General features: G+C 37.4%; 2 protein-coding genes across 10 annotated transcripts; both read left to right on the top strand.

The window, feature by feature from the left end:
• The first annotated feature begins 1066 nt into the window (after window positions 1–1066).
• On the top strand, window positions 1067–21432 carry LOC125093203 (alcohol dehydrogenase E chain). Of its 9 annotated transcripts, XM_047718049.1 has the most exons (12): window positions 1067–1329; window positions 2155–2287; window positions 5989–6285; window positions 7181–7249; window positions 11291–11392; window positions 11882–12020; window positions 13717–13804; window positions 13901–14120; window positions 14756–15016; window positions 17038–17173; window positions 17773–17911; window positions 21108–21432. In XM_047718049.1, the coding sequence occupies exons 4-12, from the start codon at window positions 7232–7234 to the stop codon at window positions 21130–21132; spliced, it is 1128 nt and encodes a 375-aa protein (XP_047574005.1). In that variant the 5' UTR covers window positions 1067–1329; window positions 2155–2287; window positions 5989–6285; window positions 7181–7231; the 3' UTR covers window positions 21133–21432. The 9 variants fall into 9 exon arrangements, with proteins under 9 accessions (XP_047574005.1, XP_047574004.1, XP_047574006.1 ...); XM_047718048.1 differs by lacking the exon at window positions 2155–2287; XM_047718050.1 differs by lacking the exon at window positions 5989–6285.
• Window positions 21433–46150: 24718 nt separating this feature from the next.
• Window positions 46151–58376, top strand: LOC125093204 (alcohol dehydrogenase 1-like). The gene is made up of 9 exons (XM_047718057.1): window positions 46151–46215; window positions 48316–48417; window positions 50982–51120; window positions 53825–53912; window positions 54057–54276; window positions 54467–54727; window positions 55873–56008; window positions 56900–57038; window positions 58291–58376. Exons 1-9 carry the CDS (start codon window positions 46198–46200, stop codon window positions 58313–58315), a joined length of 1128 nt encoding a protein of 375 aa, XP_047574013.1. The 5' UTR covers window positions 46151–46197; the 3' UTR covers window positions 58316–58376.
• The last annotated feature ends 2572 nt before the right edge of the window (window positions 58377–60948 follow it).

Below are 60948 nucleotides of genomic sequence, written 5' to 3'. Positions count from 1 at the left end.
AGACTCCCCACTGAGCAGGGAGCCCAACACCATGCTGGACCCTATAACCCTGAGATCATGACCTGAGCTGAAACTGAGAGTCAGATTCTTAACCAACTGAGCCACCCAGGTGCCCCTGAAGTAAGTGCAAATGTAAACCACACTAAAATAACACTATAACCAATACACTGGCTAAAATTTAAAAGACTGACAGTCTCAAGTGTTGATGGGGATGCAGAACAATGAGAATTTACATGCAGGGCCTGTGGGAGTGTAAAATGGCAGAGTGGCCATTTTTCATAAAATTCAATATCCACCTACCACATGACCTGCAGATCTACTCCTCAAGATTTATTAAAAAGAAATGAAAACATATGTCCACAAGAGAACTTGTCCACAAGTGTTCCTAGTGGTTATTTTCCTACTGTCCCAAACTGCAACAACTGAAATGTCCATCTCCCGGTAAATGGATAAACAAATTGTGGTAAATCCATGCTATGGACACAGTCTAACAATAACAAGGAATAAACTACTGATACCCACAAGATACTTACATCTCAAAAACTGCAGAGGTTAAACACAAAAGAGGGTGTACTGGCATGATTTTATTGATATGAAATGGTAGAATAGACAAAGCAATCTATATTAACAAAAAGCGCAACAGTGGTTGCCTGGCGCTGGGTATATGTGGGTGGATTGACTGCAAAGAAGCCCAAGAGGAACTTTGGGGGGTGATGGAAATGTTCCATATCTTGTTTGTGGTGGATTTAGAGGTCTATTAATTGGTCAAAACTTATTGAGTATACACAGCATGCGTGCATTTTTCTGTGTGTAAAGTTGACATCAATCAAGTTAATTTTAAAAATAAATAACTAAACTGCTCAAAGGGGCCCAGAACCCTCAGGCCTGATAATTGCCTACTGCTTAAGTCATAATCTTTGGAATGTCCCTGTAGGAGAAGACACCATGTGTCTTATAAATAACCCATGAACTCCTCTAAACCCTTCCTGCTATTTTTATTTGAGCATGGAGGGGAGGGGCAGGGGGTGGTGCCTTGGAATTCTCTTTTATAAAGGAATATACTGCACTCCAGCCTTTCTTTTAGAGTCTACTTTACCAAGGTCTGAATTTAGACTCAGGAGAAAAACTTATTCCTAAAGTTGTTTTTTTAGCATTCTTCCCTTCTCTTCTCTGCAACTTAGATTCCAGACAAAGCATTTCACGAAGATACTTACTTTTAACATTAAAGTAAACAATATTAGCTCTGTTTTGAGACTACAGTGATCTACTTTAAGACAACTAGAGCCTGCCAAGATTACCACAATTCCTCCACAATTCCTGGATTTCCAGGTGAGTAGGAAATCAGAAACATCAGGCTTACATAAGAATGATCTTGCTTTTTCTCTGATTTGCCTTCATTGAAAAGAAAATTTCTTATGTTTGTTGACATGGTAAATGCCTTAAAAAGCTTACCTGGACAATCTTTCACACAGCTGTGCAAACCAGGATTTTTTTTTTTTTTAATTTCCACTTAGCATGCAGTTTACACCAATAAGCAAGTTCTTTCTCTGTTGTTTATGCTAGCAGCACACAGAATGTCTTCTGGATTTAAGTCAGAGAAAAAAAGAAAAACACCCAACTCCACATTTATGACCATTAAACTCTACAAATACCAATTTGATTAAAGCTATAGTATAACTATTGCACTTTTCATTCTTTCTCATTTCAATAATTCTATCTGTTCTTATGCAATGGCCCATTTCCAGGTTCTTATAAGTTTTATACAAATGAAACTTCAGTGCAGTCACTGCTTTCAGATCTTTCAATGGCTACTTGATTAAGGTTTTGTTCTACTCATTTCCTAACAAAATTAAATATTTAAGTATTATGTAATTATTGAATACAGACTTTGATTCATTCTAACTCAGCTTCTGAGAGTAATTTTCTTATGAGTCTGTCAAATTTTTTAAATCACATTAGCCTTTTCTTTTTTTAACCCTAGACCAGCTTATATATTATTCATAAAGTAGTAAAGGTTAGCTAACTGATACTTTGTACTACTCTTTATAGTTAATTGTCACAATATCACTGAAATAGATCCCAACTACCAGAACTACGTGGCAAACAGTTAACAAGTTCTAACTCTTGAAACTCTGAGATTTGTTCTCTTCCCAGCAAGCCTTTTGGAGCTGACTAAATCTAGGTCCCATCCAGGGTGTCCACTAGCCTCTGTTCAGGCTCACACGGAAGGAGAAGCAGGGTAATCCCATAATTAACCACATGAACTCCACACTTCTGAAAGCAAGGGGTAAGCTATTATAATCATTCTGGGATAACAGTCAATGTCTCTGGCACACTGAGATGTGTTATTATCAAGCTGTCACTGTTCAAGCTGTAGCAGAGGTCTGAACTGGACCATGAACTTATCAGTCATCCTAGAAATATTATCTACAATTTCTCAGGAGACTAACAGGCATGGTAACCAAAAAAAAAAAAAAAAAAAAAAAAAAAAAAAAAAAAAAAAAGAATCAGGTCTCCTGTTTCCATGAATATAAGATGTATAAATTCAGAGGTGACAATTTGGGGGCAAGCCAGCCTAAGTAGAAACTCTTAATCTTAGAAATCAAATTTTTCATTGCCGGCACCCTGCTGCTCATCGCCCCAGGCTTCAATTCCACCTGCAACTGAAAATGAGGCATCAGTGCTAGGCTTTGGAAACCCTATGCCACCTGTGCCTTCATGTAAGAAGAGGTTTGAAGCTGGAGGGAGCACAAATACGAAGAGATGGAAAAAGGAAAAAGGGGCCGGGGAGAGAAAGAGAGTAGTGTGTCAACATATTCACTATATGAATAAGAGGAGTTCCAGAATGAATGAAAGAACAGAGAAGGCAGGGTGGGAGAGGGAAGGAAGGAGTGAGTATGAATAAAACAGTTTAGGTAAATTTTCTCAAACTGAAAAGTTAATCCTCATTTTGTTTAAAACCACTGCATGCCAGAAAGACAGCATGCTCCTTTAGTCTGACCCAGAACAGATCACTGTAAAACTGTAATGAGAAGGAGGAGGAAGAAAGGAGCTGGGAAGGAAAGGGTGGAGTGTGAGACCACAAGACGGGGAATGTGGCAGCTGCCAGAAACTAGAAAAAGCAAGGAATGGAGTCTCTCTTCGAACCTCTGCTGACACTTGATTTTAACCCAGTGATAGTGACTTCAAATCTTGGGCCTCCAGAACCAGGGGAAAATAAAACTCCACTGTGTTAAGCCTCCCGGTTTGTGAACATTTGTTACAGCAGCCACTGGAATTCAATACCACAGGTTGCCCCAGGGGCCGAGCACACCCAGGCCATTCTGGAGCAAGTCAAAGCTCCAGGTGGGATTTCTCTACAAGACAAAATGGCAGGGGGCGGGGAATGCTTGATGGCATCTATTTGTCTTAAGTGGTGAATTAGAGACATTTTGGGCATTGAATTTGTTGTAAGTATAAAAACAAAACCAAGCTAGGGTTTTTTTTTTAATTCGTCAATAATATTTATTTTTTTAATTTTATTTTATTTTATTTTCAGTGTTCCAAGATTCATTATTTATGCACCACACCCAGTGCTCCATGCAATACATGCCCTCCGTAATACCCACCACCAGACTCACCCAACCCCTTCCCGACTCCCCTCCAAAGCCCTCAGTTTGTTTCTCAGAGTCCACAGTCTCTCATGGTTCATCTCCCCCTCCCAAGTGCCCCCAACTCACTTCTCCTCTCCAACTCCCAATGTCCTCCATGTTACGCCTTATGCTCCACAAGTAAGTGAAACCATAGGACAATTGACTCTCTCTGCTTGACTTATTTCACTCAGCACAATCTCCTCCAGTCCCACCCATGTTGACACAAAAGTTGGGTATTCATCTTCTGATGGAGGCATAATGCTCCATTGTATAAATGAACCGTATCTTCTTTATCCATTTGTCTTTTGAAGGGCATCTTGGTTTTTTCCAGTTTGGTGACTGTGGCCATTGCTGCTATGAACACTGGGGTACATATGGCCCTTCTTTTCACTACATCTGTATCTTTGGGGAAAATACCCAGTAATGCAATTGCAGGGTCATAGGGTAGCTCTATTTTTAATTTCTTTTTTTAAAGATTTTATTTATTTATTTGACAGACAGAGGTCACAAGCAGGCAGAGAGGCAGGCAGAGAGAGAGGGGGGGAAGCAAGCTCCCCACTGAGCAGAGAGCCCGATGCGGGGCTCGATCCCAGGACTCTGGGATCATGACCTGAGCCGAAGGCAGAGGCTCTAACCCACTGAGCCACACAGGTGCCCCTATTTTTAATTTCTTAATGAATCTCCACACTGTTATCCAAAGTGGCTGCACCAACTTGCATTCCCACCAATAGTGTAAAAGGGTTCTGCTTTCTCCACATCCTCTCCCAACATTTGTTGTTTCTTGCTTTGTCAATTTTTGTCATTCTAACTGATGTAAGGTGGTATTGATGACATTTTAGAATATAAGTGAGGTTCGGTAGGGTGAGGTCCAGGGCCAATGACCAAGAAAGAATTCTTGAAACATCTTCAGTGCAAAATAGTGGTTTATTAAAGCATGGGGACAGGACCCACAGGCAGAAGAGCTGCTGCTCCAGGGCTGTGAGGAGTGGTCCATTATATACTTGCAAGTGGGAGGGAGTCAGGGATGGTGTAAGTCTCTAAGGAATTTTGGAAGCAAGGTTTCCAGGACCTTGAGGGGCTGCTATTGTTGGGGAAAAGGTTATTCATTACTGGTAATAAAACTTTTGTCCTGAGACCCTTTAAATCAGTGGGCCATATGCTTGGGGATGATTGTCAACACTATCTTGGAGGGTTTAGAGATAAAGGAAGTTTCCAAAGAAATTGTTAAAGTAGATTTACAGGATCCTGGTTGGGCATAGGGGTCGGTCAGGCTAGGATAGCCCTTTGCCCTTAGCGAAGCCTTAAGGTGGAGAATCCCTAGAGGAATCACTCTGCCTGTTTCAAGGGCTTGTCAGTGGGTAAGGAAATTTAATAATTTTTCTTTTGCTTCTGTTTCCTACATTAGTATCTCAATGTGGTTTTTTATTTGAATCTCCCTGGTGGCTAATGATGAAGAACATTTTTTCATGTGTCTGTCAGCCATAAAACCAAGCTAGTTTAGAAAAAAATTAATCCTAGGGGAAAGCAGAATTGCTTAGGTAAAGGGAGAAAACAAAAACAAAAAACACTGTAAACTACACAGCTCACCCGTAAGCAGCATTCACATAGTCTTAATAATACAAATTATTCTGTTACTCCTTTGAGAAGCAGAAGAGAAGTAGAGTATTTTTGTGGTAATGACAGTCTCAAATTTTCATCCTCCAAAATGTGAAGTTAATAGACATGCACAAAGAAAAACCAAGTTAAGAATATAGGGATACTACTTAAGAGATGTGGAAATAAAAAACAATATAGTAAGTTTCAAAAGTTGAAAGCTGTGGCTGCTAGGGAGGAATAAATGTAGGAAGAAGTAGGAGGGTCAATACTGCTGCTTCTCTTAAGAGGTTGTTTCTTTTTTCCTTTTTAATTATTTTTATTAACATATAATATATTATTTGCTTCAAAGGTACAGTTATATGAATCATCAGTCTTACACAATTCACAGCACTCACCATAGCACATACCCTCCCCAATGTCCATCACCCAGCCACCCCATCCCTCTCCCCCCAACCCCAGCAACCCTCAGTTTGTTTTGTGAGATTAAGAGTCTCTTATGAGATTTTGTAGAAAAAAATTTTTGCCTACATATAGGCATGTATAATTTTGGCAAAAATGAAAACAAAAAATCAAAAACTAGAAAAATGATGAAGACAAAAGAGTTGGTCATATTCTAGGACTCATAGAATACAAAATAAATGGGAATTCTAAAACAAATTTCATAGCCTTACGCAAATAGGTTGTTGTGGCTGATCATCACATTTTCAGTGACTTTATCATATCAGGATTCAAAAGGTACTATATTTTGAACCCCTTGCAGGTGCTCCAGAAAACTGCTGGAAGGCACATGGACAGTGTGCAAAACATTGCAGATGAGGCCTATATTCAATCTGTAATGGAAAAGAGCAACTGGGCCTTGTTAGTCATCTCTCCACTTCTCTGTTGATGATTCTGGATCTTTTCCTTTCTTCTCAACCTCCTTAAACATACTCATTCCAGTGCTTTCTGTCAGCAAACTGCGACCATTACAAAGACATCAACTCTGCGTAAATACTTTGTTTACTTGAGAATGCACTTCCAGGAGGACTCTTGGTGAGAAGAACTGTCTTAGTTTCAAGTAAGGGAAATAGAAAACGATTTCAAACAAAGGGGATTTAATACAGAAAACTGGTGGCACCATTGCTGGAAAGCTGAAAGATCACAAAAGGCATGTTAAGGCCACAAAGAACATTAAGAACATTCAGCCCCTGGAGTGCTTGGAGAACAAGAAGAAAGTGGTAATAAGGTAGTTACCACTGAAACCTTAGCGAGTAGCTAATATGCATCCAAGTTTGTCCTATTTCAGGCTCTCTTTTAAGCGCTTTAAAAGGATGATCTGTTTTCCTCAGACAACTCCTTGAGGAGGTTAGTCATCCTCATTTTATAGATAACAAAACTGAGACCAAAGACACTTAAATAAAAAATCCAAGTGCACATAGCTGGTAGGGTTAAGGTCTGCCTGGGGTGCCTGGGTGGTCCAGTTGGTTAAGCGTCTGCCTTCAGCTCAGGTCATGCTCGCATTGGGCTCCTTGCTCAGCAGGGAGCCTGCTTCCCCCTCTGCCTGCTTGTGCTTTCTCTCTCTCTCTCTCTGACAAATAAATAAATAAAATCTTTAAAGATTAAAAAAAAAAGAAGAAGTTGGACATTAGTGCAGGCAATGAGAAAACAGAACTCTGAACACCCTATGTGGGATTGAGAGAGAAAAAATATAGAATCCAGGAAAAAGAGGGAGATTAAAATTTATATGTAGGGAAATATTTAACCTAATGAAATCAAGATATTAATTGAAGTTGGCATATTGCAAAAAAAAGTCAGTGTGTGAACGCTGGCTCAGTGATGTTTTCTTTCTGATTTGAGTTGGCTGGAGAATAAACTGAGGAGATTGGCTTAAAAACCTCAGATCATGTGGGTGCAACGGGTTGTTACTGAAGCAAACAATCTGTGTAATGTATCAACTTTATGTACTCAAGCAGAAAACAGTATAAGGATTCACCAGTCTCCTGCCTTGAAGAGAAAACGGAACCATGAGCACAGTAGGAAAAGTAAGCAAAAAAACTTTTTTTTTCCTTTCAGAAATATATTCTTATTATACAATACACAAAGAGATAGTATTAATGAATAATTTAAAATTCACATGAAAATTATAAATAATATGTACTTAGGGGCACCTGGGTGGCTCAGTTGGTTAAGCGACTGCCTTCCTTCAGCTCCGGTCGTCATCCTGGATGCTGGGATCGAATCCCGCATCCGGCTCCCTGCTCGGGAGTCCGCTTCTCCCGCTGACCTCTCTCCTCTCGTGTTCTCTCTCTTTCTCAAATAAATGGATAAAATCATTAAAAAATTAAAAAAAAAATAATATGTACTGAAATACATCAACATTATGTGCTTCATTCAATATGCTATTCTACTACACTACAATGAAAATAGGCTATTCCTCTGTTAAGAGTACTTTATAGACTGTGACAAAACTGGGACATATTTCTTATAAATTATTTTGAAATATAACTTATAGTACACTTATAGTTGGTGAGTTTCAAAACACTTTTTTTCCAAAAAATTTAGCTCTTTGTACACCTGAGTGTCCTGTCTGAATTCAATTTTAAATGCTATGCAATGGCAATTTAATGTTTCCTACAGCATTTGCTGTAACTTGTGGAAGACACATGAGAAAACTAAAAGTGCCTTCATAAAATCATGCAAAATACCTGTTTATACATTGTCTCCCCATCTGTTCAATTAAAAGGAAAAATATTTTTTTAAATTGTCTTGTTAATAATTGGCTTATGCAAAGCTTCATGTAAAAACCAGTGGAGGGTTTTTTTTTTCTGTTGTATTGGGTGATCTCTAAATTTAATTTCTATTTCTTAAAAAAAAAAATCTTTATCAAGAATGAATAGCATCTGTACCTAATAGTCTTGACTTCCTATATTAATGTGCAGTAGATATGGCCAATCACTAATAATTCACAAATCTAAAATTCTGTGTTCTTAATCAAGAAGTTATCTTTATATTAAGAAACCATAATTTAAATATGTTATTTTTTGTAATCATATTTTTAGGAACACAGGAAAGTTAAATCTGACAAAAGGTCTATGACAGGAATTTGGTTCAGAGAATTTTATCCTTTGAAGCTTCCTATGAAATCTCTTACAAAAGGCATATTGATTTCAAAGCATTAGAATCATCAAGGTTAAGCAAGCCAATATCAGCATGCAAATTCTGAATTAAAAGGGTCTTATTGGGACGCCTGGGTGGCTCAGTGGGTTAAAGCCTCTGCCTTCGGCTCGGGTCATGATCCCAGGGTCCTGGGATCGAGCCCCACATCAGGCTCTCTGCTCTGTGGGGAGCCTGCTTCCTCCTCTCTCTCTGCCTGCCTCTCTGCCTACTTGTGATCTCTGTCAAATAAATAAATAAAATAATTTTTAAAAAATTAAATAAATAAATAAATAAATAAAAGGGTCCGATTGTGGCATAATCCAGGAAATTTCCATAGAAATCCTATGGAATAATGTCTTTTCCGTTTTTTGTTTGTTTGTTTGTTTGTTTTTACAAAAAAATAGTAAGAGTGACACAGTTTGAATCACTTATTAGCACCAGAACACAGATAACCGATTCCAAGTCTTCCATGGATTCGCATCTGTTTGTTCAATGTGCTCACAGGGGCAGAGAAACACGCAAGTGGTTGTGCAACATAAACAATTCATGTTGTTTAACTGATCAATTGCAAAAGCCTGTGCAGCTGTTTCCAGGATAGGTGTTATGCTAGAAGTGGACCCCACCCACAGTATGTTATCTTGCTAAGAGAAATTAAAGATTCAGAGGTTTCTACACACACTGTGATACAACACTCCTGTTGTATCAGTAAGATCTGCTGAAAATCACACAGGCCACCAGCTGTCAGTTTTCTCATTGCAACTCTCTTTATTTTCATTCATTACTAGTTACCCTTTACAATGGCATTAGGTTTCAAATGAAGAATAGTTAGGAAAAAGGAAAGTTAAATATGCCAAAACTCAGCTTAAAAGAAGGAGGTCAGAGAGCAAAAGCGTAAACCAAATGTATTAATGAAAACAATCCTCTCCCTTTGGATGCAACATCAATCACTTTTAGCTTTGTGCAAAACCATTTAGGTTTATCCTTCCTGCATTCTATTGTCCTCAAATGCTAAAAGCCAGTAATATCTATTTTATAAGGTGGTTGTGAGAACTTAATAAATCAATACTGCAAAACACTTAGGATAGTGCCTGGCACATAGAAATAATTCAATAAACATTAGTCACTGCTATTACTACTGTTGCTGCTACTACTATTTAACCTTTGTTAATCTTTCACTACCATGGGGTAGCAAACAAGTAAAATTGGATGATTCTTTTTTAAGTTGGATTCTCTGGACAGCCAGCTTTGTGACTTTTGGGAAAATTATTCAATTAATTACTGAGTCAATTGAGCTCAATCTTTTTAGTTGTAAAATAAGACCAAAAATTCAATAATACTGCCGTGGTAGCATTATTGTGAGGTTTACAGATCAAGCATGTAATTCACCCAGAACAGAACCCTATAATTAGGACCTATCTATCATTAGTGTGTTATTTCCAAGAGCTTTCACATTTTTTGTGGCATTGACTATGGTCAATGCAAAAGCCATGCAAAGTGGAAGGATTTGACATATAAATAATGAAAATGAATTGTCAGAAGGATAAATTTCTATTGAAGATTTTTTTTATCATATTTGCAATTACATCAATTCTTTCTGGGAAAAACTCCCTTACCTGTATAAGCTTTGCAACAATGAAGACAAGTTGTTTTTTGTTGTTGTTTCTTTGTTTTGTTTTGTTTGTTTGTTTGTTTGTTTGTTTGTTTTTTTAAGAGAAGGAACACAAGCAAGTGGAGTGGGAAGAGGGAGAAGCAGGCCTCCCACTGAGCGGGGAACCCGATGCGGGACTCCATTTCAGGACCCTGGGATCTCAGGACCCTGGGATCATGATCTGAGCCAAAGGCAGACACTCAACGACTGAGCCACCTGGGAGCCCCAAGACAAGTTTTATATTACATTCCCAAGCACTAAAAACATGTTTTCACCTTTTTATTTTTAAGAACTTCCATGAGTCGCCTGTGCAAGCTAGAAATTCAAGCACACCATTCTCCCATTTTTAAATATATATGTGCAAATTTGGGTGGGTGTGAGTGGGTGTGTACAGCTATAACCTCGGCAATTTTTGTTGCAAATCTAATATGGAAGGAATTTCTACACATACATTTGATGAAAAAGACAGGACTACCAAAGCTGTTAAATGAGTGATGCAAACAAGTAGCATACACAAACAGTAGGGAAAACAAAGTCAAAAGAAGAGAACAGCCAAATAGAGAAAAAGAAGGCATTGTGGGCAGAGAGGCAAATGTGCAAATGAAATCATAAAGTTAGATCGTTTGGGTTTCAGCAGAGAATTGAGCAAGAAAGCAATAGATTTCATGTGAATAGCACTACACCTGTCAGTGAAATTATTTCGATTCAGAACTTCATGCACTAGTCAACAGTTGTGGATAAATAACCAATTTAAGAACCACATTAAAAAATATGAGGAAGAAACATCCCTTGGAGAAGAAAAACCAACATACAGAGGCCTAAAAGAATATATTCCCTTCTGGGGCGCCTGGGTGGCTCAGTGGGTTAAGCTGCTGCCTTCGGCTCAGGTCATGATCTCAGGGTCCTGGGATTGAGCCCCGCATCGGGCTCTCTGCTCAGCAGGGAGCCTGCTTCCTTCTCTCTCTCTGCCTGCCTCTCTGCCTGCTTGTGATCTCTCTCTGTCAAATAAATAAATAAAATCTTAAAAAAAAAAAATATTCCCTTTTATCGCAATATCTCATTATAGTTAATTCTGTTTCTCTTTCCTTATGTTATTGCTTTGCCTGTTGTTTAAAAAGGTATTTTTATTCTCTTTGTAAATCAGAGGTCCTTCATTTCTATGGAACCCTTGTTAGTTTCTAGACATGGGGATAGATGTTGCACATAACAAAATGAAAGTCACTCTCCTTGACTTTAAGAGGGGGGAAAAACTGGTATCATCTTTCTGTTCAACTTCCAGGTAATCAAATGCAAAGCAGCTGTGCTATGGGAGATAAAGAAACCCTTTTCCATAGAGGAGGTCGAGGTCGCACCACCTAAGGCCCATGAAGTTCGTATTAAGGTGAAACATTTTTCCATTTCTATTTAGTTTTAGGTTTAAAAATTTCAGAAAATGGTAAAATTGGAAATAAGCAAAAATCCATTAAAAGGCACTTTTTATATGGTGATCCAAGCAGTGGAATTACATTTATTGTCAAGGAAAGATGTACATACAAATCATCAAATTTTTAAGAAGGAACCAAGGAGTATATACAGTATAATCCTAATAAAAAAAAAAAGAACTTATGCGTTTGTACAGGAAAAAAGCACAAAGGGATATACATCAAGATTTTGAAATCAATTAGCATTAGATGGTAGAACTTAAGTGACAATTTTCTTAGTGTTAACCTGAAATTTCTACTTCTATAAAAAAGGATATATTCTTGTATATTAAATAAGACTTAAATATTTCAGAAACAACTATTTTATGGACTATTCCAAATTGTTTGATGAGGAAAAGGAAAGGGTCCTAATCTTTTCTAAATCTAAATATCCTCCCTTTATTGTGTAGATGGTGGCCTCAGGAATCTGTCGTTCTGATGATCACGTGGCTAGTGGAGCGCTTGTCACACCTCTCCCTATAATCTTGGGCCATGAGGCAGCTGGCATTGTGGAAAGCATTGGAGAAGGAGTGACTACAGTAAAACCAGGTACAGAATTCTCACTTAAGGAATGTGTCTCAGTTCAGGACCCCAAGATCATCCAGCCTGGAAAGACCTTACAGAAGGTCATGGCAGAGCTGGGACTAGAACATAGGTCTCCTCCTTTCTTTCCTCCCTGTCTGACTCAGACATGTCTGCATTCATGCACTCATAAGTTCTCTCATTTAGCAAGTGCCTTGTGAGTACCTACTAGATGTCAGACACCAGGTTAGATCCCAGGGACACATCAGAATTGAAAAAGATGCAGTGCCTGCCAAAGTTAGAGTTCATAAACAAATAATTTCCATTTTACTGTTGCTGAGTATTGTCTTCTGTCAGGTCCAAAAAGAATGACAAATGAGGCAAAATAAGAAAAATTAAGACTATGTCCTGATCCTCCAAATCAGTGTATGGAAACTGTTCCATGCTGATTTCACAGGATGGGGGCCATGAGTCTACGATTAAATCAACATGATCTCCTCTTAGATGGGAAGAGGAGCCCATTCACTGATTTCCTCTTCCAGTATGGCCTCCCATCTTGAACATGAAATGAATGAGACAGTCTAGATGGAAGGGAAGGAAGTATACCCAGCAGAAAACATCCTGCCATAAACAATATCTGTTTTAGTACCTTTAAAGTAGTTAAATATGATTGGTGACAAAGTACTACTTTATCTTTAATATTTATTTTATCCTATAGGATATCCTATCCTAATAGTTTAACAATTTATGGGTGAATACATAGAAAATTTCCATGCCATCATCTCCATATAAAATTTATGTATTAAATGTTATGACCTAACCACTTTTCTGGGTCTTGTGGATAGGTTGCTTAGGTGATTAAAAATAAAAATTCTGTCTAATTCTAAAAAATCACTTTAACAGTAAATGTGGCCTCCCCCTTACCAAATACTTAATTGACCTATCAACAGAAAATAATAAAATAAATCATCTGGTTTGAATTTCAGCTCTTAATCTTTCCTTTAGTTAGAAATAAATTAATAATAAATAACACACTTACTTTTTACCCCTGTTCCTTCTACCAAAGCAGAAAAAATAATTTACCAATTCGGTTGCCAGATACAAACATTTGAAAGTCAGTTTTTTTCCTCAAAGAGCATGCCTAACTCATTGTTGAGGTCTACAGAGGGATTTGGTGAATTCTTTTTGTTCCATTTTTGTTAGTTTTCCTTTAAAAAACAAAACAAAACCCTAAATGCATAGTCACTCTGAAAAGCCAAGAAATGGTTGCTAAAATATGCATTTTTACTTCATCCCAAACTATTAAAACTACTGAGGTCTACCAGGCATCTAATGGAACGATGGCAGCCTGCTCACAGCTGAAAGTTGTATTTACAGTTACAGTGAGAATATTTAAGGTTTAATTATCAAGGGTTTATGAGATGGTATGTATAAAATCCCCAAGAGAAAAGGCACCCAATGAAAGAGAACTATTAACACAGGAGAAGTAGTCCTTTAAATCCACATTGTTTCCTATATTCGCATTTCCTCTTTGGGAATCTTCAGGCACATACAAACCCAGGCCATTAAGGGTGCTGGCAGGGAGGGACCAGTGACATGGTGGTGACTAAACTCTATTTCTTGGAGATTTTCCACACCTCTAATACATACACATTAGCTTCCAGTTCTTACTCCCTTAATTCCTGAGTAGAAATTTAAGAAGAATGTGTTTTGTACCTTCCAGGTGACAAAGTCATTCCACTCTTCATGCCCCAGTGTGGAAAATGCAATGTTTGTAAACACCCGCAAGGCAACTTCTGCTTGAAAAATGAGTAAGTTTCTGATACTCTCCTTACACAGCCAATGGATTTGTGCATCGGTTATGTCCCTGTCTCATGCCCTCTGTGTCTATGTGTTGTACTGGCCAGTCTGAGCAAGCCTCGGGGGTTCATGAAGGATGGAACTACCAGGTTCATCTGCAGAGGAAAGCCCATCCACCATTTCATCAGCACCAGCACCTTCTCCCAGTACACAGTGGTGGATGAGACTGCAGTGGCCAAGGTCGATGCAGCCTCACCATTGGAGAAAGTCTGTCTCATTGGCTGTGGATTTTCTACTGGATATGGGTCTGCAGTCAACGTTGCCAAGGTAGGAATGACAATGAGTGATAAAATTGGTTATACTCAGACTATTAGGAACTAAAAGGAGAGCCATTTCTCACAGTAATCAGAGATCACTCTTCATAGATTTGCTGGTAGCTTTCTGCCTTGTTACCACAATAACATTGATATACTCTACAAAATTTAGGTTATCAGTTATGAGCACAAAAATGGCCTCGGAAGGAATTGAGGAGCATTTCCTAGAGAATTCATCTGTTTACCACAGACAAAAAAGCTATTGATGCTTAGTTAGGCAAAAGTAAAGTTGTAATTTTCACAATTATTATTACAATTATTCTTCTCTACTTGTTCTTTATGTGATCACTAAATTTTAGAGCTGGGAGCTCATTTAGTAATTTACTGTATTGCTAGCACCAACATGCATCAGGTGGAGTAGGTTCTGCAAGCTTCTGAGGCAGCAGATGTCAATGAGATGAAGGGGTTGCCTCTGAGGAACATCTAGCCCACGGATCCTCTACTCCCAGAATTAAGACCAGCAGTAGATTCCAAAGCCTTATCTGGCACACCTCCAATCCAAGAGTCAGCAACCCACCCGCTCTGTGGATCCCTGAAAGGGAAGTAATGAAGCTTCAATAATGCATTTGGCATTTTCTGTAAATACAGGTCACCCAGGGCTCCACCTGTGCGGTGTTTGGCCTTGGAGGAGTCGGCCTGTCTGTGATCATAGGCTGCAAAGCAGCAGGAGCAGCCAGGATCATTGGGGTGGACATCAACAAAGACAAATTTGCAAAGGCCAAAGAGGTGGGTGCCACTGAGTGCATCAGCCCTCAGGACTACAGGGAACCCATCCAGGACGTGCTGAAGGAAATGAGTGGTGGCGGTGTGGATTTTTCATTTGAAGTCATCGGGCGGCTTGACACCATGGTATGTAACAGGAAATGCCCTGAGATATCGGTCTCTACATTCCAGGGTGTACTTTTAGGCAGCGGAATATAAATATTATATACAAATAATATGTTTAAAACTATGAATGGTGGTTTTCTATCCCCTGTTGGTTACCTGGGATATTCAATTTATTACTATGAGAAATCTTTAATTCCATCAGCTAAGCAAATCTGTCTCAGTAGTTCCCCTTTAGAGAAGGAAGGGGGTCTTTTTTTTTTTAATTAAGCCATTACAAATTTACTTTGTTAATTTTTAGTAAAAAATTTCAAATTCAAGTAAATATTGATAATATAAATTCTATTTTCAGACTGCTAAGTTTGACTTTTCCCCACATTCTTAACAAAAATGGTTTAACAATTTTTTATGTTTTAATAAGTTTTTATTTCTTTTCATATATCATACTTGGGCCAGAAGAGATAATGGTCAATTTTAGACCAGTATCATTTTATTAATAGAAAATATTGCATTTTACCATTTACCACACTGCCCCATTTTGCCACAGCAGACAGCACAGTGCCTGGCACAGAGTTAGCACCCAATATCTATGTGTTGGGCTGAATGCTTTAGAAAGTCAAAATATTTTTTCCACCAAAAAAATTTAAGAGATACATATCGCATAGCATGGTTTATAAATTACATGAGATAACACATGTAAAATACCTAGCACAGTGTTACCTGTCAGATGATAAGCTCCATAAACAGTAGCTAGTATTATTGACATGCAATACTGTTTCTTTTTTTTTTTTTAAGATTTTATTTATTTATTTGACAGAGAGAGAGAGAGCACAAGCAGGAGGAGCAGAGGGGGGAGTGAGAAGCAGACTCCCTGCTGAGCAGGGAGCCCAATGTGGGACTCGATCTCAGTACCTGGGATCATGACCTGAGCCAAAGGCAGATGCATAACCATCTGAGCCACCCAGGTGCCCTGCAATACTGTTTCTGATCTTGCAGTGTTTCCATCACCGTTGGAATATACAAAACGCTACTTTCAAATAATTATAAATATCATCAATTGCAATGAGGAACACATCTCCAGTTATAGTCCACCTAACCAGAATTCTCTAGCATCCTACTGAAACAGTCTCCAGAAGCCAACAAATCCACCTTTTGAGGTTCTCCAGTAAATCCCAGGAGTGCTGTAATAGGGAGCACTGCCCTAAGAGTTAAGCTCTTTGTAGCCTTGACTTGGGACAATATGCCAACTTCAGAGGACAGAAGTTCCAAGGGAATCCAACTTTATTCAGGGTGGTAGCATTTCTTCTTATGCCTTTTTTCTGTTGTTTTCTCTCTCTTTTATTCTGTGAAATTGGATTGTTACTTCATGTGAAGATACCAAATACCCAACAGCCACATCTTCTGAGGTTACCTGGTCTCATATACATCATATTCCGAAATCAAAGGATGAATCCTTATGTATTGCTGGGGCAGGGAGGTCCTCAACAATTCTCTTACAATGGAATATGTTTAAAAACTTGACTGGAGGGGCTAGTCTTTCTTGTGAAGTTCCAGGAGACCATCAAGTGGATAAGAGACCAATTTTGATGATGTAATTGACCTTATATCTTGTTTGCCATCAAAACACATAGTTCAAAGTACTGCATTCAAAATATTGACTTGATAAATAAATGAAAAATAACTTAATCAACTCACAGACTGCCTGAGAGCCATGTGATGACAAAACAATAATTTTACTTGAGGACTCAGACTTTATATAGATATGTTTGTAATGATGTTTGCCTCCATTATTTTATAAGGAAGAATTATGCATGCACAAATTATTCATCCACTGGTCTCACTAAAAAAAAAGATTTTCTGGACATTTCCTAAAATAATCACAGCACGATTCTAGGCACAATGGGGAATAAAGAAACAAAAGACATTATCTCTTCCCCGAACACACTCACAATCTAATTAAATCAGTATTGCATGATACCATGCATCATGAGTGAGAACTATCAGAAAATTCACTTTAATGATGCTAAATACTAATTTTATTCCAGGTGGCTGCCTTGTCCTGCTGTCAGGAGTCCTATGGTGTAAGCGTCATTGTAGGAGTACCTCCTAATTCACAAAATCTCTCTATGAACCCCATGTTGTTATTGACCGGACGTACCTGGAAAGGAGCAATTTTTGGTGGTATGTAGTTAGGCTTGATGGCTGAATTCTTATTAACCTCAGGAGTTCTTCCCTTTTACAAGTGACAAAACCGGGTTTTAAAAAGCAACATGGTTAAAAATAAATTAAAATTCCTTTATAAGCTATAGGCTCTAAATCAACTAGATTTATGAATCTGATGCACACAGAAGGTTCAAAGACACAATTTTTGGTGTTCCCATAAGTTAACTAGAATCTTCCAGTACCCTTCTTTTATACCCATGATGGCACAAGGCACTGAAATACCTCACAGGACCCAGGAAATCCATAGCAGTCATTCACGTGTGCTCTCATCACCTAAAATTAGGCTAAATTTTCTCCTTGATTTTGGGAATAAGCACCTACGGTATAATTTCACTATGGAGAGCTAATAATTAAGAACCCCAGTTTATCCAGGTGGATTAAAAAAATAACATGGCAAATTGATATTGAAATACTATCTCTTTTTAGCCTCAGTAATAGTAGTCTGTGGGACATAGCACTTTCTATAAACTTTCCTCTTAAATCTGCTTGGAAAGTCTCCTCTCCATTTCTCCTCTTACCCATAGCTGAAACTTAGGATGATGTCGTTTTCTTTTCAGGCTTTAAGAGTAAAGATTCTGTCCCCAAACTTGTGGCTGATTTTATGGCTAAGAAGTTTCCACTGGATCCATTAATAACCCATGTTTTACCTTTTGAAAAAATAAATGAAGGATTTGGCCTGCTTCGCTCTGGAAAGAGGTAGATACTAAATTTCTTTTTATGGTGGGTATGGGCCAATAGAGAAAAAAGGTGAAAGAATGAAAAAATACTGGAGTTCCTTGTTTCTCTATTCGTAGTTCAGTCTTTGGATATAAACAACAATTAAGATTGTATTGTGAGAAACTAAAACAATTGCTTTCTTACTTCCTTTTCTACTGAAACCAAATTATTTTGGTTACAGTGACTCTGAATAATCAGAGCCACTCAGGTTTACTTACTAAAGAAGAGTCACCCTTGCAAGGAAAAGAATCAGTCACACAGTCTTAACTATAACTTGAAGTCACTGCAGCCTCTGCCTGGCCACCTAAAAAGGTTGACCTTTAATGGCTACAAATAAATTTAAATTAGATTAAGGGCCTATTTAATTATGGAAGCAGGTAGAACTACCTTGATATTTTTTTCTAAACAGATATCACTAATTTTTTCATTAAAAGACACCAGTTTTTTTTTTTTTTTTCAGTTTACAAAGAACTTTTCACAACTAAAAATTATAGGCATACCTTAGAGGTATGGTGGGCTTGTCTCCAGACCACTGCAATAAAGCACATATGCAGTAAAGTGAGTCAAAGGAAGTTTTTGCTTTCCCAGTGCTTATAAAAGTTACTTTTACACTGTACTGTAGTCTAGTAAGTGCGCAATAGCAGTATGTCTGCAAACAGTGGACATACCTTCGTTAAAAGATATTGTGTTGCTAAAAAATGCTAATCATCATCTGACCTTTCAGCCAGTTGTAATCTTTTTGCTGGTGGAGGGTCGTACCTCAGTGTCATTGGCTGCTGACTGATCGGGGTAGGGATTGCTGAAGTTTGCGGCGACTGTGGCAATTTCTTAAAATAAGACTGCAATAAAGTTTGATTCTTCCTTTCACTAGAACACTTAGAGACCACTGCAGTGTTATTAATTGGCCTAATTCAATATTGTTGTGTCTTGGGTGATAGTCCCAGGAAATAGAGGGAGATGGGAATGGCCAGGAGCAGTCAGAATACACACAATACTCATGGATTAAGTTCATCATCTTCTATGGGCGTATTCATGATAGCCCCCAAACAATTACATAATACATAACAATTACCTAAAAACATCGAAGATCACTGATCACAGGTTACCAGAACAAATATAACAACAATGAGAAAGTTTGACATATTGTAAGAATTACCCCAATGTGACATAGAGACAGGAAGTGAGCAAACGCTGTTGGGAAAAGTAGTAACGGGAGACTTGCTCAACACAGTCACCACAAACCTTCAATTTGTAAAGAACGCAGCATCTGCAAGGAGAAAGAGTGAGGGATGCCTGTGTTGTAAAGGGGAATGCTCTTTTAAAGGCTGAAGTCTTACATTTTCTTCCAAGATTAGGAAAAAGCCGATTTCCATTTCCTACCTCTAACATTTAACTATAATAACCACCTAAGAAGAATTCTGTCGTCTGCATTTATACATGAGGTATAACTTGAACTAGGCAGTTATAGCTAACTCCCACCTTCTAGTTGCATTGCCCATAACTTTTTCTGCTATCACACACTTCTCATGAGTTTTTCAACTTTAAATAAATTTCTTCAGCACCCACACACATAACATACTGGGCAGTCTGACAAGTCTTATTGAGAAAGGAGAGCAGCAGATTTCATCCTTTCTGGAAAGTAATTTGGTTAATTTGTATCAGAAACCTTTAAAAAAAACTTAGATTCTTAGTCCCAGCAATTCCATTTCTGGGAAACTATTCTACAGAAATAATCAGAGATACAAACATACATCTATTTAAGCACACTCATCTATTATCTATATTATCAAAACTTGGAAACATACTAAAGGCCAACATTAAGGGGATGGTTAAATAAATTCCAACAATGTACTAGAAATCAATGAAGCCATTAAAAAGAAGTTATTTCATGAAATTTGGAAATTCTCATATTGTAATTTTAAGTTACAGAATTGAGAATACAAACATATACAGGATGACCCCAAGTTTTCAATATGAGCAGTAAAAAATTGACATACTCTAAAAAAAAGTTGATCAAAATTCAAGAAAATATTAGCACTGATTATCTGTGAATATGAGATTACAAGTAATTTTTATTTTCTTCCTCACACTATCTTTGTTTCTAAAATTATATATATTTCCCTTATTAAATATAAGAATATATATATGTATGTATTAAAGGCACAAAGACCATCTTTTTCTAAAAGTATATATCCATCAGAAGATAGATTTTAGGGGCGCCTGGGTGGCTCAGTGGGTTAAGCCGCTGCCTTTGGCTCAGGTCATGATCCCAGGTCCTGGGTTCGAGCCCCGCATCGGGCTTTCTGCTAAGCAGGGAGTCTGCTTCCTCCTCTCTCTCTCTGCCTGCCTCTGCCTCTCTCTCTACCTTGTGATTTCTCTCTGTCAAATAAATAAATAAAAATCTTTAAAAAAAAAAAAAAGAAGATTTTAGGAAGGACATGAGTTCCAGTGTAAGTATTACATTTCTAATCTCCACAAAAATGAAGTTTCTGAATACAAATCAACTTTATAATCTATTTTTAAGAATCCTTCAACATTTCTTTATCAAAGCTCTATGAAACCTTCAAGGTGGTCTTTATTACATTATGGTTCCTTCAGGCAAGTTATCTATCATTTTGTAATTTCTGCAACTTTATATTTAGGTTTAAATTCTCACACCCCACACTAGATATGTGACCTAGAACAAGTTATAAACCTCTCTCTCAGTGTTTTTAATCTCTAAAAAGGAAACATTATGACCGGCCTCCTAGCATGGTTGCTTCAGCTGAAGTTTAAGTGATAAAATATATGAAAAGCATTTACAGAATATGTGACAAACAGCAAGAATTTATTACACGCCATTATCCATTGTTGTTTTGCGTTATTATGCCAGATATCCATGCTCTCCAAAGTGATTTTTGGAGGATGTTCATATACAACGAAGCCTAAATGACAGTCCTACTCAGGATGTTATGATTGAGCTTAAGGCAGGAGAACACACAAGAGAGGACCAGCAAAAGCAGACCCACCGTACTACTTGACTTGACGTGAATGCACAGGAATGTGAACAAAGTAGAGGGAACCACAAAGAGCCTCTCACTGCGACAAGGCTGAATGTTCCTTGAACTCTCACATGGAAGAGGGTGGGTTATCTGAACAGTAAAACAACTAATATGTCTTTTATTTCCTGTTGCAGCATCCGCACCATCCTAACATTCTGAGACCATATGGATGGCTTCATTGCAGCAGGCTTTTGGCTCGTGAACCTTCTGGAATGAGCAGCCAAACAACATCACCAATTCTGTTCTTCAGAGATGCAGTCAACAAATCATGCATGAGAGCTATCCAAAAGTAACAAAAATTCATGTGAAATCCTTTTTCAAGCCAATGTTTAAAATTCAAGTGAGAGCTAGATGAATCATTAGCTGCATAGTTGAATCCAGTAAACTTTCCTTCTTAATCATTCTACTCATGTTGAATTATGGCATCTTTCCATTGAGTAAAGATAGGTATTTCTTTGACTTCTTGAGTTTCTTGTACCTGTGCCGCCCTTAGTCCCTGAAACCTAGGGGAGGAGGTCTTCATTATACTTTATTTATTTATTTTTTTTAAAGATTTTTAATTTATTTATTTATTTGACAGACAGAGATCACAAGCAGGCAGAGAGGCAGGCAGAGAGAGAGGAGGAAGCAGGCTCCCCGCTGAGCAGAGAGCCCGATGCGGGGCTCGATCCCAGGACCCTGAGATCATGACCTGAGCCGAAGGCAGCGGCTTAACCCACTGAGCCACCCAGGCGCCCCTTCATTATACTTTATATGGTACATAATAACCTCCAACATACATATGATGAGCTACTGTGCTTGAACTCTTCTATTTCTATTTCCACTGTCTATATTTTCCTTTTTATGAAATGTACCAAAGTCCTAAGGGAAACGCTATCGTCTGGGAAAGGATACACTTAGATTTAACAGTAGGGAAGGTCCAGAACCTCTATATTCAGGGAATTTCTTTTTTTTTTTTTTTTTTAAACTGAAGTGTAGGGGCACCTGGGTGGCTCTGTGGGTTAAAGCCTCTGCCTTCGGCTCAGGTCATGATCCCAGGGTCCTGGGATCGAGCCCCATGTCGGGCTCTCTGCTCCACGGGGAGCCTGCTTCCACCTCTCTCTCTCTGCCTGCCTCTCTGCCTACTTGTTATCTCTGTCAAATAAATAAATAAAATCTTAAAATAAATAAATAAACAAATAAGTAAATTGAAGTGTGGCTGACATACAATCTTATATTAGTTTCAGATGTATGATGTAGTGCTTCAACGTTTATGTACATTATGAAGCGATCACCACGATAAATTTAGCTACCATCAGGCACCATACAAAGTTGTTACCAATTATTAGCTATATTCTAAAAACGAGGAATTTTTTAGGGAAATGTCACATATTTTTATATGACAGAGGGAAGTACACTTGCTGCTTTTCATACTCTTCACAGTGAACATGCCATTATTCTTTAAAACAGAAGCAGTTTCATGCTACATGTGATAAATATGAGGTTCAAATATTAAATGTGAAAACTGAACTATTCCTGGAAACATATTCAAAAATCTGTAATTTTTTGGTACTTTATTGGCTACACAGTTAATTATTACAATTAACTAAAATGAGTCATACCGTCATTAAAAGGTAATACAGTGACTTGAAGTGTAGGGATCAGAAAGAAGCAGCTGTGGACCCAACATGTAAAATGGGGAACTAAGAGATGCACAAACATCCAAAGTGATAGATTTTTTTTTTAAGTAAACATACATGCATATACAGATGTGCATTTTCAATCTAGAAGTTTTCTAGTAACTATCATGTCTTAAATCTATAATCCTGGAATTAATGTTATTTTTTTGAATATGCAAGAGGCTGTGGTACTTACTCATTTGTCCACGCTTTCCCACTCTTGAGCGAAGATTTGCATATTAAGGTTTATTTCCAGATGTACTCTTTTAAGGGGTTTTGTCTCTCTCTAAAAGAGTTATCTGTTTCTGTGTCTACAGTTTGTTTGATTGTGGAAAGGACTTCAGACTGAGAGCAAGTGATCTAGCACCTACATAATGGTGACCTTCCCTAAGTCTCTCAACATTTCTGAGGCCGTTTCATCCATTGCTTCAAAGAATTACTCAAAACACAAGGCCCACGAAACCTTATTGTTTGTTTGTTTTAAAGTATAAAAGATTAATTTAGTGCCTTTGACACACTTTTGATTGTGGAGGATGTACAGTATCAGCACTGACAGATCACACAGATACAAAGAACTCTAGCTTATGACAATATTAAGGATTTATCCAATTCTGCAGAAGAGCTTCTTAAAGATGCTGTGAAGGCCTCAGAGCAGCATGCTTCAGCTAAGAGATTCTCCACAGACTGAAATGTCGAAGACCTAACACCTGTGTGTTGACTATTAACCAACGATGTGTTTCCTATTAACCAATGATCGCGCATGGCACACGCACCTCACCCCGCAGCACCACACTTACCAGATGATTCTGAATTTCCTGTAGGCCAGGGCAGAGCAGATAATACCTGTCCACACCCCTATCTGACACAGAGAGTTGGTCTCAGACCAACCCTTTAGTCACAACAAAAGTGGAAGGAGAAGAGAGGGACTGCTTTTTCAGCAGGGCAGAAATGTGGAGGGGAAGGTAGCTTGCAAACAAAATGTGAATCAGTGTGATAAAATGATGCCCATGTCAGCTGGACTTTCAGTGAACACCAAACCAGCAGTTCTTAACAATCAGCACCATTCACCCAGACACCCCTGAGGTTTTGGTCCTGTCCAGCAGACAACCTGACCATTGTACTTATTTGTGCCTGTCCCTAACGTCTGTACACTGGCAATGCATTGAGAGATGATGTATATCTGATATATTCCCTTGAAATAAATTGCCAGCAAACTTTCTTTTTAACTATTGAAAAAGAGATTAAAAACTTTTGCTTAAGTCATGTCCAAATTATGGACTGTGCTTCTTATTTTTAGAAATCATTTCTTACCTTTAAAATTTTCAAAGGAAAAAAACTGAGGTGCTGATGAAGTCCCCACGTAAATGTGTTCTCTTTTCTCCATGCTGCCAATAGTCCAAATCAAAAGCCATTGCCCCCCCCAAAATGTGTTTGAGAACATGTGTAGATGAGAAGTGAGATTTATAGATCACAGTCTTTGTTTCATGAAGCTACCAAACTTTTTCATTCTACACCTGAAACTTATATTACACTGTATGTTAACTAACTGAAATTTAAATTAAAACTTGGGGCAAAAAAAAAGTTACCCTTTTTCTCTTTGTTATGGAATTCAGTGATTGTAAAAAGAAAAATGAAAGTTTTGTTGTATTTTTGATGCTGGTATGAGGTCTACTTCGTCAACTTTTATTCATATATCTGGGTATTAAAAATTCTGTCCATTGTTTATAATGAGATTAGCATTATGTTTTGAGGTAAACAGAAAAATTTATATTACTTGATAAACTATTGTAAATTTTAAAAGGTTTCTTTACCTCAATTAACGTAATGGACCAATAAATCTTAGAAAAAACAAACAAACAAACAAACAGATTACTCTACCAGGCCAACCCAGCTTCATAAAGATTAGACAATATGATGCTAGTGATAGGGCTCTGTCAACTGTGGAGTGCCATGTACACGTAGGGCATAGTTTAATTGTTTTGTCAAAGAGGCTGAGGGAGATATTTATGGTCAAGGCAGCTTTCAGAATGGTTCTAAGAAAACACCATGGAATACTATGGGTCCCATATTACTCAGCACACCAATGTTTTATGCTGGTGCTGCCAGAGAATGAAGGCATGGTTCCAAATGCACACATCACAAGAGTGGGCATAAAATCCTACTGGTTGCCCAGAGGCCTATAATCACCTCCAACACTCCTTCCTCCCAGGCTATGGGTAGCAAGTGGAGAGTAGGACAGGGCATGTCACTGAGTGGCACAGTCCTCCATGGGGTATCTGTGCGGAAGTTGGGGGTAGGTACCTTCCGCACCCAGCACTGGACTGACATTGGTGGGAAAGGAGGCAGGTTGAAATCAAAGTATAAAAATGATATCCTGATGAGGCTATAATGGTGCATATCGTCATGGTGTCCTACTGGTCTCCAGCAATGAAAATTTTGACTCTAGAACCAAAAATTTCCACATTGCTGGTCTCCTTTAAAAATATATAACTGTGAATATACATACCTTGCACTGACTTTTATCCAGCACCAAAATGCTGTCAAATTGAAGAAAATTTTCAGTTTGCAGAGAAATAATTTCATGTTGATGGTGTAACTAATAGCTCTGATACAGTGACACGGCTCCTTCGGAAATAGTAAATAAGCAAAAAGAAGCAATAGGATCTCTTAATTAACCCCTTGCCATTTTACAAATCATATAAGCTGGTTTAGGATTAGAAAGAAAGTCATTTTGACAGAACCATTAGAAAATCACTCAAAAGTTGAAGCAGAGTGAGATCAAGTCTGTATTTGAAAATTACATTTCTTAGACACTTGACTACTTAATTCTGTTAGTAAATGATTATTACACAAATAACCTCTACTAGATGTTCCCTGAAAATGTTAAAATAACAATTTTATTGTAGTTCATTAAGTTCTATTTGTCAAAAACCTAATAATACTTAGGAAATGGGTCACCAAATAAAAAGATAAACCAAAATTAGGGAGGCAAGAATAAAAGAAGAATGGGAACACGAGACTCAGAGCCAAACACAATTTCGATGAGGTTAACGGTTGTATATGTGGCCTTGGTTTGCTCATTGTATTCACTTGGGACCTGGTGTCCAGAAGATCATCTGCACAATCCTGTCAGAATCAAGAGAACTCAGAAGTGCTTAATAATTTGCAAAGTTGGAAAAAAAAAATTCTCAAAGTTGGGATGCCTGGGTGGCTCAGTCAGTTATGTGTCTGCCTTCAGCTCAGGTCATGATCCCAGGGTCCTGGGATCGAGTCCTGCATCAAGCTCCTTCCTCAACAGGGACCCTGCTTCTCCCTCTGCCTGCTGTTCCCCCTGCTTGTGAGCTCTCATGCTCTCTCTCTCTCTCTCTGTCTGACAAGTAAATAAGATCTTCAAAAAATTTTTTAAAGATAAATAAAAATAAATAAATAAAAAGTAAAGAGAAGTTTGACAAAGAAAAAGGGGTGGAGGGTCCCAGACAGAGGGCTCAATATGAAAGAGCGGAATGTGTTCAGGGAATTATAATCATTTCATATTGCTGAACTGCCAACTTTAAGATGGGAAATGTGTAGGGCTAGGTAACACCGATTCCTGAATTCTTCAAAGAAGGTTTAGATTTTATCCTCTGGACCATGGGAGCTTTACTGAAATTTTCTGAGCAGCAGGGTGATGGATCACAACACATCAGTAGCTCATTCTTGCAGTCCTGGGGAAGGGGCATGAGAGGTAAGGAGAGTAAGAAGGCTTTCACTAGGTAGAGACAATAGAGAATGGAACCTGTTCTAGGGCAGTGTCAAAGGGGAAAGAGGGCACCAGATAAATGAGATGTCCTTAGGGAGTACAAGTGACTAGGCAACAAGACTGAGAGAGTGCAGGATGCACCATAATGGAGGCGACAGATGGTATTCAAAAGATGACCAGTAAGTAGATGTGAGGTGTGAGGTCCAAGATGGCACAGGAGATGAGGTGGTTATTGCCTCATTCCCCAGTCATACCAGGCAGAGGTAATAGTGAAAAGCATGAAAATAAAAACAGTTTTTGAGAGTAGAGTATTGGGCTGTGTCCCCATCTTTAGGGTAAAAAAAAGGAGAAGGAAGTTCTCTGAGGAGGACAGACAAGCAGAAGCCAGTAAAGACAGGAGACACTGGGTTATGAAGGCCAGAGATCTTAGGAAAGAGCTCCCTTTTACCTCTGGAAGTGACAATTCTAGCAAAAAAAGGAGAGAAGGAGAAATAAATGGAATAAATGAAGAAACTCAAGAGTTGAGCAATAAGGGAAAAGAGGCAAGTACGATCAACTTTAAAAGGTTGGACAAGTAGACTGTAATAGCAGTAGCAACAGGGTGGAAAGGAAATTCTTTTTAGGGAGCCATGAGAGGAAGATCTCTAGTATGGACTTTATCTTCCCCATAATTTTGTGCATGGGGAAATGCTTTCCAAATTCCAAAAAATCTAGAAAAAAACTTCTAAAATATGATGTGTGACCTGAACATTTCTTGTCAGAGCCATCTCAGTCAATTTGCCTTGCAAGTTCATGGGCTAACTGACTGTTAATAACTCCAAGTTGAAACTTTGGACTGTGAGATTGTAAAGCATCAAAGTTAAAAATTAATAAATAAGATGACTGGTTATCAAAGTAGTCACCTACCTAGTGCACCTTTTGTATGGGTAGTAGTGTATTGTAGTTTATACATACAGAAAATAAAACTTACATCCTAGGATAAAAGCACAAGATTTTGATTCTTTGGTGCTAGGAATGCTTTTTGTGATCCCAGGCAACAGAACCTTCACTGTATGCCTTGTTAAGTGTGGTATACATTTCAAACATGAGTCCAGAATGGTAGGCAAATAATCAGGTAGACAGGAAGATATTGGACGTCTGAATATAGATTCTGGATGTGAGTGGGGAAAAGCCTATCCATTCCCTTGGGCATCCCAGTTACAACACTACAATGCAACCTGCTAACTACCTGTCCTACAGGAGGCCTCATGAAGATCTCAAGTGAAGAAACACAATTTTCATTTATCAACCAATTATCAATCCTTATGAGTTCCCGAATCTTACAAATTTTTAGTAGAGTGAGATGTTTCACATAAAAGAGACCAACTAACTGCCAAGGAAGGACTTTTTAACTCTGATTTGTGCATACATAAAAACAACGAGAGTCTGAGGTTTAAAGGCACACAGCTTAAACAAACATCATGCTCTGAAAAACACTGTGTCAATATCGGCCCTACTGTATTAGAGATGTTTTTTCTATAAGGTCCACCAGTAAATATGAAAACTCTGAAAAACCTTATATAGCCTTCTTTCTCCCACATTGTTAGCATTTAAACTAAATTTATCAGGAAATGACTATTCTTCAAAGATAAATAATGAAAATAATAACAAACAGTCAAACTCCTGGAAGACAGTGAAGCCAGATTTTATATGTTTACCTCACCCTAAAAAACAAACAAATAAAAAAACTAACTTGTTCCCAACCTCATAGATGACACCCTATACAATGTTGTCCAATGACTATTACAAGGCTTTTAAGACTATTAGCCATCTGTCAAGTTCCCATAGAGAAAGACTGAAGCAGTGTTTTTCACCAGGGTTACAGAGCCCCAAGTCCAGTGGTCAATTCTCACTATCAAGCCAGCTCTTCCTTGGGGCTGCTGCCCAGAACATGCTGTCAAAGATCTGCACTGACTCTCTCCCAAGTATGAAAACAGACTATATGAAAAATAAGATGAAGTTTTTAAAAAGAAACAAAATTTACAGATTCAATGGGCTATTACTGCTTTCATTTTATTATCTTTATTTTTTTATTTTTTTAAAGATTTTATTTATTTATTTGACAGAGAGAGATCACAAGTAGTCAGAGAGGCAGGCAGAGAGAGAAAAGGAGAAGCAGACTCCCTGCTGAGCAGAGAGCCCAATATGGGGCTCCATCCCAGGACCCTAAGACCATGACCTTTGGCAGAGGCTTAACCCACTGAGCCACCTAGGCAACCTAATTTTATTATCTTTAGAAGTTGGTATGTTTATTCTGGTCATGTTGCCGTTGTTCAAAATATGTTTTTAAGCATGGACGTAAAAGTCTGCAACATCTGATTTTATTTTATTTTATTATTTATTTATTTTTTTTAAAGATTTTATTTATTTATTTGACAGAGAGATCACAAGCAGGCAGAGAGGCAGGCAGAGAGAGAGGAGGAAGCAGGCTCCCTGCTGAGCAGAGAGCCCGATGCGGGGCTCGATCCCAGGACTCTGAGATCATGACCCGAGCCGAAGGCAGCGGCTTAACCCACTGAGCCACCCAGGCGCCCCTGCAACATCTGATTTTAAATGCAGTAAGAATATGAACACTGCTTTAAAAAAAAAAAAAAAGGTTGAATGTTGAATGTCAACAAATAGTGTGGATCCCTGCAACTATCTAGTTTGAATCCTAGCAAGTAACTAGTACAAATTAGCTAAACTCAGTTGTCTCACCTGTATAATAAGGATAATAAAAGCACCTATCTATAGCGTCATTGTGATAACTAAGTGAGACTATTCATGTAAAACACATATTCCTACTTCCAGTAGTCCTTTGTTCCTGACCAATAATATCCATTGCCTAAACCAGTATACCTCAAACCACTTCTACCTTGCTGCCTCTACCACAAGGCTTAGGAGTTATATACTTGCTTTCCCAGCCTTTCTGGCATCTAGGAGTGGCCATATGACATTCTTCTTACCAACAGAGATGTAACAAAATTTTGATGAAGGCTTCTAGAATGAAGCTGCCCATTTTTTTTTTTTAAAGATTTTATTCATTCATTTGACAGACAGAGATCACAAGCAGGCAGGGAGGCAGGCAGAGAGAGAGAGGAGGAAGCAGGCTCCCTGCTGAGCAGAGAGCCCGATGCAGGGCTCGATCCCAGGATTCTGAGACCATGACCTGAGCCGAAGGCAGCGGCTCAACCCACTGAGCCACCCAGGCGCCCCGAAGCTGCCCATTTTTTTGATGAAGAAAGCAAATGTGATTAGCAGTATCCCTTTTTTCCTCCTTCTCCCCTTTGCCTGTTTAAACATCGTTGTAAAACCTGGAGTTGGGACATTCATCTTGGACCCAATGGTAACAATTATGGGAAAGGCTAAGGAACCTTCTGAAACCCTAGCCTTGATGTCTTCATGCTGCTGAACACATGCAGGAAAATGTCTACCTCCAAATTCTGATTATCTTCGGAAGAAAATAACCCCTAACTGTTAAGTTCGTCCCGAGTCAGGTTTTCAATTACTTGCCCTTGAATCCATTTCAAACTAATATACTTCTTAGACTTCGTAATCCCCACACTGAAATTTGAACTTGAGCCCCATTACCTGGTGTGCTCCTTCCTCGTGGAAGCCCGCCAAATATCAAATGCCATCATGCTGATGTGAGAAATGAGAAAGTGAAAAAACAAAATGAGCTACTAACGTATTTCTGGGAGAGACACCAAAGTTCCTTTATTGTGACAAAGGCTACCCAGCAATGAAAACATGGACATCACAAGACATGGAAGCAAGAGAATTTTTTCTCCTCTGACTCCTGAACAGATAGTTCTACAGCTTATAATTGTTCATGTTATTGCCTTACATGTACCCTTTAATATTCTGTTAAACCTCAAGGTTATATTGACCTTTAATATGTTTATTATGTTTAATATTATGTTAAATTATGTTGAACTTTGACTTAAATCTCTCACCATAAGGGAGTGTCTTACTGTGCCAAGACCTTGTTTTGTATGTATCTAGTCTCCCCAGTACCTAACACTGCAATACACATGGTAGGGGAGGAGTAAATATTATTCTGAAACTTAATCTTGTGCAATTTAGACTTTTACAATCAGCAATAGAACACACTGGTGTGATCAAATTTCATCATGTCCATTACCCTGAGAGTAAAGTTTAAGCTCACAAATGAGTCGTCTTGCCTCTCTGGGTCTACATTTCCATTCAAATCTGCAGCTCTCCACTGATCATTGAAGAGACAATAATTCTTGTGAAATAGCCAAAAATTATTATTTTCCCTAAAACAGTTCCTAAAAAGAATTACATCTCTTTCTAGTTTGGTAAGTGAAGAAAAAGTGAGGAATTCTAACTGAATGATAGTTCATATATGAAAAATTAGTATTAAATAAAGAAGAAATAACTTTGAAACTGATTTTCTTTCTATTCTTTTCTTCTCAGTACAAACTAGTCCATCCCCTGGGCAACTTGGAAGCTGGGAAACTAGAAAAAAATGACTCATAAATTAAACATTAAATGAGAAGTAAATCATTAACAGTCTGAAGAAGTCACAGTATATTCAGTTATTTCCTTTCATTTGGGGAAGGGGGAGATTTATATAATACATTTCCAAAATTTGAAGACTGATAACACCTTGGGACCTAGCTATCATGATTACATGATCTGCATTGCTTCAGAAGTAGAAATCTCTGCAACTTTCTGGGTGAGCAAATGTCTTACAGCTCTTCCCACAAGTTAGGAAAGAAATAAGAAGGGAAGGAAGAGCTACAGTGCTTCCAAGTGGGACAAAATCTCATGACTAAAAACCCCTCCTTCCCCTGACCAATCTTCTAGATATACTGGGGTTGTTGTAGGGCCAATAGTTAATAATATTCCAGAAGAAGGAAGCACTGGCCCAAATTGTTATAGCAGTCCTTAAGGTCTCTTTGTTATACTTTTGGAACTATAAAAACTGTTGGTTAAATGCTCTCCTTAAACTCCTTTACACAGTGATGTCTGGCTGGCTCAGTCAGAAGAGCATATGACTCTTGCTCATGGATTGGAAAAACAAACGTCATTAAAATATCTATGTTGTCCAGAGTAATCTACACATTCAATGCAATCCCTACCAAAATACCATTGACATTTTTCAAAGAGCTGGAACAAACAATCCTAAAATTTGTATGGAACCAGAAAAGACCCCAAATCAACAGAGAAATGTTGAAAAAGAAAACCAAAGCTGTTGGCATCACAATGCCTAATGTCAAGCTATATTACAAAGCTGTGGTCCTCAAGACACAATGGTATTGGCACATAAACAGACATATAGATCAATGGAACAGAATAGAGAACCCAGAAATGAACCCTCAACTCTGTGGTCAACTAATCTCCAACAAAGCAGGAAATAATATCCAATGGAAAAAAGACAGTCTCCATAAATGGTGCTAGGAAAATTGGACAGCCACATACAGAAGAATGAAACCAGACCATTCTCTTACACCATACACAAAAATAAACTCAAAATGCATGAAAGATCTCAACGTGAGACAGGAATCCATCAAAATCCTATAGGAGAACATGGGCAGAAACCTCTTTGACCTGCGCTGCAGCAACTTCTTACTAGACATGTCTCCAGAGGCAAGGGAAACAAAAGCAAAAATGAACTATTGGGAGTTCATCAAGGCAAAAAACTTCTGCACAGCAAAAGCAACTGTCAACAAAACTAAAAGACACCCTATGCAATGATAGAAGATATTTGCAAGTGACAGATCAGATAAAAGGCTGGTATCCAAGAACTATCCAAAGAACTTATCAAACTCAACACCCAAAAAAACAAAAAATCCAGTCAAGAAATGGGCAGAAGACATATACAGACACTTCTGTTCATACATACAAATGGCCAACTGTATTTCTACCAACTGTATTTCTACCAACAGTCTCTTCAAAGCAATCTAAACTTTTTCTATCTTATGTCACAAAATTCTCCCATCCTCTACTCATTGCCAAATCCAAAGCCACTTCCTCATTTTTAGGCATTTATTAAAGGAAAACCCCACTTCTCTATACAAAAATCTGTATTTATGGGGAGCTTGAGTGGCTCAGTCAGTTAAGTGACTACTTTCAGCTCAGGTCATGATCCCAGGGTTCTGGGATCAAGTCCCATATTGGCGGGGGGTGGGGAGGGAGGTCTTTGCTCAGTGGGGAGTCTGCTTCCCACCCCTGCTCCTGCTCTCTCTTTCACTCACTCTCTTTCAAATAAATAAACAGAATCTTTTTTTTTAATTTGTATTTGTTTCCTTGGGCTACTGTAATAAATCACCATAGACTGGATAACTTAAAGCAACAAAAATTCATTCTTTCACAATTCTAAATCTAGAAGTCCAAAATCAAGGGTTCAGAAGATTTAGTGACTTCTGCAGGCTTTAAGGGAGAATCTATCCCTTTCCTAGGTTTTGATGGTTCTCAGTATTCCCTCAAATTCCTTGAATTGTTGTGAGATCACTGCAATCATTGTCTGTTTCCATTTTCTCATGGCCTTCTCACCTGCATGCACATCACTCTATTGTATCTTCTTATAAGGACACATGCTCATACTGAATTTAGGCCTTATCCTAATCCAGTATTACCTCATTTTAAGTATACATCTGCAAAGACCCTTGTCTTTGTCCAGGGTGCTCTAACAAACACCATCAACGAGGTCGAGTTTTTTTTTTTTTAACCTTTTTACTTAGATAAATTTATTTTATTTTATTTTATTTTTTAAAAGATTTTATTTATTTTTTTAAATTTATTTTAAAGGAAGAGAAAGAGAAAACAGAGGGAGAAGCAGACTCCCTGCTGAGCAGAAAGCCCAATGTGGGGCTCAATCCCAGGACCCTGGTAATGACCCCAGTTGAAAGGCAGACACTTAACCAACTGAGCCATGCAGGCATCCCTAGATAAATTTATTTTGAAAGACATATTTCTTTGAACATTTTTAAATTCAATTAATTAACATGTAATGTATTCTTAGTTTCAGAGATAGAGGTCAGTGATTCATCAGTCTTATCTAATACCCAGTGCTCATTACATCGCATGCCCTCCTTAATGTCCATCAGCCAGATACCCATACCCACAAACTCTTCCCATCCAGCAGACCTCACTTGTTTCCTATTATTAAGGGTCTCTTATAGTTTCTCTCCCTCTCTGATTTCACCTTGTTTTATTTTTCCTCTTTTCCCCTATGATCCTCTGTTTTGTTTCTTAAATTCCACATATTGGTAAGATCATAGATAATTCTCTTCCTCTGATTGACTTATTTCACTTAGCACAATATCCTCTAGTTCCATCCATATTGTTTCAAATGGCAAAATTTCTTTGATGGCTGCATAATATTTCATTGTGTGTGTGTGTGTGTGTGTGTGTGTGTGTGTGTGTGTGTACCACATCTTCTTCATTCATTCATCTCTTGGTGGATATCTGGGCTCTTTCCATATTTTGGCTATTATGGACATTGCTGCTATAAACATTGGGGTGCACATGCCCCTTCAGATCATGACATTTGTATCTCTGAGGTAAATACCCAGTAGTGTAATTGCTGAGTCATAGGGTAGCTCTATTTTCAACTTTTTGAGAAACCTCCATACTGTTTTCCAGAGTGCAATTCCAGAATGCACCAGCTTGCATTTCCACCAACAGCGTAGGAGGGCTCCCATTTCTCCACATCCTTGCCGACATCTGTCATTTCCTGACTTGTTCATTTTAGCCATTCTGACTGGTGTGAGGTGGTATCTTATTGTGGTTTTGATTCATACTTCATTGATACCAAGTGATGTTGAGTACTTTTTCATGTCTTTTGGCCATCTGGATGTCTTATTTCCAGAAATGTCTGTTCATGTCTTTGCCCATTTCTTGATTGGATTATTTGTTCTTTGAGTGTTGAATTTGACAAGTTCTTTATAGATTTTGGATACTAGCCATTTATCAGATACTTCATTGGCAAATATCTTCTCCCATTCTGTTGGTTGTCCTTTGGTTTTGATGACTGTTTCCTTTGCTATGCAAAAGCTTTTTATCTTGATAAAGTCCCAATAGTTCAATTTTGCCTTTGTTTCCCTTGCCTTTGGAGATACAGCTAGCAAGAAATTGCTGTGGCCCATGTCAAAGAGGTTGCTGTCTTTGTTCTCCTCAGGGATTTTGATAGATTCCTGTCTCACATTTAGGTTTTTCATCCATTTTGAGTCTACTTTTGAGTATAGTGTAAGGAAATGGTCCAGTTTCATTTTTCTGCATGTGGTTGTCCAATTTTCCCAACACCATTTGATGAAGAGACTGTGTTTCTTCCATTGTATACTCTTTCCTGTTTTGTCGAAGATTAGCTGACCAAGAGTAGAGGGTCCATTTCTGGGTTCTCTATTCTGTTCCATTGATCTATGAGTCTATTTTTGTGCCAGTACCATGCTATCTTGATGATGACAGCTTTGTAATAGAGCTTGAAGTCAGGCATTGTAATGCCACCAGCTTTGGTTTTCTTTTTCAACATTTTCCTGAAGATTCAGGGTCTTTTCTGGTTCCATACAAATTTTAGAAAGGTTTGTTCCAGCTCTGTGAGTAAAATTGATGTTATTTTGATAGGGATTTCATTGAATGTATAGATTGCTCTAGGTAGCATACACATTTTAACAATATTTGTTCATCCAATCCATGAGCATGGAATGTTTTTCCATTTCTTTGTTCCCCCCTCAATTTCTTTCATGAGTGTTCTATAATTTTCTGAGTATAGAACTTGCCTCTTTGATTAGGTTTATTCCTAGGTATCCTATGGTTTGGGGTGCAACTGTAAATGGGATTGACTACTTAATTTCTTATTTCTTCTGTCTCATTGTTAGTGTATAGGAATGCAACTGATTTCTGTGCATTGATTTTATACCCTGCCACTTTGCTAAATTCCTTTGTGAGTTCTAGCAATTTGGGGATGAAGTCTTCTGGGTTTTCCAAATAGACTATCATGTCATCTGCAAAGAGTGAGAGTTTGACTTCTTCTTTGCCAATTTGGATGCTTTTATTTCTTTTTGTTTTCTGATTGCTGAGGTTAGACATCTAATACTATGTTTAACAGCAGTGGTGATAGTGGACATCCCTGTTGTGTTCCTGACCTTAGAGAAATAACTCTCAGGATTTCCCCATTGAGAATGATATGGGCTGTGGACTTTTTATAGATGACTTTTATGATACAGAGGTATGTTCCCTCTATCCCTATACTGTGAACAGTTTTAATTAAGAAGGGATGTTGTATTCTATCAAAAGTTTTTTCTGCATCTATTGAGAAGATCATAGGGTTCTTGTCCTTTCTTTTACTAATGTGGTATACCACACTGATTTTCAGATGTTGAACCACACTTGCAGCCCAGGAATAAAACCCACTTGGTCGTGGTGAATAATCTTTTTAATGTACTGTTGGATCCAGTAACTAGTATCTTGGTGAGAACTTTGTGTTCATTTCATCAGGGATATTGGTCTGTAAGTCTCCTTTTTAGTGGGTCTTTGTCTGGTTTTAGGATAAAGGTAATACTGGCCTCATGGGTTTGGAAGTTTTCCTTCCATTTCTCTCTTTTGGAAAAGTTTCAGAAGAATAAGTATTAATTCTTCTTTAAACATTCAGTATAATTGCCCTGGGAACACATCTGGCCCTAGGCTATTGTTTGTTGGAAGATTTTTTTATTACTGCTTCAATTTCTTTACTGGTTATGGGTGTGTTCAGGTTTTATTTCTTCCTGGTTCAGTTTTGGTAATTTATATGTTTCTCATAATGCATCCATTTCTTCCAGATTGCCTAATTTTTTGGCATATAGTTGCTCATAGTATTCTCTTATAATTGTATTTTTTTGGTGTTGGTTGTGATCTCTCCTCTATCATTCACGATTTTATTTATTTGGGTCCCTTCTGTTTTCTTTTTGATAAGTATGGCTAAGGGTTTGTCAATCTTACTAATTCTTTCAAAGAACAAGCTCCTAGTTTCATTGATCTGTTCTACTGTTCTTTTGGTTTCTCTTTCATTGATTTCTGCCCTGATCTTTATCATTTCTCTTCTCCTCCTGGCTTTAGGCCTTATTTGCTGTCCTTTCTCCAGCTCCTTTAGGTATAGAGTTAGGTTGTGTATTTGAGACATTTCTTGTTTCTTGAGGAAGGTTGTATTGCTATATACTTCCCTCTTAGGACTGCCTTTGCTGCATCCAAAGATTTTGAACTGTCATGTTTTCAATTTTATTTATTTCCATGAATTTTTCAAATTCTTTTTTAATTCCCTGGTTGACCCATTCATTCTTTAGTAGGATGCTCTTTAGTCTGTATGTATTTGAGTTCTTTCCAACTTTCCTCTTGTGATTGAGTGCCAGTTTCAAAGCATTGTGGTCCAAAAATGTGATATGATTTGTGACCCAGGATGTGACCTATTCTGCAGAATGTTCCATGTGCACTCAAGAATGTATATTCTGTTGCTTTAGGATGGAATGTTCTGTATATATCTGTGAAGTTCATCTGGGCCAGTGTGTCATTCAAATCCCTTATTTCCTTGTTGATCTTCTGCTTAGATGATCTGTCCATTGCAGTGACGGGGGTGTTAAAGTCACCTACTGTTATTTTACTTTATTGATGTGTTTCTTTGATTTTGTTATTAATTGGCTTATATAATTGGCTGCTCCCATGTTAGGGGCATAGATATTTACAGTTGTTAGATCTTGTTGGATAGAACCTTTAATTATGGCACAGTGTCCTTCCTCCTCTCTTATTACAGTCTTTGATGTAAAATCTAATTTGTCTGATTTAAGGATTGCCACCCCAGCTTTTTTTTTTGATGTTCATTAGCATGATAAATTGTTCTCCACCCCCACACTTTCAATCTGGCTGTGTCCTTGGGTCTAAAATGAGTCTCCTGCAGACAGCATATGGATGGGTCTTGCTTTTTTATACAATCTTCTGATTGGGGCATTTAGCCCATTACATTCAGAGTAACTATTGAAAGACATGAATTTAGTGCCATTGTATTGTCTGTAAGGTGACTGTAAGTCTCCTTTTTAGTGGGGTCTTTGTATACTTTCTCAGTTCCTTTCTGGTCTATGTTACTTGGGGCTCTCTCTTTGCTTAGAGGATCCCTTTTAATATTTCTTGTTAAGACTATTTTGGTGACAACAAATTTGTTTGGTTTCTATTTGTCCTAGAAGCTTTTTATCTCTCCTTCTATTTTCAATGACGTTCTAGCTGGGTAAAGTATTCTTGGCTGTATATTTTTCACATTACCGCCCTGAATATACCATGCTAATCCTTTCTGGCCTGTCATGTCTCTGTGGATAGGTCTTCTGCCAGTCTAATATTTCTACCCTTCTAGGTTATGGACCTCTTGTCCTGAGCTGTTTTCAGAATTTTCTCTTTGTCTCTGAGACATGCAAGTACCACTATTATATGATGGGGTGTTGACCTATTTTTATTGATTTTGAGGAGGTGTCTCTGTGCCTCCTGAACTTAGATGCCTGTTTCCTTCCCCAGAGTAGGGAAGTTCTCTTCTATAATTTGCTCCAATATATGCCCCCTCTTTCCTCTTCTCCTGGAATCCAAATTATTCTAATATTGTTTCACTTCATGGTATCATGTATCTCTCAAATTGTCTCCTTGTGATCCAGTAGTTGCTTATCTCTTTTCTTCTTGGCTTCTTTATTCTCCATCATTTTATCTTCCCTGTCACTAATTCTCTCTTCTGCTTCATTTATCCTAGTAATTTGAGCCTCCATGTTTGATTGCATCTCATCAATAGCCTTTTTTATTTTGACTTAGATTTTAGTTCTTTTATTTCTCCAGAAAGGGATTATCTAGTGTCTTGTACTATTTTTTTCAAGCCTAGGTATTTTCTTTATAATTGCTATTCTGAACTATAGTTCTGGCATCTTACTTATGTCCGTACTGATTAGTTGTCCCTGACAGTCAGTACTGCTTCTTGTTCTCTTTTTTGAGGGGAGTTTTTCCTTGTCATTCTTGCAGAAAGTGGTCACTTTTCTATTTTTAGAGTTGCAGCTATTCTTTTCTTAGGTCTCTGGTTGAGTTCACATGTGTTCAGAATGCTTTGACAGCTATCTAGATTAATTCCTGGGGCCAGACAAAACTAAGGTCTCCTACTCCTCCGCCATCTTGGACCCTCTCAACTAAGTTATTTAAACAACACGTTTATCTCTCATAGTTCTGGAGGCTGAGAAGTTCAAGATCAGGGTGCTAGCAGATTTGGTACCTGGTTCAGGCCTGCTTCCTAATTCATCGATGGCCATTCCCCTAATATGTCATCATTGCAGACAAGGTAAGAGAATTCTCTGGAGTTTCTTTTAAAAGGGGGCACCACTGTCATGACCTAAGTAGACCCCATAGGCCCTACCTCATATACCATCATATTGGAGATTAGGTCTCAATTACGAATTTTGAGAAGACTCAAACATTCAGTATCTAGCAACCCTATTTCCAAATAAGGTCACATTCTGAGGTTCTGGATAGCCAAGAGGTTTGAATGTTATTTAAGCCAGTATATATTGTAAGTACATATTTAATTTTATTAGAAACTGCCAAACTTTTTTCCAGCATGGCTGTACCATTTCATGTACCCACCAGTGATGCATGTGTGATCTAGTTTTTCCACATCCTTGTTAGCACAGTATTATCACTATTTTTAGTTTTAGCTGTTCTAATGGTGTATAGTTCTAATAGGTATATATAATATGGTTTTAGCTTGCATTTCCCTAATGGCTAATGATGCTGAACTCTTCTTTAGTGAAATATCTTTTTATGTATTTTGCTCATTTACTGTTGAGTTTTGAGTTTTTTTATGTATTCTAGATATAAGGCTATAGTCGATTATATGGTATTTTTGTTTGTTTGTTTGTTTTGATGATGTCATTACAACCACATTCTCCCAATCTGTATCTTTTGATTCTTTTAATAAGATCTATTACAAAGAAAAAATTTTAATTTTGACAAAGTCCAATTTACATTATTTTCCTTTTATGGATTATGATTTGATGTCATGTTTAAGAACTTTTTATCAGAGGGTGCCTGGGTGGCTCAGTAGGTAAAAGCTTCTGCCTTCGGCTCAGGTCGTGATCTCAGGGTCCTGGGATCGAGCCCCACATCGGGCTCTCTGCTCAGCAAGGAGCCTGCTTCCTCCTCTCTCTCTCTGCCTGCCTCTCTGCCTACTTGTGATTGCTGTCTGTCAAATAAATAAATAAAATCTTAAAAAAAAAAAAGAACTTTTTATCAAACCTGAAGTCCTGAAGATATTCTCCCATGTTTTCTTCTAATAGTTTTTTGTTTTTGTGTTTATATCCATGGTCCATTTTGAGTTAATTTTCTATATAGTGTATGGCTTAGGTTGAGGTTCACTTTTTTGCTTATTAATGTCTAATTGACCCAGGAACCATTTGTTGAAAAGATTACTCTTCTTCCATTGAATTGCTTTTATACTTTGTCAAAATGGACATATTTGTGTTGCTCTATTTTTGGATTTTCTATTCCATCTGTGTGTCTATTGACACCTGTGTGTCTATTCATCCACTAATACCATACCATTCTGATTACTGTAGCTAGAAGGTAAGTACTAAGATCAGGTAGAGTAAAACTCCCCACTTTAATTCTTCTTTTTCAAAATTGTTTATTCTAGTTTCATTGCTTTTTCATATAAATTTCAGAATAATCTTATTTATGTCTACAAAAAGTTGCTGGAATTTAATAAGAATTTTGCTAAATGTGTAGATAAATTTGGAGAGAATGACATCTTTACTATATTACTTCAAAACTTTTAAAAATTCAATTTTCATCCCACAATGCCTGCCCAAAAATTACTCCTAGAAATGGAGGCTTTTATAGACATTTTTGCATTCTTTTTCCTTGACTTCCTTTTTTACTGTCTTTGCATATGACATTTAAAATGAAAGTTTAGAAAAAGCATACTCATCCTGGATCAAGAAGATGTGGTATATATACACAGTGGAATACTATGCAGCCATCAAAAGAAATGAAATCTTGCCATTTGCAATGACATGGATGGAACTAGAGGGTATCATGCTTAGTGAAATAAGTCAATCAGAGAAAGACAACTATCATATGATCTCCCTGATATGAGGAAGTGGAGATGCAACATGGGGGGGTTAAGAGGGTAGAAGAAGAATAAATGAAACAAGATGGGATTGGGAGGGAGACAAACCATAAGTGACTCTTAATCACACAAAACAAACAGGGTTGCTGGGGGGAGGAGGGTTGGGAGACGGGGGTGGGGTTATGGACATTCGGGAGGGTATGTGCTATGGTGAGTGCTGTGAAGTGTGTAAACCTGGCAATTCACAGACCTGTACCCCTGGGGATAAAAATACATTATATGTTTATTAAAATAAATAAATAAATAAATTTATTTATTTTTTTAAAAATTTTTTAAAAAGCATACTCATCATAATAAATCTAAGCATATTGTTTTCAAAAAGCCAATGACTTCTGTTCATAATGATAACCAAAATTATTATTTCCATATAATCCAAATCAACACAAAATGCCAGATTGGTTCAATAACTATTAGAACTTAGGCAATCCACCTGGAACTTCAATAGCAAAAAACTAATCCTGAAATACTTTGAGAATATTTCAGATTTGTTTAATTAAAAGTTAACTGAAGTGTGATCAAAGTTTTTAGCATAGATCATGGCTTATAATAACCATTTAAAAATTATAGCTATAAATAGCAGAAGAAAAAACATTATTATGTACAGTATGGAGATCACATGAAGTGATGTATGTAAGAGTACCTTATATATGTAAGGTATGTAAGAGTATGTAAGAGTTCCATACATACATAACATCATGTGATCTACATAATAATGAGAGGTATTACTTTGGTATTTTAGAGGAGAGATAACCTAGACCTGGATATATAATGGATTGCCAAGTTAATGAAGCTAATAAGCAGAGCAGCCAGAATTGAGACCTATGTCTACTGACACCAAAGATAATACTTTTATACTACACCATAGTATATCATACCAAAGGCTAATATATACAAATTACTTAAAACTATTAGATAGTTAAACGATCATCATTAGCATCATCATCACTACTTTGTGATCAGGAAGAATTATTGCTCTCAATCGCAACACTGAACAGCAAAGGAAATGTTGATATATTGTTAAACTCTCACTCTAAAGTTTGCTATGCATAAGTAAGTACAATAAACCCTACAACATGAGAAATATATAAAATGATATAATATTCAATGATAGTGAAATTATATAAATTTGCACTTCTGTTTAATCCTTTTAGGAATATAAATTGCTCCACAATTTCTGGAAGCAAAAATCTTCATCAGGAACTCCATGAAGATCACATTGTGGTGAAACTTCCAATTACTACCATGATGGAGCCTTTATATGAGGCTGAAGCTCCAAATGATGATAACTATAAAAACTGGACAACATATATAATACAACCATACAATCTTAACTTTGAAAAAAATAAAATTTATATTTGTAGAAAAAAGTTCTAAAATACTTATGGTGATTAATAAGTAATGTAGTTATAAGAATTTTTATTTTTTCCTTTATGCTTCCTAAATTTTCTAAATTTTTAAAAATGAGCACATGCCACTTATAATAAGAAAAAATATTGCTTTAATAAAGATACATGATACGCCTCTTGTTTAAACATCAACTATACTGAAGATGATGGCTTAGGAAGAGAATGAAGCATAAAAGAACAATTCCACAGTAAACATTTCATTTCCAATCTCCTGAAGCTGAAGAGCTAACCATAGCTAAGTATCAAGTCTACAATTATTGCAGGGGTAGCAGAGAGAGAGGAGGCTGAATTCTCAATCTCAGCAAGTCGGCTCTGCCAAAGTCAGGAACATTGGCATGAATACTTAATTGTTAAGAAGAGGAGCATGGGGGCGCCTGGGTGGCTCAGTGGGTTAAAGCCTCTGCCTTCAGCTCAGGTCATGATCCCAGGGTCCTGGGATCGAGCCCCACATCGGGCTCTCTGCTCAGCAGGGAGCCTGCTTCCTCCTCTCTCTGACTGTCTCTCTGCCTGCTTGTAATCTCTGTCTGTCAAATAAATAAATAAAATCTTTAAAAAAAAAAAAAAAAGAAGAGGAGGATGAAGCTTTAAAAAAAAATGTCAGAAAAGGAACAACCAAATATTATGGGGAAAAAAACAGAAGAGGTTTGAACCAAGAAATCAAAGGAAGAAAGAGTTACAAGGAGGATGTGACCAGTGGCACTGAACTGTCAGGGTAACTGCTGAAAAATGGCCATTGACTTTTCTGAAATGGAGATCATGAACAAAGTTCAATATGGATGCTTTAGTGGAGTGCTGGGAGTAAATGGATGTTGTGTATAAGGAGTGAAAGGAAGATGAAGAAAGAGTGAATGTAAAGCATCTTTTCTTAAATTGTGTCTGCAAAGATAAGACTCTGGTTTATTGTTATCTTTGCAGTCACTACCAAACACCTACCAAAACACTGTAGAAACTCCCTGAAGCAATACAGTCCAAATTACAAAGTCAAATTATACATTGGCATCCTCTTACTAAGATTATGAAGTGAAACTAAAATTATTCAAATATAAAAATCCACCCACCAATTGATCAACTTGCAAAGTCCCAATTATACCCAGGATAATTAAAATTTCTCAAAGCTAATAACCAGAAGCCCAGATTAATAGTATTTGGCTTATAACTCTTAACCCTCAATTCAGAGAGCCACATAAACATCCATCTTGATTCCCAGTAGTAGTTGGAAAGAGATGTGGGAAATGGAAAGTTTGTTTCTGCTTTTCTTCTTAGTGGGAGAGGGATGACTATGTTAAAAAGCTGATAAGTTGAGGTGCCTGGCTGGCTCAATCAGTGGAGTGTGTGACTGTTGGTCTCAGGGTTGTGAGATCGTGTCCCACGTTGGGTGTAGAAATTACTTAAAAAATAAGATCATAAAAAAAAGCCGACAAGTTACACTGACAGAAGAAATCAGTAACATTGAGTTTCCCAAGCAGAGACAAGTGATAGGGAAGAAAAACATGAGTAGGGATGACCGCGTTGTACATAGATTACATAATAGACATACAAGGAAGTTCTTTTCTGATAACTTCACTTTTATTCATTAATTAGATACTTACTGAGTTCCTACTATGTATCTGGCATCATTCCAGTTACTTTGAAGAGAGAAAAAAATATTAAGATTCAAGGTTCCAAGTCTTATAGAAATTGTATTCTAGAGTAGAGAGTAAGATATTAAACACTAGCAAATTTGGGAAATATATCAGAGGTAGATTTGGCAGGAATTGTCAATGAAGTGAATATAGAAAGGGGAGGGTTTTGCCCAGAACAACTGGGTGAATTTTCAGTGTGCTGTAAGTTCATCTCTAGAGGGAAAGGAGGATGGAAAAAGATGGGGAGTGGGATAATGGTCAGATGTTTGACACAAGTGTTGAAAGACTGATATTTATTTCAGGAAATTGGACAGCAATTTGGCTAGGAAAATGATATATTGCCAAGCACTATTGAGACTTCATTTCACCTTGGTGATCCAGAATTTACAATGGAGCCAATCAGCCCTATGATCTTCCCCAGCAACCTTCAGCTATTCATCAACATGGCTGTGAAAACAACTACCAACTTCTTCCACATCTGAACAGCGTGGGCAGGTTTCATTGGTCCAAGAGTGAGCACCTGACCCAAATTGAACAAGGAGAGACTCCCTTAACATTTTTGAACCTAAGAGCACAGACAGATCTGAACTCTCTAGTTACAATTGTTAGATTTAAGAATTAAGTGGTTTTTTTGTGACCATATTTCCCACTATATGGCAAAAGAAAGACAGTGTTGAGAAGAGGCAATAAAAGTGCTCAGAGACACCATAATAAAAATAATAACAATAATAATAATAGATAATACCTATATATAGGCCATGCTATGTACTTGGCACAGTTCTAAACAACTGTTATTTGTTAATTAATGCTTATAACAAACCGATGAGGTAGAAACTGTTACAGTCATCCTCATCTTATTGATGGGGAAACTGAAGTACAGAGATGTTGGATTTCTTGCCTTATGTCCCAGCACATAAGAGATGGAGCTAAGATTGAACGCAGGATTGTTAGTGTTAGTGTCCATGCTTTTAACCATTTTGTTGCATTGCCTCACATAAGGAAGAGGGAAAATCCTACTGAAGTTGAATTGATTCTAGTTGCTGTTCCCAGTTGCATTCCCGCCCTTGACCTTGTTTGTTCATTCCTTTCATGATTTCTGTGAAGTCAACATTTTCCTCCTTTGCCTTAAGTTTGCTCATGTTGGGTTTCAGTAATTTGGAAATAAAAGAGCTCTAATACAAAAATTGGGTTCCAGAAGAGAAATGGTTCATTAATGTTCCAGAACTATGGAATTCACTGAGTGGAGGGGATTGAGAAGCAGTGAAGATCCCACCATCCTTGATTTGGAAGATAGATCTTGTAGAAAAGCAATTACATTGTAAGTTATCACCTGTCATCTCAGGATTCAGACCACATGCCCACTGAAGCTCTAAATTTAGGCAATTTGGAAGAAAAAAAAAAAAACTTCCTAATGTTTTAGCCTTTAGCAAGATGCTATGGGAGAGACAAACCCAAACTGGTTCTTCTGAAAAAAATCATTCACATCAGAACATTCATTCACTTCAAGTCACAGTCAATCTTCTCAGACAATATTGAAATCTCATCATCCAAGCATTGCTGAACAGGTACAATGTGTAGTTTCCACAAGTAGTGCATGGATGCAGAAAGCTTCGTGACAAGGGTATTGCAGAGAAAGTTTATTTAAGGAGAGAGAAGAATGTACAATCTTAAATTCCTTCAACTCCATCCAAGAACCTCCATTCTTGTACCATCTTGCCCAGAAAGGTGATACGTCCCTATATAAAGCATAATTACTTGACATGCCTCCACAGAGCATTCTTCTGGCCAGGTTTCAGAACAAAGAAGCTGAGTTTCTCCACCCTAGTCCAGTTTCTGATCCAAGTTTTGCATCAAGAGCTTCAGAATATCTTTAGTGGAATGGCAAGTCCCTACACTGCATGATAAGACAGTAGTTTTAGGACCAGGACCCTGAGAGGATTTCTGAATTATTAGGAGATATAAAACCCTTCAAATGAAACTTATAAACAACTAACTAGGGGGTTAAGAGAGTTCTGTTGCCAGACTCCAAACTAGGGAGCTACTAATTACTGAAGCTAGTCCCAAATTACTCTCACTTCCATTCCTACCCAAATTATAGTAGCTGTGAACTGTCAAGGTAATATGTTTGTGGCAGAGAAACTGCTACACTTTTGTAGTATTTTGTATCATTATTTATGCTTTTCCATCTTTTTTGACTCCCAGAGACGCTGTGTTATACTTTGCTTGCCTGGATCTAGCAATACCTTTCATGTAACTGACATTCCAGAAAGTCTTATTGTTAACTAATTAGTAATTGATCTTCCTTTTAGTTACTATCACTTGATTCACATTTTAATAGTCTCTTCATTGCTTTCTCATGCATTGCTACCTTTCAAGCTCTCCTTATTCAGCATCCTTGTTTCAACCCACTGCCTCCCTAATCACTCTCCCATGTTCCTTTCTGACCTTCACCTTCACCTATTTGCTAATCACTTCGCCTGTCTGGTTTTCCCCAAGTTGATGTGTGATTATGTAATTATTTTTAATGACTTTTGGTGTGCAAACAGTATAAATACTGTGTCTAGGTTGTCCAGGAGCAGTCAAAGAAGTGCATTTCTCTCGGGTATACCTGTAAGGCACCAAGGAAAGAAAATTCATCATGGACACTTCAGGCAAAGTAAGTGCTACCTTTCAAATAGATCTATATCATTTTCATTAGTTATCTAAAAAATGTACACTGAAATAAAATTAAGACACCATTTTCTCCAATCAGATTAGCAAAGATTTTTAGTGACAATACCTAATGTCTCCCAACTGTGGAAACTCACACATCACTGGTGGGAAAATAACTTGCTAGAAATTTCTTAGGTGATAGTTTGACAATATTGTATCAAATGTCTTAAAAACATGTCTATCATTTGACCCAGAGATTTATTTAAAAGAAATAATAACGTTGTTTCCATAAATAAGTTAACTGTGGCATTGTTTTAAAGGGTATAACGCTGGAGGGACAACTGGATGGCTCAGTCAGTTAAGCGTCTATTGATTTCGGCTCATGCCATGATCTTGGGGTAGTGGGTTTGAGCCCCATGTTGGGCCTGCTTGTCCCTCTCCCTCTGCTCCTCCCAACACTTGTGCTTACTCTCTCTCTCTTTAAATCTCTCTTAAAAAAACCCAAAAAGTATAACACTGGAAGCAGATATGTCAAATACTAAGAAACTGATTAAATAAATTATGATATATTAGTCAATAAAGTCCTAAGTGATCATTTTAAATTACGTGGAAATATGTATAAAGCAAACTGCAAGAACAGACTATAAAACAGTATCCTTAGTATGATTACACAGACACACATGGAATATCAATTGGGAAGACTTACCCTAAAATGTTAGAAATAGTAATAGCTGGGTGCCAGACCTGCATTTTTTCCTTTTTACATTTGTCTGAGTTTTCCAAGTTTTTTGCCTTGAGTGTGTAGTATTTTGAAATTACAAAAGATTTTTCATAAATTTTTAATTGAGTTCAGTAGGTAAAAGCAGAATTATTTCATCCTGAAACAAGTAATGTTTTTTCCTTTTTTTTTTTTTTTTAAGATTTATTTATTTATTTTGAGAGAGAGAGCAAGCGTGAAGTGGGGAGATGCGGGCAGAAGGAGAGAATCTTTCAAGTAGACTCCTGGCTGAGCAAGAAGCCAGATTCGGGGCTCCATCCCACAACCAATGATATCATGACCTGAGCCAAAACCAAGAAGTGGACACTTAACAAACTGAGCTAACCAGGCATATCAGAAGTAATTTTTTTTTTTTATCCTTTTATTTGAATTTCTCTTCTGGCATTTGTCCCTTTTCTTTGTATTTTTTTTTTTTAAGATTTTGTTTATTTACTTGACAGAGAGAGAAAACCTGAGTGGCCCAGTGGGTTAAGCCTCTGCCTTCAGCTCAGGTCATGATCTCGGGGTCCCGGGATCAAGCCCCCATTGGGCTCTCTGCCCATCGGGGACCCTGCTTCCCTCTCTCTCTGCCTGCCTCTCTGAATACTTGTGATCTCTGTCTGTCAAATAAATAAATAAAGTCTTTAATAAAAATACTAGTGAAAAAAAAAGAGCTAGTTTTTTGTACCTATTAGATACTTTGTTTTGGATGACTACTGTCAATGCTAAAGAGGGCAGAATAAATGATGATACAGATATTCTTTTATACTTCTAGGAATTATGCCAAGTTATTCAACATTTCTGTAAAGAAATTTGGAAATCAATTTAGCCCTAAAAAGGTCTCTATCTTTTCCAAAGTAATTGTTACTTTAGGAAACCAGGCAAGTCAAAATTATGAACAAAGTTGTTTATCAAAATATATTTTAGAGTAGTCAAAACAATGGAAATAATTACATGTCTAGAGGGTCATTAAGCAAATTGGGACATATTCAAATGATGAAATATAAAGTAGCCATTTAAATTTCTGATTACAAAGCATTTGAAGTCATGAGAAAATGCTTACTTACAAGTAAGTGAAAAATGCTCACTATATGGTTACTAGCAAAAAAGCAGAATATAAAACGCTTATAGACACAATCTCAACTATACCAAAATTGTTGTTAAACTGGAAGGGAATATGCTAAAATTTCAACAGGTTGTATATGAAATTGCAAGGATCTTTCTTCTGTTTCTTTTTTGATTTTTATATTTTTACTAATTATAACAAATAACTGTCATTTATATGATCAGAATGAAAATTAATTTTTTTCACTCAATGATGTCACTTTATCGTTGTCATGTCAACAGATAATTACATGCCGGGCCGCCGTTGCCTGGGCAGCAAATTCTTCTCTTTCAATTGAGGAAGTACAAGTTGAACCACCAAAGGCTGGGGAAGTTCGTATTAAGGTAAATTTAAGTCTTTTAACTTTTACCTATGAGGGTAAATGTAAGGAAATCCTGTTTTGTTTCATGTATATATTACATATATAAATAATATGCATAGAATTTGGATTTGGGGTCTGTTCACTTTTCTTAGTAAAAGAAGAAATTTTAAAACTAAGATAAATGAATAGAGGTAATGAATGTTTAAGATATTCTTAATACTTGTAAAATACTAGTAGTTCACTCATCCACCATAATTATTTTTTCAGGATTGAAAATTTTACTTAAATTATATAATATCATAGGCCTATATAGTTCACAATGTGACCTAGAAGGTGTTTCAAGTAGTAACTTTTTTTTCATTTTTGAGGGAAAGAGAACAAGAAGTTTATTCCCCTCTACTTCTATGATACAAAATTGATACCAACAAATGAATATGCAGTGGCTAACAGACTAATTTTCCATCTCTATTGTTTTGGACTCATACATTATAGTGATCTCAGATTTTGTCTGAAAAAAGTCTAGAAATGCACACTAGGACTCCATGATAGTCTCCAAAGTGATTTGGAAGGGTTAACGATTATTGAACAGAACTGAAACCAGGGATGGGAAAATACTGACCTGTCAAAGGCTCCTTGCCACTCTCAAATCTCCTCTCAATCAATACATCTCAAATTTTACAAAATCATTAAATACCCAGTTTTAGGAGTATTACTGCTTTAAATCTTATTAAACATTAAATTCACCTATCTTTAAATTTGAGACCAGGAAATTCAACACCTGATTTAATGAACACAACAAATACTGAAATTCATATGCTTCTAGTCCATATTATATCTAATCAAAGTAGAAGGTATAGGAGGCTAGTTACAGGAGAAAAGGAATGAAGGGAATTGGAAAGATGACAAAGGGAAAGGCAGTGAAGGGAAGGAGGAAAGTAAGAAAAGACAGATGGGCAGTGAAAGACAAAACAGAAGAATATGGGAACTAGCACTAAATAAATTATCAACTCCATGTCTGCTGTTACGCTAGAGATTTTATATCACCAGTGAGAGATGGTAAAGAACAAAATGAAAAGTGATCAGAATGTACACAGAGAAAGGAGTTTAGTAACTGACTGCTCTTCCAAAGCTATATTTTTCTATTTATCATCCCTTCAAACAGCTTTTAATTAGGGCTTATTTTATACTGGGTCACCATCTGCTGAAATGTTTCCTAGTTAATTAGCCAATATTCTCTGATCTTACACTGACATGCTCCTTCACCACAAAAGCTAAATCCTAAACAATAAATCCACAATCCACCAAATTAAAAGTTGCATCAGCAAGAACCTGAGCAATATCACACTGAACCCTAGACAAAATCAAGCTTAAGGACTGGATTTGTTCATAAGCACAGACAATTCCACCTCCAGCTTATGCCATGGACAACTTCCCAAAAATAACTGCATATTCTTATCTGATAGAGCAAACCTAATGAGGGAATTCTAGCCTGCTGCTTACCTAAAACAACACTTCTAACCTTTGATAGCATCTCAAAGCCATTTTAGCTCTATGGAAACCAGAACCACAGCATATTTCTTATGAGTTATCTTCTTAGCCATTCACCACAATCATATACCGTGGTTGTTCCCAATGTTCCAGTTATAAATGCTGCCATTCCCACTACGCATACTGGAAAACTAGTCAATACACTCGGGCATATGCTTTTCTGGCTGTATTCCAGGCGGAGCAGTAACTTAGGGATCATGGTACATGAACTGTTTCATTTTTATGATCAATGTAGTTGGGTTGAGTCTATTAACGGAAAGAAAACTCAGTCCATCAAGTAAGAAGTTTCAAAACCCAATATCAACTGAATTTTGCAATGGTTAATTTTAACTGAAACTCACTTTTACATTATTGATTTGAAGAATGTTTTCAACATACAAGTTTAAAAAGCTAAAAACAGATTTTCCCAGGGATGCCTGTGTGGCTCAGTTGGTTAGGCGTCTGCCTTCAGCTCAGGGTCCTGGGATTGGGTTCCACTTTGGGCTCCCTGCTCAATGGGAAGCCTTCTTGTTTCTCCGTCTGCCTGCTTCTCCCTCTGCTTGTGCTGTCTCTCTTTGACAAATAAATAAATAACATCTTAAAAAAATAAATTAAAAAAAAAAACAAACAGATTTTCCCGGAGCAGGGGAAAAACATTCCATGGTATGAGCCTAAAATTCTTTGTTTCTCAATGGCAGTGCTGTTGATAATGTGGGCAAAAAGTCCTTCATTTTATGCAACTGTCCCTCATACTTCAAAACTATTTGATGACATAAATGTACAGAGTAGATTTCAAAAAACCTAAATGTATTTCCAGATCTGAACATGTACCATGCAAATTTGGACAAGTCATTCTCAGTCATTGAATCTCCCTTTCCTCATCTCTAAATTGGAAATGATAAGATCTGCCCTGTATTCCTCTGCACAGTGATATAGGGATGAAATGGCATAATTCATGTAAAAAAATTTTTTAATAATCAGTCTCAGATTAAAAAAAAAAAAAAGAAGGAAAGAAAAATTCCAAACCAGGTGATCCTTATTCACTTAAATCCTCTGCAGATGGCATCTACAGGGATCTGCGGTACTGATGATCACACAATAAAAGGATTACTCTCAGCAGTCTTTCCTTTCATCCCAGGCCATGAAGGAGCTGGGATTGTGGAGAGTACTGGCCAAGGAGTGTGCTCGGTGAAACCAGGTAGGAGGTAGGGCCATTAAACACTTCCCACAAACAGCCTCCCAAAGAGCAACTATTGCACAGAGGGGGAACTTAAAACACATTAACGTATATTTGAGAAGAAAAAATTGGTTTGCCTCTAGACTCTTCTGATGAATCACATATCATTATATTAAGTGTATCCAGTGACTCCAAGAGTCACAGGTTTCCCTACTGCCTTCTCTAGCAATCCAGAGGGGCAGTAGCTGAGCCAAACATATATCCATAGCTAAAAGAGGTTTGAGATAGGACCAGTGTACTTCTAAATAGATTGGAAGCTATTGAGACTATTTCTTATATATATTTGTATCCCGACATGCTTAGCACAGTGCCTGTCCCAGGGTCAGAATGCATTAGAATGTTTGACAAATGAATGTTCTAATCAACTGGAATATAGAATTTGAATTTTCATTGACTGGATGATAATGGTATTTCAAAGAACCAAAGAAAGCAAGTATATGCTCTTCACCAGACCATCAAAACAGATTTTCACATCACTATTCTTAGCATGTCTGAAATGAACAGAAAGAGTAAGGGCAATCACACAGACTAAGATACTACAGAACCTCACAGCTTGGAGCCAGGCCCACAAAGAGATTTAAGAGAGTGCATGTTCAGGACACTTGCAAAGCTCTTACCAGGGAATTCATTTAGCAAACAATTATGGAGTAGCTACCATGCATCTGACACTAGGCATAGCAGGGGGACAAAAGTAAAAGGCGTGGTCTCTATGTCTCCAAGAACATAATGCAAACAGGTGAGATACATGCTCTAACTCCTCTTAGCTAGAGGAAATGCCAGTGAAAGTTTTGTGGAAAACAATGAGCATTTGGAGGGAAAGGATAAGAGAACAAAAGTTCTCCTGAATTTGAGATGCAGGACCTTTGAAATTTTTAAGGGCCGGTGAAGTTAAGTTGCGTCTTATTTAAATTTACAAGAGATTTTAATGCCATCTAAACTCTGCAAAAGGCTGAAGTGGGGGTTGTTTCCTTGTTAAGAAAATTGTAAGGGTTATCAGAAACAATGTTGTAGACTTCTGACCAGGCCTTTGTAAGTCTGTGATGATTGTGTTAATTAATTTTCTTCACAGACTCTATCCAGCCGGTCACCCTAAGGCCCAGGATCCAATGACTGGATCCAAATATAATCAATATTCTCTCCAGAACTCTCTCTGCAGAGGGAGAATGATTCCTCTTATTCTCTGGAATTAGCATATCTAGGAACTTAACCCCACTAAAGAAAAGACGTCAGAGGCTGCTATGGGTCAGTGTGCCATCGTGGGGCAAGAAGACTCAATGAAAAGTGCTCTGTTATAACCTAGCGGAGTCATTTTAGGCAAGTGACTACACTATGGGGCTTAAATCCTTCAAATGGAAAACAAAAGTGTTAAATCAGATAACATCTCTAAGGTTTGCTCTTAGTTTCATCATTCTATTTCCAGAGCAGAGGAAAGCAAACCTACAACTATCCACCCCATAAAAAAATCCCCAAATTTCCATTATTTGCCCAAAAGAATAATGTAATTTCTAAAACCAGGCTATATGGTTTCTCCTTCAAAACAGCAATGTGCAACACAGTAAACAACAGGTGTTGGGGAGGATGAAGAAAAAGGAGAACCCTCTTGTACTGTTGGTGGGAATGCAAACTGGTGCAGCCCCTCTGGAGAACAGTATGGAGGTTCCTCAAAAAGTTAAAAATGAGAGACTGTGGACTCCAGGAATCAAACTGAGGGTTTTAGAGGGGAGGGGGATGAGGGGATGGGTTAGCCTGGTGATGGGTATTAAGGAGGGCATGGATTGCATGGAGCACTGGGTGTTATACGCAAACAATGAATCATGGAACCCTCCATCAAAAACTAATGATGTACTGTGTGGTGACTCACATAACAATAAAAAAAATTATTTAAAAAAGTTAAAAATAAAACTACCCTATAATCCAGCAATTGTGCACTACTAGGTATTTACCCAAAGGATACAAAAATACTAATTCAAAAGGATGTGTGCATCCCAATGTTTATAGGAGCATTATTAACAATAGCCAAACTATGGAAATAGCCCAAAGGAATGGATAAAGAAGACGTGGTATATGTACATATGTAATGGAATATTGCTCAGCCATGAAAAAGGATGAAATCTTGCCATTTGCAATGACATGGATGGAGCTAGAGGGTATTATGCTAAGTGAAATAAATCAATCAGAGATAGACAAATATCGTTATGATTTAAATTGCATGTGGAATGTAAGAAACAAAATAAACAAGCAAAGAGAAAGAGAGGGAAAAAAAAAAAAACAGAGAGGGGCAAACCAAGAAGCAGACTCTTAACTATAGAGAGCAAGCAAGATGGTTACCAGAGGGGAGGTGGGCAAGTGGGACAGGTTAAATAGGTGATGGGGATGAAGGAGGGCACTTGCTGTGATGAGCACTGGGTGCTGTATAGAAGTGTTATATCAGTATATTGTACACTTGAAACTAATATAACACTGTATGTTAACAAACTGGAATTTAAATAAAAACTTAAAAAGAAAAAAAAAAAAAACAACAATGGTCAGTGTTATCCTGGCTGCCATAATCTGCCCGCAGCAAGTTTTCAAACCATCCAATGAAACGTTTATAAACATACTATTGTATTTCAGTTCCAATAGTATTTCAAACTAATGCTTGTATTATTATTATTTTTATATACAGGAGATAAAGTCCTCACACTCATTATTCCACAGTGTAGAGAATGCAGTTCCTGCTTGCATCCCAAAGGAAACTTCTGTGAGAAGCAAGAGTTAGTAACTTACTCCTTACTCTTTTATTAAACTCCTGATATTATATAAGCACTAACCTGTAACTAATGGGGCTCACTTCTGTCTTTACAACTCCATGTGTCTGTGCCACTGCCTGCACCCGTGTCTATGTCACTGCAAAACAGTGTTCTGCCTTCTTCTGGATTAATGCTGGACGGGACAAGCAGATTCATCTGCAAAGGAAAAAAGATTTATCACTCTTTCCGTGCAAGCACATTCACTGAATATACTGTTGTACCTGAGATTGCAGTGGCAAAAATTGATGATGCTGCTCCCCTGGATAAAGTCAGTCTCATAAGCTGTGAGGTGCCCACAGGTTATGGGGCTGCTGTGCACTCAGCCAAGGTGAGGAAGCTACCTGTGTGTTAGTATGTGTCATAGTGATTTGCCTGGAGAACATCAAAATTATGCCAATCAGTCTAAATATTCAACTGTTATATACAGTTCCAGAAGTTTCAATGGTTGTTTTTGTTTGTTTTCTTGATTACATGTGCACCCAGGTTTGATTCCTAATACCTGTCTTGTGAATTTTCAGGTCACTCGTGGTTCCACCTGCGTGGTCTATGGACTTGGTGGAATCGGTTCAGCCATTGTCATGGGCTGTAAAGCATCTGGTGCTTCTAGAATCATTGGGGTTGACATCAATGAGGAGAAGTTTCCCCGGGCCAGAGCGTTAGGAGTCACTGATTGTCTCAACCCTCAAAAACTCAAGAAGCCTGTCCAGCAGGTGGTCAGGGAAATGACAGGAGTTGGTGTTGACTTTGCCTTTGAGGCCATTGGACTCAGTGATGTCATGGTATGTGGGCTTGGGGCACAGTGATTAGATGGTTAATGTGTGTGGGGGGGAGGATATGCTAAATATCTTCATGTAGATACATATAAACTCTTCTGAACATAGGTTTTGGACCTGTGGACCCCAAGTGTAAAAGCAGAATGTAAATTCACTCTAAAATATTTATTTTAAAAATAAAAGCAATATATACTTAAAAATACGTCATTGTAGCACACAAAGTTTAAACACTCGAAAGGCCACAATACCAATAGTCCCTTTTCTTTATTCCTAGCTCTGCATGTATGCTTTTATATTTAAGTATAAACATTATTTAACTCACGTGGTAATTATGGGTCCTATATTAAAACCATTCATTCATTCATTTGAAAAATGAATTCCTATGCACCAATGTGTTATGTTCTAGGGATACAAAGGTGAATAAAATATGTACCTTTCAGATCTTATAGTTTAGAGGACAGAATGTAGACAATTCATATGTACCTAATGTACTTAACGAAAAATAAAGGAAGTAAAGGTAGTGATAGAGATAACAGGAAAGAGAAAATAAAGCAAAACAGAGGAAAAGTGAAAGACAGAAAGATTCAGTCAACCTTTTCTGGTACAAACCAGAGAAGAAAGTAAAATAAATAAATGTGAAGAAGTACACTGAACATCCCTACAAAACTGAATTTAAAAAAATAATAAAACTTCACACACCCATATGTATATATTTGTTTTATTTTAATACAAATGGGTTAGACAGAGAACCATGGCTAGTGGACAATTTTATTTAACAAATATACCGTCCTCATTATATCCCAGGTAGTGTTCTAAATGTTTTAAGAATGATAAATCACTTAAACCTCATAACCACTCTATGAAGTAAGGTAGTATTATTATTCTTTTTACAAATGAAGAAATTGAGGCAAAGGGAGGTTAAGTAACTTACCTAAGGTCATACAGCTAGCACAGTCTGTGCTCTTTCCCACTAAACTCTGCTGATTTTCTAAAGAGATCCCATCACTGGCAGTGTTGAAGCTAAGGTTGAGGTGGTATCTGGCCAGGAAGAGATGCAAGATTTAGGAACTTGATTCCTTCCACTTCTGGTGGTAGTTGTCACTTACTTGTTGGGGGGTGGGGGTGTGTATGATCATTATTATCCTTATCAGCTTGCTGCTTGGGATTCCTGCCACCTGAGCCATGGTGTCTGTCTGATCGTTGGAGTGGCTCCAGTAAATTCAAAGCTTTCCCTGGATGCACCAATGATTGTCTCTGGACGGACTTTGAAGGGTGTATGCTTAGGAGGTAGGTCAATGACTAGTAGGGGCTGGTTGGTTGCTCTCATGAAATCCCTTTGACTTTGCAGAAACATAGAATTCAAAATTCCTCTCCTTGAGGAAACAGAACTATAATGTGACAAAAGATTTCTCCAATGAGTTGGAAATTTTGTTAAATTCATTTTAGTTAATTTAATTAAATAGGCTTTTTAAGTTCAAATATAATTTTTATCTCCTGCAAAATAGTTTTTGCGTTTTTCCAATGTTTCAAATAATTTAGTCAATCTCAGTTCCATGCCAGTGGGTTGTTGTGCTTTTTTAGCCGCAAAGCTTCTCAATTGTATAACATTATATAAATAATATATATATTTATTTACATATATATAAACTATATAAGCTCTCTCTATGTATATATTCATATATAAATTATTTATAAATATATAACATATATATAAATTATTTATAAATATATAACATCAACCCACTGTTTTGGCACTGGCTCTTACCTTTCAAGAAGAGCCTTTATTTATGAGCAATATCAACCAACAGCTTTAATCAATTAATATTTAATTTAATTTAATTTAATCAATTAATATTCCCATCTTTCCCCATTGCTCTGATACTAAGTTTCCAATGCCATCTCCATGCGTGTGAATACACAAAGGATGAAATGTTTATGCCATGGTAAGCCCAGGAACTGAGCTAGAGAATTCTAGTTTAAAAGGACCATTTTTCAACTGAGTAACTCGTGAATATTGACCCAGTTTTTCTCCAAAGGAATTCTAGGTAACAGAATTTCTGGAGCAGCACACTTAATAACAGTAGTCAATGGTTTCTGATGTACAAATGATTTGTTTTCCATGTTTAATGTTAATTTTTTAGAAGAAAATCTCCATGACATATTTTTTTTGTTTTGCAGATTATAAAACCAGAGACTGTATTCCCCAACTAGTGACTAGTTACCTGCAAAATAAAATTAATATAGATCCATTAGTAACCCATCAGTTGCCTTTTGACCAAATCCACAAAGCTTTCGAGTTGTACCATGCTGGAAAAACGTGAGTGTTTTATTTGATGATCTCCTATACCCCGAACTCATAATGAAAATGACTACTCAAACATTTCCAAGTGGTTTTGTGACAAAGAGATGGCTATTTGGATCTTTAATGTCTTTCACATGCTCAACCTTATTCCTGACTGTCACCAGAATAAGAAAAGGTTTTACCTGTAGGTCCCTCTTTAGGAAATATTCTCATCAACCTATTTTAAAGAAATGTTCAAGAATTCAATATAATACGAAGAACCACTCCACACTACATTGGTCAATTATGTATTTTTTTTTTCTGGTTAGAGACATGATCTAGAATGAATGAGTTGACATGATTGGAGTCATACAATCTTGCGAGGAATCTTAGAGGCCAAGGTTTAGACTCCACCTAGAGCACAAATCCTTCTACGTCATTTCTGACAAATAGACACTCTTCTTCAGCTAGCAGGAATAGAGTGTTCACTCAGTGTGTTCATTTATTCAATGTTTATTTAGTGATAGTATAATATTAGCCAGGACTTTCCTAAGTGCTGGATACACGGAAGAGAACAAGCAATAATCAATAAATGGGGAATTACACCTGTGATGAATGCTTTGATTTTCTTATTCTGATTCTAGACACATCTCCTTTTCATATTCTCTTCCCCAACTCTACCTACAGATTTTCTGCTTAAGTGATTTTTTAAAAATTTTCTCCAGGTCTTTAAGTTTTACCTTGCTATACTGCTTTCTTGGTTTTGACCCAGCATGTCAGCCCATCTAAATCAGGAATGAAGAATCAAGAAACCTCATCTGAATTTTTATAATCAGATTACAGAGAATGCAGAGAGGGGATCTATCAAGCAGAAGAAAGACTGCAAAAGGAAAGGAATCCCCCCAAAATGCATTTTTTCTTTCCTCGTCACACAGTGCTAGATCTTGGGATTGACAGATGCTGATCAGAAGCTATAGCAGAGGATTTGGATGTCTTTGTGGTCATGCAGCCTGAGGGAGCAGGGCTCAAAGCTGAGGCCTTCATTTCTGATGTTGGATCATGATGTTGATCCTGCTTTCACCATATCCAGGTGGTGATATTAATGATGATACCAAGCAGATGATCAGTCAATATTTCATAGAGGTGTACTGGGTTGAAGGTGGTCAGGAGGGGGTACAGGGAAGAAAGTAGGCAATGCAACTTCACATGGTATTGTGCAAAATTGCTTTGCTGAAATCACTGTTTCTTAAGCAAATCAATCATTTTATTACTGCACTTTTTGTTTCAGCATCCGCTGTAACCTGCTGTTCTGAGATCCCAGATGATAAAAGGTGCAGGGACCTCCTTGGGGATTTCATTCCTTCGTGTATCACCTCTCTGATTGTTCCAGTACAGAGGAAGAGTATCAAAGATGGAAATGTAGTGTAACTGTGCAAAATAAAATAATGCATCTTGAATGTAGCTGTAATAAAATAACTTCTTAGAGAACGGATGTTATATAATTCATTCTATGACTTTAAGAAGAGAGATGATGGGATTTAGTGGTGACATTGTTGATAATGTCCATTAACCCAACTTATCTCTGTCACCAGTCCATAAAAGTGTCATTGATTATCCCTTGTTTCCATCCACAGAGTACCTCTGTAATACACAAATTTCTCTGTATCTTTCATGCCATAAAAGAGTTTGTATGATTTTGCTGCTTCTTCAACATGCTGGGGTGTCATAAATCTTTGGAAGTCTAACTCAGGACACAGTAAGCCATTTTCTATACTAATCCTAATTATCATATGGCTTTACCCATGAAATGTCAGGCCACAGTTCCCATCTGCTTTCAAACATGAAAACACATTTGGAAAATCTTGCCAACTTCACCCCTACATAGCAGGTATAGGACCCTCTCAGAAGAATTCCTTCATATTTACAGCCTCCTAACTTCCTTTTAAAGTCTTTGAGTCAGTATAATCATTCCCTCATTGGGGTTGAGAGATTGGGAGCAGAAGCAAAAACTTATGTCCTCTTATCCTGCTTCTTTTCTTATATTTTTCATCTGTCCTTGAGTCATTTCCACTCTCCTTAATCCTTCAGCTTTTGAAACACAAAAGCCAAGAGTAAAATTTCTCTTATAATCATTTTAGTTGCAATATCCCTTTCTGATATTTGGGCACAGAATGGCCAGTTGACATAAAGGAGGAAGGTCCAAGAATTAAAGAAAACACATGAAAAAAATGTTTTCCAAAGGTGACTATGTTAAATATGATCCTGACAGGCTAGTTCTGTCACCTTCCCAAGTCCTTTCCTCTCTGAGTATCAACTGCCACACTATAAAATGGAGAAAATAAGAGCAAAGTTGTTGGATGATTTTTAAGACTGGAGATCATGTGTATAAGCATACAAATAAAATGGAAAGCCTCTAAAAAGTTTAAAGAATAAAATAATTGGGATTTTTAAAAAGAGGGAGAAGATAAAGCAAAGAATATTTTAAACTAATCAGTCAAATAAAAATTTACTATAGAATCAAAACATCTTACAGAATAAATTAATAATTTAATTAAGACTAGGAAGAATTGAATTTCAAAAGAATACAATGAAAACTGTTTTTTTAAAAGATTTTACTTATTTATTTTTCAGAGAGAGAGAGAGAGAGCACAAGCAGGCAAAGTGGTAGGCAGAGGCAGAGAGAGAAGCAGGCTCCCTGCTGGACACAGAGCCCAATACGGGACTCAATCCCAGGACCCTGGGATCACAACCCAAGCCAAAGGCAGTGACTTAACTGACTGAGCCACCTAGGCCTCCCCAATGAAAACTGTTTTAAATAAAATATAAAAGCTATCAAATCGACCTAAAATATGAGAAAGAAAATAAAACAGTACTAGAACACATTCTTAATAAATCACAAATAGAAAAAAAAAACTGGTAGCATTGTTGCATCCCAGAATAGCCCACTAACAACACAGGGACCAAACCCTGCTCATAACAGGCAAAGAGAGCCATCACAGATGACTGGACTGAAGGCAAACACAACTCAGCCACTATAGTAGTGTGCATGCAATACACATAGGAGGTCACCCCTGATATGCTAGGTACTGGTGAACAGGGGACACTGCATTGCAGGACACTACAAGACATCTTCATTAGGCCACTACTTTCAAAAGCAGGGGACATACCTGTCTTTGCTAAGACAGAGAAATAAACACAGAGAATTAAACAAAATTAGGAAATACAGGAATATGTCCCAAAGAAAAGAATAGGATAAAATCACAGCAAGGGAGCTAAACAAAGTGGAGATAACTAATAAGCCTGTTAGAGAATTTAAAGTAATGGTCATAAGGATAGTCACTGAACTTGAAAAGAGTGGAGGACCACAGTGAAACCCTCAACAAAGAGAAAGAAAAAATTAAAAAGAACCAATCAGTGATGAAGAACTCAATCACTGAAATTTAAAATATGCTAAAGGAAACAGAAGAATGGATCAGTGACCTAGAGAACAAAGTAATGGAAAGCAATCAAGTTGTACAGGAGAAAGATGAAAGAATAATTTTAAAAATGCAAATAAATTAAGGGACTTCAACAACACCTTCAAGAATAAAAACATTTGGGGCACCTAGGTGGCTCAGTGGGTTAAAGCCTCTGCCTTCAGCTCAGGTCATGATCCCAGGGTCCTGGGATCAAGGCCCACATCAGGCTCTCTGCTCAGCGGGGGGCCTGCTTCCTCCTCTCTCTCTGCCTGCCTCTCTGCCTACTTGTGATCTCTGTCTGTCAAATAAATAAAATCTTTAAAAAAAAACACCATACATTTGCATTATAGGGATCCCAGGAGGAGAAAAGAGGAGAAATTGGGCAGAATATTTATTTGAAGAAATAATAGCTGAAAGCTTCCCAAATCTGAGGAAGGAAATAGATATCCAGATGCAGAAAGTATAGAGATTCCCCCAACAAAATCAAC

The sequence above is a fragment of the Lutra lutra genome, chromosome 2, assembly GCF_902655055.1.
Source record: "Lutra lutra chromosome 2, mLutLut1.2, whole genome shotgun sequence".
In the NCBI taxonomy this organism is placed as follows: Eukaryota; Metazoa; Chordata; class Mammalia; order Carnivora; family Mustelidae; genus Lutra; species Lutra lutra.
This window is presented reverse-complemented; position numbering and strand designations above follow the sequence as displayed.

Excerpts from the sequence above, each read along its gene's own strand:
- LOC125093204 (XM_047718057.1), top strand. Across the intron at positions 48,418-50,981 it reads CTGGGGAAGTTCGTATTAAG|ATGGCATCTACAGGGATCTG; the intron begins GTAAATTTAAGT and ends AATCCTCTGCAG. Across the intron at positions 57,039-58,290 it reads TTGTACCATGCTGGAAAAAC|CATCCGCTGTAACCTGCTGT; the intron begins GTGAGTGTTTTA and ends TTTTTGTTTCAG.
- LOC125093203 (XM_047718047.1), top strand. Across the intron at positions 11,393-11,881 it reads CCCATGAAGTTCGTATTAAG|ATGGTGGCCTCAGGAATCTG; the intron begins GTGAAACATTTT and ends TTTATTGTGTAG. Across the intron at positions 14,121-14,755 it reads CTGCAGTCAACGTTGCCAAG|GTCACCCAGGGCTCCACCTG; the intron begins GTAGGAATGACA and ends CTGTAAATACAG.